Source organism: Poecilia formosa, unplaced genomic scaffold (genome assembly GCF_000485575.1).
Source record: "Poecilia formosa unplaced genomic scaffold, Poecilia_formosa-5.1.2 Scaffold187, whole genome shotgun sequence".
NCBI classification, from domain to species: domain Eukaryota; kingdom Metazoa; phylum Chordata; class Actinopteri; order Cyprinodontiformes; family Poeciliidae; genus Poecilia; species Poecilia formosa.
In genome coordinates, this window is record NW_006800126.1 from 865,197 (window position 1) to 936,826 (window position 71,630).

Genomic DNA, 71,630 nt, shown 5'->3' on the forward strand with positions numbered 1-71,630 from the left:
TCACGACATTACAAGTGCATTTAGGGAGAAAACGTGCGTCTTCTTATGTCAAAACCACCGGCTTTGCTGTATTTTATAGAGATCATTTGTCACAGACCAACACAAAGAAGTGCATAGTCATTAGGTGGTTCATGATTTCCTTAAATCTGTCAAAATAAAATTCTGAAACGTGTGATGCAATTATCAAGTTTGGGAAAGTACCAGATTTCTGGTATTTCCCAAAAATACCAGAAATGTTGTATATTTGCCACCAAAATGTATGTATTAAGTTGAGTTTGACAGATTCAAAGTCTATGAAGAAGAGAAGCTGATGCAGTTTTCCAAAAATCCAGGCAGTCTGTAATGGTGGTTTCTTTATATATGAAGACGTGGGAATAAATGTAAATGTACCTCGTGCTTTTCAGATTTGTCTAATTTTCCTTCCACTTCACAATCACTTGTCTTTATATAACAAACAGTGGAGAAAGATAGTAAAAACAACAATCCCAATAATACGGAAAGTCTCAAGGGTTTTTAAATATCATTCAGTGCAGATTATCGTGACAACAGTAAACAAAAATCCACCCCTACCTCGTGGTGACAAATTGCACCGTATTTTTAAATCATGAATCACGAGTTCTTTTCAACAATTGCCGAATTGCTCTGTTCATAAACAATGTCCTATAAATTCCCATAAGAATATCAGGATAACAAACTTGTTTCCATCTGAGGGACTTTCCATAAAAATTGCCGTCCATCTGTTGGTTGAACCCACTTCATCCTGCTCATACCATATTATTATTAATTTATTTCCGAGTCCAACACAGAAATGTAATGGGAATCAGTTAGAGGCATCATGGTGTACCAAAGTTTTTTAAAAGTTATGGTTTCGAGGCTTCTAAACAATTCTAACTATTTAAAGTCCAGTAATGAGGTGAACACTGAAAGTTTTAACTTCACCATACTTTCCTCTGGCTCATAAGGCATTTCCTGTTTCTGTGTACTGTCTACTAATTACTAAAGCTGATTCCTGATTTAAAGAGCTAGGTAGATGTTGAGGGGAAGAGTTCCTGGCAGAAGACATTAGAATATGACATTGATCAAAGGAGCTGACTGAGGTTTGGATAGAATTTCCCCCAGTTTATTATAAGCCTGGCAGGCCACCAGGCTTTACTTATATCCCCACCAGGCTTAATATTGCTTATTTAAGTATATTTTTTAAATGTTTGCATATTTTAAAACTTTATAGTTGGTGTTCAGGTATTAATCTTCCAATAACACATAATTATCATGTGATATTTTCCAGTTTTCTGTCAACTTTAAAAAAAATTTAACTCAAAAACACGGCGGGCCACTGGATAAATGACTGCCATGGCACACAACCACTAGGCTTAGCAAGTTTTCAGGGGGAAACTTTGGTTCCAGATGAGCTTTCAGTAGAAATGGAGCCGATGGTTTGTGAGATTGTCCTTGAAACAAGAGTGATGGCAGCTGAGGACAATGGCTCAGATGAAGGAGAACGTGGTACGGAGAGGTTTGGTGTAAGGTTTCAAGGGTTGGTATCTAAAACAGCGAGCTGTCTTCAACTTGATAAGCACAGAAAACCTGAGGAAAAAAACTAGAGGAATGTAAACAGGAAGCATAAACACCACCGCTGCTCCCCCACTCAGTTCCTTAAGACTAGCTATCAGCAATTAGCAAACACCTGGTGGAACTGCGCATCTGCTGAGCTCATTACACAAGCTACTTCTCAGTGCAATGTTGGTAAAAAATATTTTTAAATGGTTAATAGAGGAGCGCTGTTGAGAGTTTCAGAAAGAGCAGGAGTTTTTAAAGAGACAGAGACCCTATTTCAAGGCGTTAAATAACAAAAGCAAATTTATTTTAAGTCATAGCTGATAAACAGCATTTTTATAACCGCTGAAGCTAACATAGTTACTTGACTGTGCTATAAAATGGCACTATGTGCATAGAAAATACATAATACTGGCCCTTTAACCATTTTTTACACTGAATACAAAAAAACATTAAGCTTGCTCTGCGTTTCTTCTCCTAATCCTCCTAAATGTTATGTTGTGCTATGTTTAATTAAAAAGTTATTTCAGTTTCAGAACCCTATACCATGTGACTCAGAACAAACTAAATGTTAAGCCCAGTCAACTTCCATCTCACATCAAGCTTGTTCTTGACATTTAAAATTCCCTCATGCTTGGAAGGGGTCTTGAGGTCTTTGTCATTGCGAGCAGAGTTTCTATTGACAGCCCATTCATATTTCAATTGGCCCTCTGCGCTCTAATCAATGGACGCTAATGCTTCTATTATAATCCGTGCTCTCGAATTAAGGTTGCATTGATCAACGGTTTCTACAGACGGAAGCAGCATGAGGGGCTGCAGGGTGACTGCAGGCAGAAAGAGAGGTTGACGGCAGAGCAATTCTGGCTACATGTGTGTGGTTGTGTTGTTTTTTTCTCCCCTTGCTCCATTTTTAATTTTGAGAATTTCCCCAAGGTTTTTAACTATATGCGCCGTCTCGATCAGTTTAGATCGGGGTGAGAAAAGGCATTGTGCATGTCAATAAAAGGTGCGCTGGATTTTAAATACCGCTGAGCCCTGGCGCGATCGGTAAAGACTTTGCTCCGGGTGTGTTTTGAGCAGAACAACATTGCATCAGGAAGCTTCTGAGCTACAGTTTATATGTGTCTTTTTTTTTTTTTTTCGTGAGTGTTTAGGATGAAATACATAACAGATGTGCAGTTGCTGCAGAGTGACAGGACAGGTAAGACCTGTTAAGATCTTTATAGACTTGAACGTAATTCTTTACAGAGACAAAATAACTGCTCCCTTTAATTACTATCTTTGACATTTTGATCCACTTTTCCCTGAATTTACTTGAATTTTATTTATTAACTCCTTTGTAGGGAGGAAAAAAATCAATTAGTTTTAGTTTATAACTAAGGGATAGAAAATAGACTTAACGAATAATTGACATCAGAGCTATAAGACAGGAAATTCCATGACATGAGGTAAAGCACTCCATTAGATTATTTCTCTGCCTAGCTGAGCAAACGCACACCAGTACAGCAGATAGCAGTGGGAGCAATCTACATTTGGAAAATCCACATTTCCAATTTAACGGTTATTTAGAGCAGGATTCATTCAAGAGTAAATTCCACCAACCTGCTGTGCTTTGCTGGAGTTTTCATGCTGCTTGCCTCTTCTACATTTTGTCACATAGCCAACACAACCCAGTGTGTTTCATTGAGATTTTTGGCTCTAAACCACCAAAAAGTAGTGGATAACTGTGAAGTGGATGAAAAAGATGCAGTGGGTCCCCATTATCCCTGGGGATGAAGATTGGAGAACTATCAAAGACTATCTTGGTATACATTTCCTAACCCAGAACTTGTCAGGATCAAACCAGTCCTCTTTGACATCAAACGGACAACTCCCTTTTCCTAACAAAAGGCAAATGGCAAGACCAACTTTGCTGAGCTCCACGAAATCCTTGATGCACAAAAATCCACAGCTTCACACCTATGGTTCAGTCTCTTCCCTTAGTTGGGAAACACCCACAACCTGCTGTCACAAGATCTACAGACCTATACAGGTTGGTCAGAATCATCTGTTAGCTAGAACAGACTTGAGAGACTCCTTTGACTTTGCGTTTTTGTTGTCACCTTGCAAGGTTCTAATAAATTTGTTACTGCTTCAAATTCAGACTCTTGTTATAGTAATTTGTTTTGCAACCACAAAGGCAAATCACAGTTTTCACATTTTTATCTGCAAAAAAAAACTATCTTAGAAAATGCCAATAAAATACTGAAAAAGTGTAGAAGAGTTGATTCTTACTCTTTGCGTTCAAGTGATCATTTCTTGCTCTCTGTTCCATTCGTCCAACATGTTGCAACAAAACTAGAAATTAACTAAATTTATTTCACCGAGTACTTTTAAGTCCAGACTCGGAGCACTGAAGATGACTTATTTAAATTGTGACCGCTTTTGATCATTATTTGTATGACATTTCAATTGTGAAACCACTTGCAATTTTTGCATAGTATTTGGAAAGAATTCCTTTGAAAAAAAAAAGAGAGAAAAGTCCCAACCTCTAAATGTAAAATAAAAAAACGCATAAAGGTCCAAGGGATATGAATACTTTTACAAGGCACTGTAAAACAGCAAGGTTAGCAGAAAGGTCAAAAGTATCCAGAACATTGTCAGCTTTGGTTGGTACTCTTTATATAAGTTGAAGACCGACAGGATAATTGGGATTATTCCTTTTGTTCTGGTAAGCAGTGCCCTTGAAGACAGCCATAGTTCTTATATTATCACTCACGCTAAAGAGTAAGCGCGTTCGGCCCAACCCTTTTATTACATGTTGCTCTCCGGCTGCTCATTTCCACTTCTCTTCTGTCTCTCTATTCTTTTCTTGCACCTCCTCTGTACTTATCTCACATTTTCCTTTGCACTGGTGACATTAATTGCAATGATGGGCCAAGCAAAGGCACTCAGTGCTTCAGTGTTGCAGCGTGCGCGTTCAGAGAATGCACAGGCTGATCAAGTGTCTACTTCCCGCCGCTTTGCGATTCATCACTCGTCTCTGTCACGGCGCTTAAGCCAATAATCGTCCTCTACGGCATATGGCTGCAGACTGTGTCATCCCCTGATTAAGCATTTGATGTTCTTTAAACAAGAGTCAATAAACGAACGTAGGAGAAAAACTGAGACGAGCGACAGAGGCTGAAGGCGGTGCGGAATGAGTGATCTGAGTGAAATGAAACAGATGTAGGTGTCCAAACGGATCGAAAAACAACGCAAAAACACATCAAGGCATTGCCAAGGTGTGATTTATTGGTTTAAATTAGTTTAGTCTGAGAGTATGTAATCCTTTTCCCTCCCCTTAGGTCTTAAATCACCTGCCATCCACAAAGTCACCGTCCATCCCACAGGAAAACACTCATTATAGGCTGCCATTACGTTTGACTGCATCTCTCTGCATAACCTTGAAACACTGTTCACCCAGCCAAAAACACCTTGATCCAGCGGGAGAGCCGGGTCAATTGAGTCAGAGCATAGTGACTCCTTTCTTGCCCCCGGCACAAGATTTTCTTTAATTTTTACTGCTGCTGTTATTAATGTTATTTTATTAAGTGAAGCCACTCGAACACCTTTTTACACACTGTCGAGTGCCTCCGCCGTCTTTCGGTCTCCTAAGGGATTAACTCACCCCAAAGAATTAATCACAGACAAATTTCCTGCTGTCGGTGCCCTTGACGATATTCATAAAGATGGCGTTTTATAACAGTAACGTGTAATGAGTCCCGTTATCAGCTAAGAATCACATCCAAAGACATCCGCTGGCTTACTGAAGGATGAATACTTGTTTCTCACGTTTAGTCGTTTTTCAGCCATGAACTTGATCGTACTTTACTGGGACTTTGTGCAGAATCGAGAGCTGGAAGGAAACTCATTCACAAACATTTTTTAAAAATGTGTGGCCCAGATTTGTATTCTGCCACCCTGATTCATTACTTTGTTGAACATTTGGCTGCAAATGCTAATGAGATGACTGTTTAGAAAATTTGATGGGCAGAATCAGTAAAAAGCATTTTTGAGTTTTCAACAGACAAATCTGTAGAATAGTTTTGGACTTTGACTGGGCCCTTTTAAAATATCAATATGCCTCTTGCTCCATCCAACTCTTCATCTACTCAGACCAAGAATTCTGTCCTCACAGTATGATGCTGCCACCACCGTCCCTAATGGTGTGTTCAAATCGATGTGTGGTGTTAGTTTCCATAGAGTTTTGAATGCTGGCCGAAAAGTTCTACTATGGTTATGTTAGCGTGCTCTTTGTGTGGCCGCTACATGGCTTGTGGCTAACTGCAAACATTATGCATTTTTGCTTTTTTTTACCACCATTCTTCCTGAATCCTTTATAAACTACTATCTCAAATTGGGCTCAAACCAAATTTGAGGTTTATACAGATCCATCAAAGTTATACCACTAATGCCTGTTGATGCACATCTAACACATACCAGGGATTGTATTGAAAACACTTTGCCATCATCTAGCATCCTGAGTTAACCCAATTGTGAACAAGTTCATCAGTTTGTAAAGAAAATATATCCGTTGAATGTGCTGAATTGTGATGCAAACAAATTAGCAATATGTACTTGGATTCAAACCTATTTGACAGCAAAATTACAAATTATCTGGATTTCTCCTACCACTTGGCTGATTCTGACTCTTTCTTCTTTCTCAGCCTGGTTTTGGTGCATAGCCATGTGTTGGTCGGTTTGTAGCTGCGCAGCATTTCTCCCATTTTCAGTCGATGCCTTGAACGGTGCTCCATGAGAGGTTCGAAGCTTGCTACATTGTTTACTCCAGCCCTGCTTTAAGCTTCTCCACACAATTATTCCTAAATCCTTGATTTTGTTGTAAAATTGCACACTGGTGGACTCCATTTATTAATACGTTGTCTTTTGAAGGCAGTCGGCTGGTATTTAGTAGTGACGGAGTGAAGTAAAAATTCTAATTCACATTGGTTTATGATATGAAGTGAAAGTATTTCAGTGGTATAAACCACTCATAATCAAGAAAGATTTTAAATGTAACAGCAACGTATAGTTAAAATGTATGCTTTTGTTCGATATGCATCACACATCCCGCTTTTCTTTATCTTTTGCAGCATGAAATTATACGTCTGCGCCACGCCGAACGTATCTCCATAAACATCTCTTTAGTGCTTATTCCAAAGAACCCATCTAATCTGTATTTTTCTGCCTCTTCATTTGTAATGGCGGGGTAGGGGGAATAAAAACACCTAAGGAGACGGATCACAGAGGACAGGAGCTGCAGCTAATTTCATGCCTTGTATTTTTACTGTCATGCATTGCTAATTTAAAGTCTGACCAGCAGAAAGAAACGCACTTATGATGTCTCAGAGCAGCCTGTTCCTCCTTCGCCTTGACCACAAAATGCTAAGGCCTGTGTGGAAAGCTTGGCAATTCATATTCAGGAGGAGCTTAATAAAACCGGGGAGGAGACGGTGGTGGCACTTCCATTTGGGTTCGCTACCCTTCACTGGCTTAGAGATGGTAATGACTACCCACCCCCACTATCTCATATGATATCTCTGGTCTGGCCGTATTTTGTAATTTAATACTTCTGACAGGGATTCATTTTTAAAATAAATAAATAAATATTGGAAATGCGACTCACATATTTGTTTTACGAACTCAAAGATGGGGGGAGGAACCCAATAGGTTTTATTGTTTGTGCAACAAAATACCAAACCTCTTCAACAAACCAATTACCGTGTTGTATGAGGCTTATTTACTTGTCTTCATGAATATAGAGGCTCTGTTTCGGTAGCGAACTCTGTTAAAACAGTCTACACACCACTGCGATGTTTAATGCATGAAGAAATTTAAAAAATATAAAAAGATATTTTAAAGAGAAATTTGCACAAATGGAACAGAACAAATTATTTTTCAAACTGCCAGTGGCAGAGAATGAGTTCTCATTTAGGAGAATTTATCCTCGTCAAAACTAAAATAAATAATAAAAAACCCTGAAATCACCATGTGTGAAAAGAAACTCTGGACATACCGTCCTCATAGGGAAACATAGTGGAGACGGCATCATGCTGTGGATCGCTGCCCAGAATGAGGGACTCACAGAAGACAATGATCCTAAATATATAGGCAGAGCTACAACGGCATAGTTTAGATCAAAGAACATGCATGATAGAACGGCCTAGTCAAAGTGCAATTAAATTTAATTGAGAATCTGTCAGGATTCAAATATGCTCTCTTTTCAATCTATCTGTGCTTGAGCCACTATATTTACCCCTAACAAAGACAGACACACAAAAAAAATTGCAATCCATTATTTTGTTGCTACGTTGATGTAGCATCGTATCAATAAGCTCCTGCATTGAAACATTTACTTTTTACCAGGCATTAATTATTCAGTATAATCTTGAGGCAGTGATGGAAAAACTGAACCAAAGTGCAAATTAGTCTCAATGGGACTATGGTCTGAACTCGATGGTGACCAATCTATTTTTTGAAAGAAGATGACTCATGGACTTTAAAACACTCTAGCATAATTTGAGCGTGCTGAATTGTCATTTTGAAATCTGACCGTCCTATCAGGAAGGGAGAAATGCTCCGATGGAATAACCTATACTGGCCATTTAATTCCTGCGCACTTCTGCTCGATTCTAATCGCGCTTCACATCTCCGTCTAGGATTTCTCCCATTGACTTGGAATTCCTCTGGTAGAATATATATTTTCAAATTAGCCTCCTTGATTTACTGGTTTTCTTACTCTCAATCCCTAGACTCCTCTTACTTTTTACTGTTTAATGAAGTCATGACTTCTGCTGTATTTTACAACCTTATTTTAAGCAATAATTAATTGTGATAATGCTGGATTGTTTTCAGTTTCTCCAATAATGTTGATGATTCCCCACTATTCTTTCATGTTTGTATAATTCTTAATCCAACTTTTAGCAGTTTCAGCAACATCCTTACATAATTTCTTGATCTTCATTTTGCACAGTCACTGGATTTGTGATAGAATGGGCCAAAAAGTCCAGCCTCTATGGCTGTAGGCTGATAATGACAGCAGACATACACCACTTAAAGTAAACATACTGTGGCATTATACATTTAATTAACGACATTGTGTTTCTGCATTCAAGTATTTTGCTTGTTTCTCCATTTCTCCTTCCTTCATGTTTGTTGTAAACCTTCTCACAGATGATTAATGGCAAAGGAGACGACAATTATTTGACAAATACATAATCACAGCCTTCACATTAACCACAGCTCATTTTCACTTTTTGTTTTGTTTATAATCCCCCCCACACACACACACACACACCTACAAGTTATTAGCTCACAATCCCAAGTCACAATATCAGTTAAATATGTAGCACGCATTATTGTAGAAATTCAACTGGCAACACAACATGTTCCTTCGCCTTTACCGTCGTCATGACACTTTGTGTTTTGCTTTATCATCTCAGCCATTACCGTCTAAATTAGAAATTTAAATGACAGGTAGATGAGCTGAAATGGGAAGATACGTCCCCAAGTAACTTAAGCCTCTGGAGCTGGCAGCAATCACAAGCACAAAATATTTGAAAGGCTTATTGATGCAGTTGGAAGGGGTCTTTCTGGTTTATGGTGGAGGTCCAGATTGGCACTGAAGAGGAGAGGTACTGAGTGATTACTGTGTGACAATGGAACTGTTGAATAACATTGTAGATTATTTGAAAGGAGATGCTTGCTGGTAACGGCAGCTTTGGGAAAGATGAGTAATAATAACCCACAGACTCTGAGGCTATTGTAATAGCAAAGATAAGAACCAGACCATCAGGAGTGACACTACAAAGGTAGGCCTGATCACCAGGTATGTGAGCAAAACAATCTTGCATCTGCCTCAAGAAGCGAGTCAGAGTTGGTTATTACATTTTCCTTACTTCCACCAGAGCCCACGTCTGTTTTCTCTTTTTCCTTGGACTACACTAAAATAGAGCTCTTCAAATCCTTTTTCACCTTTAAGAGAGGCATCAACGTTTTATTATGTAACCCAATGTTTAATGAAAAGGGTTAGCTCGAGTTTGATGTATAGTAGTTCAGCTAGAAAAAAGAAAAAAAAAAAGGAAAACTTCAAGATCACAGCTGTGTCCCTTCCTCCTCAGGAGATGATGCCAGCTGACCTACTACCAGGTACGTGTAGAGCACAGCTGCAAATCCTGCCTCCAACCTCCTTCATCTGTCGAAAACAGTTACAGCGGAGTGGCCCCATTGCAAGCACCTCCCACCTAAACATGTCGAGCAGTTGCAGCTGTCCCCAGGTAACCCTTACTGCCACTTTATGATAATCAGGCCCATTTTCAGAACACAGTTTCCCTGTGGTGAAGAAGTGAAGGGTCAGTTTGCATGGGGCAGGGGTGGGAGAGATGATGAGCTGGAGATTGAAGGGAAATGCAGGAAAATTGGGGGGCTTGAGATGCTTCGGGGAACCTCCATGCATAAAGATGAAAGCACCGGGACTAGCATTGCGCCAACAAATCAATCAGGCAGGAGTTGCAGGGAGCAGCTGGACTAGCACTTCTCCATATTCACAGTAATATATTCTATACAGAGCCACACATGTGACTAAATTTAAGTGTGGCAGAAATATCAGATATTTAACAAAGCAAATTATATCATCTGAACACTTCTACAAGCAAGCATCCTTCAGTGTGGGAAGAGCTGACAAAACTTGACATTTTTTCAATGAAACACAATGTCTTACAAGGAGGTTTTATAAATGAGACCAAATATTTGGGTTTCTGGACTAATTGCATGTCTATGTTTTCTTACATTCAACTTGGTAGAAACCAGGAGAGCACTATCATATCAGTGCTAACAAGAAACTTTTGACAAAAGTGAACATTTTCCAACAATATTGTGATAAATGTACTATTTTTTGTTTGGGGAGGCACATTCAGTTCAGAATAAGTACATGCGGTCAGCAAGTGGACAAAGGTGTCACAGGAGGCTCTGAAAGTGAACAAACTGTCGGACATCGCTGTTATTGTCACTTGGGGTATTTTCACGCCACAGCCCAAAAGGCAGGTTATGGTTGTGTGATTCATCACTGTTTTACTCACCTGCAAAACTTACTGAACTCCACAACACATCATTACTCAACTGACTTCTGCGAAACTTACTCACTACTTTACCCACTGTTCTTCCCCAGTGCTAGAATTACTCATCCTGCAAGTAAGATATCTTCTATCCATAATTCACTTACTACAGTATTACCTGAGGTCTTCTAATCAGCCTTTCCCTTTCTTTAGACAATCCCCCAGGCTGCTGACTGAACCTACAGCCTCATACATATCTCCAATATTTCAATAAACATCATTAATCACTTAAACAGGTCTCGTACGTGTATGCATTAGACACCATAGCGCAGAGATAAATATTCACAGAAAGCCTCTGAGAGGATAGTTTCATTAGATGAAGCTCTATCTAATGAGGAGCAGCAGGGACATGCTGATGCTCCTAGACAGACTCTGAACTTTTCAAAATTGGCCCTAATGCTTGACATCTCTTCTGTATAACAAAACCCCCAAATTTGAATGCAAAAGACCTTCAAGGACTCTCACTTGTGTAGTTGCTTCATCTTATGTTTTTTTTTTTTTTACAATGTTGAAAGCTGAATATTCAAGCAAGTGGCTGCTGCAGTGCCTGAATCTGAATCACCGCAGACTTCTAACGTACAACAGCTCGAACATTGTTTTCACCATGTAGAACACTGGTTCTACAAGATGTATGGCAATATTGTGCTTTTGCTATTACCATTTTTAATATTATTAAATTTCTGAAGAGGATCAACTTACCCAAACACCTTAGTTTTCTCTGTCTGCGACGTCATTGTCTCTGGTTTCCAGCGTATAGACTCTCCCTCTCTATTCAATCCTATGGGTGAAACAATCCCTGGTAAACTGACCAGGGATATATGTTCATGTACAGTTACGTCTCAGAGGAAACAAGCTTGCTATAGTCTGATTCTCTGTGGAAAACCACCTCTGCTGGGTTTGTCCATTACCTCCTGCATCTGCTATATTCTCAGTTTATTATCCTTGCCACTCACATTCCTGTTTAAGGTCTGACCAGAAATCGGATCCTAAGGAGAAACTGCTGTCCACCTTGCACATTACCTTATATATCAATAAATCTCTTTTAGACGTTACTGGGTTGTGATTTGAGCTTTGGACACAATTTTTTGTACTTGAGTCATGATGGAATACCAAATCTCTTTCTTTCCTTTTTTATTCCTGTTTTCTTAAAAGCTTCCCAGTGATACATTTAAGCACAAAATAAATCTTATTTGATAGGAATACCAAATGCGTCATAATTAAAAGTATGGCTATTTTGTACATATATACATATCTATATATAAATTATAGGAATTACAGGTTTTCTTATGCATAGAAACAGTTTTTGGAAAGTCCCTTCTTTTCTGTAATTATTAGGGTTGTCTTCTCTGTGCCATTTTGTGTACATACTGTGGATTTTTTTGTTTCCTAGCCCTGATTGGTACAATTATTTTAAATCCTTATAACCTCTGTGCCACAATTGCTTAAATTGAAGGTTCCAAATGAACAAATGTCAAGAAAATCATACTGGAACAGGTGAAAGATATTTATAAGTGATCACTACAAAATGTCACATGTATTCCAAAGAAACCTGAATGCTGAAACTGCAGTAAAGGCAGTTGAACAAAGCAACCTATTTATGGCAAGTTCAAGGACAAACTCTTAGCATTTTAACAGGATTGTGTGGACTTTATATCTGTTGTACACCTCAAACAGCATATATGTCCAACTTTCCCCTGCGTGTACTACTTCTTTGTAAAACAGCTTCACTTGTATGTATCCCAGGAAACGTTCCATGGACTATAGCTGAACTCTTACCTCCAAAAACATTAAAAAAAAAATGAAGCTATACAGCGAATAGTGTATGTTGTCCTTCGGGGCGGGGGAGCTCTCTCTCTCTCTCTCTCTCTCTCTCTCTCTGAAATCCGGAGCGGTAGCCTACATATTTTCGCTGCTGGAGAAAGTGAAGCCGCACTCTATCAGCAGTCCTCATCAACAGCAACAGGCTCTGGAGACTGCCAATGGAGTGCTGCTGGCTCCACCGGCTCGGCGGGCATCTCCCCTTCCCGGTGTCAAGGTCAGATGAATGTGGCGCGCGGGGCGCCAGCGGGGCGCCAGCGGCGCGCGCGCGTGCGGGAGGGCACGAGTACAGCGCGATACAAGAGGTTCATCAATGTGCAGCTCCACTTTCTTGCTTATACAGGCTGTGTAACTGTGTAAGAAGAAGAAAAAAGCTGTCAATGTGTGCTGAGAGCATTTTAATTATTAGCTCTTGTTCTCAGAAACAAGCTTTCTTCAAGTTATGGAACCTTTTTTTTTTTTTTTTACTTTTTTTTTTTTTTGCTTTCATCGATTGGGAAATTAATGACCGCCCCCTCTTCAAATTGGAATGGAAAGTGATGGGACTACCGGTGCTGATGGGAGTTCATTTTCTTTCCCAGCAGCACCCTGAATAGGCTGTCCAATTTGGAAAAAGCCCAAACAGAGAGGAGGGAATAGTATCTCCGACAAGCCGCCTGCTGATATAAAGAGGCCCTGACTGACTGGCTGCTGTTGCTGCTGCTGCTGGCTCCCTCTATCTCACTCTCAGCTAATGCAGTTTTTGGCACTCGCACAGATCCTGTGCACAAGCACCACTTGCAGAGACAAAACCCAGGCTGCAGTTGCCCACAACAGCATCTTGCCATTTCTCCGTGCCTGTCCCTCCTATTATTTATTTATTTACTTATTTATTTATTTATTTTTATTTTTATGCAAATTCGATGGTGCCGAGGAGCTCCAGACTCCTGGAATCACCTGCAGGCGACAGAGAGTTAGTCTCACATTCGGATTCTTTTTGTGTTGGTGGTGCCATCTAGTGGCGAAAAGGGTCATTTTTGAATGGTTGACTCTTTATATAAGTAGCCCCAAGGGTAAATAAACATTGCACTATTAGGTCTTTCTCTTTAATCCGTATGAATTTCTAAACGCAATGTCTTGCGATTCATAAAGTGAATCCCAAAAATGAGCAACAGAGACCCAACTGTGTACAATATTTAATCCTGTTTGCTTCTTACTAAAACATTGTCATCAACTCTCATGAAGGTCTGATTTGTATTTGAGCAAAAACAGCTCCAATGATGCAGAACGTAAATGGTTAAATTCAATCAGCAAATAAAAGGCAATGTAAATATATAGAGTTCAGAGGACAGTAGTAACAAAAATAAGAAGCAAAAGTAGATCAACAAATTACCTACTTTGCAATTTAAAAAAAAATGCAAACAGGCACAATTTAATTTTAAAAAAATATTTTATCTCAAGCAAGTCTTATATTTTTCAATCATTGTCATTAAGTCTAATAAAGCTCTGACTACAAATTAGCAAAAACAGCTCCCTGATGCAGATCATCATATATTTTTTTTATTTTCATAGCTCTGAAAATCTTTGGAAAAATTACAAAAACACATTAAAAGGAAGCGTCTGTCTGTGTTGGACATCAAATCCTCCATTTTCCCGAGGCTACACAGCTCCCCTTCTTAACCTTCAAGACTTTCTGGGTCTTTACAGAGTTCATTTCGACTTCTTGAGCCAGACAATACCTCTCTACTAGTCCATTTTGCCCAGGTCAGAGTCAAGGTCAGACACCGCTGCTGGAAACTCTGGAGAAGCAAGCTTAAGGTCAGAGTAAGCTTTAAAGGAGCAGTTAGGAAGTAAGTCCTCATGTGATGAGAATTCCTAATTGCCCACAGGATACGAGCGTGTCTATGGATAGCTCTTCAACATATTGCAAAAGCATTCAACTTTAAATGTATTTTATTGGGATTTTATGTGATTTGGCAATCTATCCCTGATTTAAACTTTCAACTCTGTTCAATAACTTTGGATGGATGGATGGATGGATGGATGGATGGATGGATGGATGGATGGATGGATGGATGGATGGATGGATGGATGGGCGGGCTGTAACAAACAGTGAAAACGTTAAAGAGGTACAAAGGCACTGTATGGGTTGGCCGTTTATTCCTGATCACTCCATCAGCCATCCATAAACCCAAATGGGAACAAGCAGGTAAAACAGATGGATGAAACTTTGAAAAGCCTGAAAAATCGTTGCAAAAAAACCAACTCAATTCAGTTCAGTGGCAGTTAGAAATAAGCAGGTAGTGTAGCAGCACACAGTGGCTCTCCACACCTGCCCACTGGATTTCTGAATATTGTTCCCAATATACCCAAAATCCCATCCATATAATTCGGACTGATTCCGCTGATCAAACACCTGCAGATGGGGACAGCTCCGGCGTTCTCTGTGAAAGCTTTTTCGACAGCTAAATGAAAACAGACTTTCAGTCATTTAAGAGCCTCTGTCTGCCCGTGAAAAAAAAGAAACAATGTGACACATGGCAACAAAGCTGTATTTGTTAGATCAGGTGGACGACTAGGTAAATAAAGTACTACAAAGACATTGCCTTTCTTTATCAGACGTGCTTTGTCTGACGCAGTAAACATCCTCCAGAGTGTCCCTGTAACTGTGTTTGCGTGAATATTGTGCATCATAATGTGTGTATGTTCCATCATTAGACAGGGAGTTCACAGTCTGGTTGCCCACTTTGAGCTGTTTTCATTGTTTTTCATTTTCTCTCCATGAGAACAATCAAATATTTAGCTTTCTCATTGATGGTTTGTTTTGCTTTTTTTTTATTTAAGTTATTCTGTTCTCTTGCCAGCACTTACCTGCAGTAATTATGATATGAATATTTTTAAAGCAGACAGGAGCTCAGCGTTTGAGAAACAGATGCCCTAAAGCCAAGAGGTACAAGAAGAAAATCTCCTATTTCCCACAGATAATCAGTGGATGAGAATAGAAGTAGATGTCTCCTGTGTTGCTCAGGAACGTTCCTAGAGATGAAGTTCTCCAGATAAACGCACCGTGGTCTGTGTGCAAAATAGTTCAGGATCCAGAAAACCAATCCTGAATGCAACTCTGCTGTCTTCGTCTTCTTCCACAAACATCCCCGGCTCGACGTTTTCGCTTTGGAAGTCGAAGTACACAATCCTCAAAGATGTAGTGAAAGATGACGCCACCCATGTTGTCTGTGGATACATGAGTCACAAGTATTAGACACTTGCATCATATGCACACCGAGGCATGCATTTAGTGATGAACAGGTATGGCAGGGGCATTTACTAAAGTTGAAATACTTGTACTTTTTTTTACCCAGTTTCAAGATTTTGGCAAGGACAATAAAAACGAAGCAGGGTGACTTATACTGCAAAGCTAAAGAGCATGGCAGAGCTGCGAAACACATCAACAAATGGCATTTTCCAAGATGTCAAGATATTGTGAGAAATAGGAAAAATATAATGGATGAAATATGATTGTTTGAAACATTTTGTATGACAAAAACGCTACAAAAAAAGGAGAATTTTACAAGAGGACAAGAGGTGTTGTGTTACCAAGTACAAAAAAAAGGTTTTTACAGGTCTATGCAGTAAAAGATGAAGGTTTAGAGACTCTGTGTCACCAAACAAGCTTAAATGTATTTACTGTCAGTATTTGGGAATTAAATCATGCTTGATTAAAGCAACATTTACAGTCTCATTTCTCAATTTAAAAGTACCCTTTTGAATAAACGTGAAAACTGATTGATTGGCAATTTTTGTAACAATTTATACCAGTTTGGAAAAGTTAAAGTTTTATCTTCTTCCACCATTACCTCAGACGACTTCCCTGCGATGGCTTAGATTTCGCTTTGAAAAATTTTGCCTTCTCTGTAGGCCGGTACATGTGAATCGCCTCATCCTGTGTTTTGAAGTGAGAAACGGCACAGTGAGCAAGTTTTAATAAATTCAAATAAAAATTATGTGACTGGTGGGGGCGGGGGGGAATGAGATGCCATGTGTTCCATCTGCACTTGGGGGGGGAAACGTAGGGATCACCAGCAGCTCTTCAAAGCTCTGCCAACCACAAGAAACTCAGAGACCACAGAGCAGGGCTGAGGTCAGCAGTGACACACAATCTGCAAAGATTTTTGACTTTAATTGTTAACCTAACCCTAACTTTATTATGATGAATTTCATGTTACTTAAAAGGCCTGAGTAAATGTGACACAAACAGGGGTTTGAATGAAAATGTGCAAGGCACAGCATTGATGGGGCCACAAATACAAACATATATGTTTAAAATAAAGCTTCTTGAGGACGCCACTTACTTAAAAAAGCATGATTTATTACACTGCACTGCTCATATAGTCTTTAATTTTACTGATATTTATTGATACCAGTATCACTTATTGATACTTTTTACTGATTTATTAATACTTTTTACTGATGAGCAAAAATAACATATTATTGTTTTGTAACTTTAAATTGATGCTTTTTGCTGATATTTATTGATACGTTTTTTACTGGTATTTATTTATACTTCTTAGTGATATTTATTGATGCTCTTGCGGGAAAAAGCAATGGAAAAAATAGCAAAAATAACATTTTAGTTTTTTTTGAGACTTTAACCGAAATTTATCGAAACACCGCTGAATCGAAATTCGTATCATGATTAGACATTTTTCACGATAAGTGATAAAAGATATGGCAGGCGCCAATTCTGGGTAACTGCAGCAGAGCCTGTTGCTTGTTTGCCTTCTGAAAACGCTTTCATTTGGGAGTGTTTGATTAAAAAAAAAAAAAAAAAAAGTGGACAGTTGCACGTGTATGTCACACTTTTCAGGTTTATTTTTGGAAAAAAATAAGTAAAAATAGAAACAAACATTTATTTTTGGTTCCAGTTTATTATATTTAACGAGTTTTTACTCGTCAGCTACATGAAAGCCAGATAAAAATCCATTCCAAGGGGTGTGAAAACTTCTGTAAAGCCCTGTTATCTGTAGAAAACAAAACAAAACAAAAATGTCCCACCCAAATCTGCTCACATCTACTTCCGTCGCTGTGATTTGCTGTTAGGCACATCTTCCCTTATCCAGCCAGGGCCTCATGCTGATGACCATGAAAATAGTTTTCCTCCTTGTCTCGGTCTGACCTTTAGCTGATGAATGTATCCTATTAAGTGCTGATTTTCAGATAAAAGACAATTAGCCTTCACAGTGGCCTCTATCCTTCATGTCCACAAATCCTGCTTCACAGTATAAACTAAATGTTATATGTACCTGTTGGGGATTTAAAAAAAAAAAAAAAAGTTAATCTGCAACGCTTTTTGCTTGAGGAATATGAAACAAATCTTGCTCTATCGCATCTAAATTTAAATCCCAACATTACCTGTCAGCCAGAATGAAAACAACCAGGGACCGACTTTTGCTGGAGAAACACGCCGGGTGTCATTAATGGTGATGCAGCAGAAAGGGTTCCACACAGAGAGGAAGAACACAACAACACATCACGATGATTGGGTTTATTAAAAGCTTTCTCGTCCTCCACCAAGGCCGTGTGATTGATCTCCCCTGACGTGTCCTTTTACCCCGTGTCACATTAATAAACTATCTGTCTGACTGACAGACTGCTCGCTCTTCAGACAGGGAGAGGAGAGAGCAGGGAAGGAAGGAGGGAAGGAAGATGAAATGAGAGGACCTCCGAATGAAAGCCTTTCGCTGAAGGAAAGTCTTTTTTTTTTTTTTTGCTCGTTGCCACCGATGGAGAAGTCCAAGTGGAGATATCCATTGCATTCATCATATCAGCAGAGTCTATTAGGGTGACGTTACACAGCTCTTCTCTTCCACGACAAAACTCACTTTGTGAGCTTTTATCCCCTCCAATACTCCAGTGATCTTAAACAGCTCGGAGTGTCCTTCAGGCTGTGTTACCCAGAGCAATGCAGGCTCTGCTGCCCCTCAGGATGAGACTACTCTGAATTATATCATGGTGGGGATTTCTTTGTGCTTTCTTTATGCAGAACTGATCATCAGGAGCAATTGGTGATTCTTATGTTGCAAATTGCTGAAGGCAAAAAAACAAACCAAAAAAAAACTCTCAACTTCTCTCAAAACAAGGGTTACGGTCGTGACCCAAACTTAAAGGAATTCATTTTTTGTAAAATAAATATTTTTTGGATTCTTTTTTTTTATTTTTAATACATACAATGCACAATGGGGGGGAGGACAATATTTTTTTTTTGCACTTCATAATTATGTATGACTTTTTTTCCACATATCTTATGAAAGGAAAAGGATATCGACAATTTGAAAGGACACAAAGTTAAAGGCGTATGAACATTTTTCAAGGCTTTATGTGTGATTAGCATGTCTGATTTTCATATTTATTGATATCTACTGGCCATTTACAGAGATGCAGATGCACTTTAGTTATTCACTATGCAAGTTAAAGCAGAGAAGAATTAAACTATGTTCACACACAATCAATCTTAATTGAACTGTGTGTGATTGATGCTTGTACAGCAACTGTGAACTGTGTACCTGAACTCACCATGTCACCCACACGTCGCCTCCCAATTCCACACGGTTTGAGGCTATTGTTACTCAGCTGCTGCTTAAAGAGAGCCAGTAAAACACAGCAGCTAATTTCCAAACACTGGCAACTGAAGTAAACATCAATCTTTGACGCCTAACAGCCGTCTGCAGCCCGACCGAGGCGTGACGAGAGAGACGGCTCGGTGCGCAGTCTCCAGTCCGCTGGGCTGCGTAATACCACGGCGATGGCTTTCCAAAAAGCATGGAGAAAATAAAAGTGTCAGGCAGCATGAATCATAGTTAATTAGAATTAATTGAGCCAGCCGTAGTCTAATCATCACATAAATCGTGGAGCCTGATTCTTTTTTTTCTTTCTTGCAAAAAAACAAAAAACAAAACTCCAACTCCTTACGAGACGTAATCGATGGCTTCTGTGAAGCATTTAATAATCCGTGTTAATGAGCTGCAGAACACAGGAAATGAGCAGAATAATGAGAAGCTGATATGAGCAACTAATCACTCGTATTCAAATAATCCGATGGCTGATGTGTTATATGAACAGGGTTTCTGCTAGTTTCGCAAACTCAAAATAAAGGCTTTTTAAGCCCGTTATGAAATTTAAAAGCTGAGTGGCAACAGAAATGTACAAGAGATGATAAATTGGTGATAAACTTGCACTTTACTCGAATGTAAAAAAAAAAAAAAAAGTTAGCTAACTAGCTATTACATGTATATTAGTAGCTAGCTACTGGTAACATCAGCTGATAATGCAACAAAGATCTCTACATGTGACTCAAACTTTAACTTGATAGAAAAGTCCAAGAAAAAAAAACTTACACAATTGAGGTGACAAAATTTAAGACTTGTGATTAATGTATTTAAAGCCAACTAGCACTTTTTAAATAAATTTAAGACAATTTAAGGCCAAAGTTTTAGATACGTTAAGACTTCATAAGGACACGCAGCTAACCTGATTAAGGTTTTCCACTATGAAATTTTTAAAAATCGGCGTCAAAGTCCAAATAACGAGAAAAGTCGACTTTACTAAACAAAGCAAAGGGAACCAAACGTTAACACAATATGCATTTTATTCCAGCGCTATCAATGTACAGCATTTATAAAGCTTGTTCCTCTAGATAGTGATAGAAACCTGCTGGGCAGTGATCAAACAGATACTTTTAAATAAAACACAGGAAAATGATGAAGGGAAGAAAGAGAAAGGAACGAAGCTAAACAAATTGACAGCAACAGATTTTGCTAAGTTTCATGTAAAAAAAAAAAAAAAAAAAAAAAAAAGAGATCTGGACAATATTTCCAAAGAAAATTTACAGAAATGATCTGAAGTAACACTGGCTTTAATTACAGGCTTCCAAAAGTTTCGCTCCGTAGGTTTTATGTTTACCCTGTCCAATCATCACTGCTCAAAAGACTAAAAAGAGTCGTGTTAACGACACCAGAGGGAGAAAAAAATAAATCTTATATAGTACAACGTTTTGAGGCACAGAGAATCTGATTACCTCTCATCCAATATGCTGTTTCCAGACTTTCCTCAGAGATACGGAGTAAAATAACTGTCAGAAAGATGTATGCACGATTGTAACGTTCATATTTCGATGTCAATAACAGTTGTATTCGCACACCAGGGGAGATTTCATAGACCTTTAAAACACTTGAACTGACATAAATGTTACAATCAAGCACACATAATTTTTGACAACAATCGTATTCCGTAGAGTACGATGACTGGCTTCTCATTCCTTTCTGCGTTTCTTGTCGTGGTAGTCGTCCTTGGAGCGGTTGCTGGTGGACGGCCTCTTGGAGCCGCCGTGCTGTTTGGCCTGCTCCAGAAACTTATCCAGACCGAAGGGATCCTCTTCAAACTGCACAGGCCCTTCACGCCTCTGCCCGTGGTCCGAGCCGGAGAACTCTTTGTCTGGAGCGAATCTGACACACACACAGAGAAAAAAAAGGAAAAATATATATATGTATATATTTTTTTTTAAGTCAGCAGAATGCACAGTGAAGTATTTCTCATTAAAGAAATAATGAAAAAGTTAAACAATCCTGAGAATTGTTGGAAAGTTTCAGTTGCTTTTGTTATCAATAAGAAATTTTTATTGTTTTTTTCATCGCTTGATTAAATTTAATTTGCTTATTCTTAAAGAAAAACACTAAAATGATTTATTCTTATTAGAATCTCTGGTGAAGGGCTTAGTGGGTGCAGAGAAAGAAAAATGAGTTGCCTCCTAGCAATAAGCAGTAAAAAAAAATACAAAAAAAATAAAAAAGGCTACCTGTTGTTCCGCATAAGAGAGTCGAAGTCGTCCGCGTAGGCGTCTTTGTCGACGCTCTTGGTGGGTCTGTAGATGTTGGAGGCCATGTCTCTGCCGCTGCGGAACGGCTGGTCGTACACGTTGTAGGTCTCATCTTCTCCACCAGCAAAACCACTGTCCATGCCCTTTAAAAAAAAAAAAAAAGAGAGAGAGGGAGAAAATGATAGAATATAAACATTTTACAAATTAATTTATGCTCGATTTCAATTTTAACAGGAAGGGAAAGTAGAATTAGTTTTTTTTTGGCACGAAAAAGGGTGCAAATCGTCAACGTGAGGCTGAATTCATGCAGTTTAAGTGTTTATTCGCTCCAACCTTGCTCTGGTTGAAGAGTCGCTGGTCGTACTGAGCTTCGCTGGAGGTACGAGGGTTGGGCTTGCCCAGAGCGATGAGCTCGCTGACGTCTCTGTCCTGATCTCTCTGGAGCTTCGATCTGAGGGGGAAACACACAAGAGATGAAACATTTATGTCAGAGGGTCCAATATGCATCTAGAGTCCAATCTGAACACTCCCTTGCAAACTGCAGCCCTTTTCTCCGGTTAGCCTCCCCGATTAGTAGCTTTCTGATGCCTATTCAGCTGTTCGGTCCCAATCTCTAGAATTCCCTTCACATATAGTGAGTGGAAAAGCTCCAACTTTTTCTTAAATGCAGTGTCAAGTTCTACTGTTGTTTTCTTCGACTTGATGTCACCAAAAGTGACCACCCACTGCAGTCATCCACCCTTTATTTTCAAACACATTTCTTCCTCGAACACAATGGTTCACCACTCCTTCCAGTTTTTAAGAAACGTTGAACAGTTTCTGCATCTCCTTGGATGGTGTTTTTTATTTCTGCCTGCCAGGCATTTTTTACAGATTAAACAATCTCCCAAACATGCATTAAAAAAAATAAATAAATATTTTTTTTTTTTTTTATGAGGGAGCAACATAACATGATGTAGAATTACAAAACCAGGGCCGATTTGACATAATACTGTCCCTTTAATAAATAAGATACTCATTGCGAGAGTTATCATTACAAAGCCAGAAGCTTAGTTGCTCTCTGAGGATTTTCTTATGTACTTTTTTGCTAAAAAGAGAAGAAACCAGCAGAAGGAAGAGCTACAAAAAGCTCTTTTTGAAGTGTAAACATTCTGCGTGCTTTTTAATCTCGACTGTCCTCCAGCAAACAGTATTTTCAGATTGAACTCATGAGCTTCCCTGTGAATTTCACTTCCTCTACCTGTCCAGGGACTCCTACTCCCCTCCCCATCACCAAACAAGCTGACAGAGCAAATGGATTCCTAACACACACACACTGATCATGCATAAAACCTACAGATATGGAAGTGCTACAGCGCTGTGTTTGATCCTTCACCGACACCGCTGTGTGATTTCAGCAGGATGCGGAGTGTTTCAGTGAATGAGAGTCTGTGCGGAACAGAGAAGATGATTTCGCACGCTGTGTGTTTAGAGTGTTTTCCAGCACCTCTTATCGGGAGCCGCCCTGGAAATGTTCCTGTCGTGCTGCCGGTCTTTCCTCCTGTCGTGGCGGATCATGTCACGCTCCCTGGCCTCGCTGTCCTCGCCGCCTGAGGAGAAGATTAAGGAGTGAGAAAACGTCCCGTTGGCGCGAGTCGAGCCACGGTTCAGGTACCCACCTTTGTCGCCGTGGCTCTTGATCCCGGCCCTCTGGTCTCGGGCCATCTGAGCCAGCTCCCTCAGCTTCTCCTCCTTCTTCTCCTTCTCCTTTTGAGCCATCTTCTTCTCCACCTGCGCTCGCATCTCCACCGCTTCTCTGGCCTGATCGCGACATCGGCGTTAACATTTGCTCACTGCATATAGAGGCACCTGGCGAAACTATTCACACCCACCGAACTTTGTTTTACACTTTGCTGTGCTGCGATCACAAGCTTTAATGTACTTCATTGGGATTTAGTGATAATACCAGCTCAAATATTTTTTTTATGATCATTTGCCATAAAAAATCATTTGCAATAAAAAAAAACTTACACTACATGCTGCGTTTTTGCCTAATATTTTACATGGGGGTGAAAAAAATGTAAACAGTTGAAAAATTGCCAAACTACGTCCCCGTTTGTGGTTGTAACATGACCAAATACGAAAAATTCAAGGGGTTATGAATAGCTTTGAAAGGCCCTGTAAATTTTTTAAACAACATTTACAACTTGTCACTTTTAATACACGTCACCTTTCTGTCTGCAATATAGAGAGCCTCGGCAAGCTTGGCAAAGTTCTCGTTAATGTGAACTGTTTGCAGACCCCTTCCATCAGCAGCCAGTCGTTTGTCTAGTGGGATGGTGTAGCCCTGAAGGAAAACATCAAATTAGCAGGAAAAGATAAAGAACAATACAATNGAGCTTCCCTATGATTTTCACTTCCTCTACCTGTCCAGGGACTCCTACTCCCCTCCCCATCACCAAACAAGCTGACAGAGCAAATGGATTCCTAACACACACACACACACTGATCATGCATAAAACCTACAGATATGGAAGTGCTACAGCGCTGTGTTTGATCCTTCACCGACACCGCTGCGTGATTTCAGCAGGATGCAGAGTGTTTCAGTGAATGAGAGTCTGTGCGGAACAGAGAAGATGATGTCGCACGCTGTGTGTTTAGAGAGTGTTTTCCAGGACCTCTTATCGGGAGCCGCCCTGGAAATGTTCCTGTCGTGCTGCCGGTCTTTCCTCCTGTCGTGGCGGATCATGTCACGCTCCCTGGCCTCGCTGTCCTCGCCGCCTGAGGAGAAGATTAAGGAGTGAGAAAACGTCCCGTTGGCGCGAGTCGAGCCACGGTTCAGGTACCCACCTTTGTCGCCGTGGCTCTTGATCCCGGCCCTCTGGTCTCGGGCCATCTGAGCCAGCTCCCTCAGCTTCTCCTCCTTCTTCTCCTTCTCCTTTTGAGCCATCTTCTTCTCCACCTGCGCTCGCATCTCCACCGCTTCTCTGGCCTGATCGCGACATCGGCGTTAACATTTGCTTGCTGCATATAGAGGCACCTGGCAAAACTATTCACACCCGCCGAACTTTGTTTTACACTTTGCTGTGCTGCGATCACAAACTTTAATGTACTTCATTGGGATTTAGTGATAATACCAGCTCAATTTTTTTTATGATCATTTGCCATAAAAAATCATTTGCAATAAAAAAAAACTTACACTACATGCTGCGTTTTTGCCTAATATTTTACATGGGGGTGAAAAAAATGTAAACAGAGTTGAAAAATTGCCAAACTACGTCCCCGTTTGTGGTTGTAACATGACCAAATACGGAAAATTCAAGGGGTTATGAATAGCTTTGCAAGGCCCTGTACATTTTTTAAACAACATTTACAACTTGTCACTTTTAATACACGTCACCTTTCTGTCTGCAATATAGAGAGCCTCGGCAAGCTTGGCAAAGTTCTCGTTAATGTGAACTGTTTGCAGACCCCTTCCATCAGCAGCCAGCCGCTTGTCTAGTGGGATGGTGTAGCCCTGAAGGAAAATATCAAATTAGCAGGAAAAGATAAAGAACAATACAATAAAACACTCTCAGTGTCAATATGAATGAGGGAAGAGAAGGCATTACCTTTGCGTTCTTCCAGTTGGAGATGCACGGAGGAATCTTCCACTCCTGCTGCTCTTTGACCGTCATCTGGAACAAAGAGGGAGAACTGTCCCAAAACAATCCTACTTTGATTCATATTTAGACCTGGACGGCTGAAAAGCAGGATGAATCGGGAAGAATATTTCCACTGAATCCTACTTTTCTGCTAGGAGAATGCATGACGGGGGCCGGCGGTGACGGAGGTCCTCTGGGAATCTTCTTGTTGATTCTGAAACACAAATTTATCCAAGTTACATACAGAAATGTAATATTTCCCTTCAGAAACAAAGACTTGTGCTTTTAAAAGCAACTGAAGCATCTTGCGTGGCGCGCTTACTTAAAGCGAGGAGGCTCCATGGGGTCTTTCTGCATCTCCACCATACGGATCACTCTCTGTTTGGCGCCAGAGTTAAAAGCCACTCCCTGCTGGGATGGCGTATATCTGAAAGAGAGGGAGAGAAGCAAACGTTTTATGACAGACGTAAACGCTGGACTTTAAAGGAGACGCACGAGTTGGGCTAAATGGAGAATGTTAAACACTGTAACAGCATGAGAGTGTCGAAGCAACAACACGTTGCAGATTTACATTTTAAAGTAAATGCCACAAAAATAAAAATTATGTAATGTGAAGAGCTTCTAAAGCAATACCAACATGATTTTAATGAAATCCAGACTCATTGGTCAGGACGATTTTGTTTGGAGACTGAGGCTGTTTAAGAAGTTATGAAACTGCAGTCAGAAATATGATTATTTTTGATTAATAATCAAAAATATTATTTTTGATTATTAATCAAAAATAATATTTTTGATTATTTTTAATCAAAAAATAATGCATTAGAGTGCATTAGAGTGCACTCTAATGCACTCTGCATTAGAGTGCTAATGCAGAGTGCTGCATTAGCACTCTGTTGCTAATGCAGCAACAGAGTGCATTAGATTCTTAAAAACAATATGTGAGCCTTTCTGAGCTCAACTTCACTGTGGCTAGAAATCAAGTGTTCTAACTAAAATAATGTTAATAGTGAGCCAGCTTTGATGGGTGTTAAAAACAATAAGTGTTTATTTTAATACAAAAAATTGTGATCACATAAGACATATGTCACCTCTGTCTGCAGAGCAAGCAATATAAAACAAAATGAAGTTTTCTTTAACTTGATTCAGATGCAGTTAGAATGTTGTAATGTTGCTTTGTGAATCCTGATTGGCTAAGAAGACTGACACTAATATCTAATAACTGGTGATAGAATGTCAAAGCTTCATAATGTTTGATGGCATGAAATGTGGGGACCGTTAAACGGTGAAAAATGTAATTCAAGAAGATAATTAAGTTTTTCTTAGGTCCACTGCAATCTTAATTAACATTAAATGTTAGTTGCTTTCTTTTTGTTTTTTGTTTTATGACAAATCTAAAGTGTTGCGACTCATCAACCAACTAAAACAAACCTGATGTACTGTGCAGGGGCCTGCTTGTCCGCAGCTCTTACAGGCATGGCGGCAGCGATCTTTTGAGAAACCTGCTTCTCCAGGGCGGATCGGGTTTTCTCCGTCAGCTAGGAAAAAAAAAAAAAAAACATAGAACCACGTCAATAAAAGGATAATCCTGTAAATTACCCAGCCACTTAGTGCTTCAATGACAGAAAAACAAACTTGTGTTTAATATTTTAGGGTTTGAAGAATCCAACAGATAGATAAGATTTTTCTTTTTTTTTACTTTTTCTAAGCCTTCACTACCTATTATCAGGTGAAGGAGGACCTATCCTGACCTGGATGACTGAAACTCAGGACAGACGCAATCAATCATCTTTTCTAACATCAGACTTAAATGCTCTTGGAAAAAAAAATACTTCTATATGCATGAATGACAGAAATGACAAAATTACAACTAAAATATTTGATAGAAACCTGGCTGAAGTTCTTGACAGACAGGTAAAACATGCATATAGCGCCGTACCTCTCTCACAGCCTCCTCATCAGGCCTCTGGAGCTCCTGAGCATTATCTTTTAGAACTTCCTTTGGGAGCAGGTCTGTGTATTTGCTGAAGATCACCTGAAATGATGAAAGACATTTGATTTTGCAACAAATCAGAAGACAATTTGCACAGCAAAATCTGTTAGCAATGGCTAGCTAACAGACCTTATCCTTCCCCTGGCCTTGTCTTGCGATGGCGTCATATTTGATTTTTCCTTCTGCATCCACTTGCACTGCCAGGGCATTGGATGTCTTCTTCTTCCTGCCCATCTCCAGTGGAAACTGGGCCACGTGGATTTCTGGGAAAGCGCCTCCATCTCCAAAATCCTACAAAATATAGATTACTCAAAAGTTTGCAACGACTTCCAAGCGTATAATAAAACTACTGGGTTAGATTAAAGCAGCCGCAACTACAGGCAAGCACAGAGAGAAACCTAGTGTCATATCGGACACTCGGAAGTGCGCACCTCAAGCGAGCGGGGCACCCAGCCTTTTCTGTGTCCGTAAGGAGGCGGCTCTCTGCGGGATGCCACCAGTGCGGTGGAGTGGGACTTTTGGGCCCGGAGCTTCTCCTCTGCCTCCAGCTGGTCCTGCGACAGCTGCGTCGGGGCTGGTAAAAAGCTTCACAAACAACACATACCTCCTCAGTTTTACTAATGAAAAGAATAAATAAAACACCCTCGTCAGTTTTACTGTTATATAAAAAGGCCAAAATATTGCATTCAAACAACACCGTTAGCCGCCGTTAGGTGAAGACAAACAAGAGCTACATTTAACCACGTTAAATATTGTAATAAATAGCTAAAAACCAATGAGCCATCGCTATGTCGAACTAAAACATAGCGTTAAATAGAAATGCATCACTTTTAACCACCTGCTACTGCGTGATGCTAAGCTAATGTTCACGCTAAGCCGTCGTTTTACTCGCTAGCCGCAGCTAAAGCCGATAGCATTAATTAAGTAAAAGAATAGCGGTCATCTGGAATTTTTTAAAACCCTACACATTCTACCAGCATAACGGGGAGCACAAATCAGATCGTAAAGATGACATTTTATTTGCTTATGAAGGCGTAAAGCTCAGTTGTTTCAGGACTCACCTCGTAAGAGACATTTTCCTTTCTTCCTTACCGATTAACTGGGCATGCGCGGTGACGGACTACAACAGGAAATACGAACAGAAAATGTATGGTGTGGCAAAAGGGCCAAAATTCAACAATCAAACAAGACTTTACATTAAAACGTCCATTCCATCCATCCATTATCGTACACCATTAATTAATGGGGTTGCTAGTGGAGCTAGTGCCTATCTTCAGCGGTCAGACGGGGCACACCCTGGACAGGAGTACATTAAAACATGATTATTTAAATGAAATGGAATATACATTCCTATTGTCAGGAAATAAATATATCAATGTAGGAGTTGGTAGTTAGAATTAATATTCGTTATATTGTTAAAGTGTGACTATTTCAATATTGACGGTTATTATTTATTTATTTATTTATTTATTTATTTATTTATTTATTTATCATTATAAGCCCTGTACAACAATGTTACACAAAAGGTGATTATTTGCAGGCAAGCTATTCTAACTAATCAGTATGAATAAGTATTTCATTAGCCACACTGACAGAAATGGAAAATATTAAATAATTAAACAACCACTGATGCTATTGTGCAAAGATTTAAAATATAATCGGTTGATGTTTTGAGTGACACGTTATGCTACATATTTGTGTATTTAATCAATCATATGCATATTTTTACAAATATTTCTGTTTTTTATTTTTTCATGAATAAAAGTCTTTTACAGACCTACAGTCTTTTTAAACTTGCATATAAATGAATATTTATCTTACAAATTAATATGGTTGGATTGCGTCGCTTTTGGGGGACAGTATCTGCCTCTCTGTGCCTCTGATTTGTTGTGTTATACAATCCTATGATTGAAAAAAGAACTTTAAGATTTTGTTTGCTTTTTTATATTAAAAAAAGAGAAAATATGTAAATTATGTTTTGAATATTTCACCTCACAATTGTTTCTTACAAGGCTCTATGCCTTAATTTTATACTGTGATAACACTTGATCTTATTGAGTACAATTTTTTGTTTTGTTGATCACACTTGTAAAAAAAAATCTTACAATTAAAATCTTTTTTTTTTAACTGATTATTTGTGGAATTATTAATATGTTCACATCAGCTTCCAGTTACTCCGATAATTTCCTGTGCAGTGAGGCTCCTTAAGAAGATGATTTATTCTCTGAAATGCTTCACAGAAGCCATCGATTACATCTTGTAAGGAGTTTAAACTTTTTGCTTTTACAAAGAAAGGACTCTGCAATTTGTATGATGATTAGACTACGGCTGGCTCAATTAATTCCAATTAACTATGATTCATGCTGCCTGACACTTTTATTTTCTCCATGCTTTTTGGAAAGCCATCACCGTGGTATTACACAGCCCAGCAGACTGGAGACTGCGCACCGAGCCGTCTCTCTCGTCACGCCTCAGTCGGGCTGCAGACGGCTGTTAGGCGTCAAAGATTGATGTTTACTTCAGTTGCCAGTGTTTGGAAATTAACTGCTGTGTTTTACTGGCTCTCTTTAAGCAGCAGTAGAGAAACAGCAACTTCAAATTGTGTCAACATCGAGAGGCGATGTGTGAGTGACGTGTTGGCACAGTCATGGCCGGGTACTGTGCATTGATTCAGGCACAGCACTCAGCTGATACAGTGTAAACCAAAAGCAGTCCCTCTATAAGGATCAGTCACAGGTTTAAAGCCACAGACAAAGGTGTCAAGGTTGATCATGTGACTTTTATTTAACTTTCATTTTGACTCATACATTGTCTTTTACTTCTTGAACATTTCGTACTTGGTCACGTTTCAAACACAAACTTTTACGTATTTTGTTTGGATTTTATGAAATAGATCAAACCAAAGGAGCACACATATAAATTTTTTTTTTTCAAAATAAAATCTGAAACCATTAGCATGTTTTTTTCTCCAATTTTGAACTTGAACACATAAGAACATGGGTTTTTGTATAACCCGACACAAAACCTTTCCTCTCTATTCCAATGCCTAAATTCTTGTACTACTTGTACCTTTATAAGACACTTTGCTATAAGATATCTGTTAGCAAGAGAGTATTTAAAAAACCTTAGTATTTCCTGGGGCAACGTTCTTAGAAAAAAAGGTTGAAAGCCTCTGCTCTATAACAAAATGCTCCTCTTATCAAGGCCCTGACCTACAATCAGCTCTATCCTGCAAATCTGATGTCTCTTTTTTTTTTTTTTTACTGAGACGTGACAGATGGATTGAAATTCACAGACGGATTTTTTTTTATTTTTTTTTATTCAGAGATGAATAATAGATGGAGTACAGCAACCACCTCTTGGATCAGAAGAAAAACTCCACATCCGACTTCTTTCTTTTCCCTTCTAACAGAAAGCCTTCAGAAAGCCAGTCAGTGTCAGCAGGGTCGTTGTAGAATTATTTAACCTTTGCATATACTGGTAGAAAAATTAGCCAACATGCAGCAGTTTCTTTGCTACTTTTAGTCACAGGCAGCAATTTTCTCCAGTTTCCCTCTTGTCCCCTGAGAGAAAAAATCTCCCCTGAAAAACACAAAAATAAAGTCAGACAGTCACAAATTTACGTCCAAACATCATATGAGCACAGTGCTGGCTCTTGGCGTACTCCACATAGGTGGTTGCCCAGGGCTGCAACTTCTGTGGGGTGTGAGAACAATAGCAATTGACTAGCAACCTTTGTTTAAAATAAAGAATGTTTTCCTAATAAAGCTAGTGTAGATGCTGCACAATATGTTATACATAAGGGATTTTTTTCCTACTGGATTTTTTTCATATTCGATTTAGTGAAAAGTCCAATATGAAAACATGAATCAAGCATAAAACTGTCATGATGGGATGAATTCTTTGAACCCACATGTTCAAATTCGTCAACTTCACCTCAGATCAACAGATAGTTAACTGGCTGAACATAACTGGGTGTTTTGACAGGACAGTTATTCCAAACACATGAAGATCAATTTTGGGATTTATTAAGAAGGCTTCAGTCATACGTACCTTCAGCTCACAACCCTTTTGAGGCTGTGGATATCCCTACTGCTTTCCTTCCACTCAACCTTCCATTAATAAGCATGTGTCTGGCACTCAGTGAGCAAGCAAACAATGATTGTTTTTGTGGCTTATTCTTCCTGTGCAGGGTGTATCTATTGACACACAAGATTTTCTCTTCTTTACTTGGAAAAGAAAAGATGTAAATTCACTCCACAACTAAAGAAAACTGCAGGTGTTTATTGTGGCGATCTGACAAGAAAATTGACTCGAAGAGGCACATTTTGGATGGCTGAATAACAAGGATTATAGTAAGTGTTGCAGACGCTTTGGAGATGCACGTGTGAAGAAAATGCTCCTCCGTGACAAAAAAGCCTAACTCAGCGCAATCCGCTCAAACTTCCCCATTTAGCAGCCTTCCTATCTCCAAAGAGCACAGCCGACATGCCTCCATCAGCCTGCATTTGTGCTCAGCTGGTTGCCGGGCAGCCGAAGACAGCTTGATAATGGGCCTCCACTCAGCGCGTCTGCTTTTTATAAATGTGCACGGTTGGAAGATGAATGAGATTCCTTATTCAATGAGGTAAGAGGAAATTGGTTCTTTGGCACTGCCTTTGTGCGCGCGGGCTCGACATAAACAGTGAACATATTGTTTGGGCCCTAATGGAATCCTCAGGTCGAGGACGGAAGCCCGTGATGGATGGCTCCTTATCTCGACTCCACAAGGAAACAAACCCAAAAGTATTAAGCCGCATTGAGTCGCTGCAGCGCGGCTTTCTGCCCGTTGGAGTCGAAGGAGGAGGAGAGCTTAGTTTGTCTTGCAACGTTTTTTTGGTGATAAGTCGCCGTCATATCTCTGTTCAGAGGCAGCAGGGCAATAAGAGCAGAGAGTCAAATCTTTTCATTAGTCTTCTGTTAGCTATTTTTCTTTAATAAGAAAATAATAGTCAACTCATCCTGTTACATTAAATGACAAATTTTATTTAAGAAAAAAATAAACCATGATTCCTATAAAAAGCAGACAGTGTAGTAGTTGGGGGTTTCATATTGTTTTTAAAAAGTTTCTCTTTTTTTAGATCTATTATGAAATCTAGGACCTTGATGGATGATGGGTGTACCTTTGGCAAGCCAACTTATCATTTATCTGCACACATTCTTCAATGCAAATGAATTCTTTGTGATTAAAGACAAACATTTCAGCTTTTCAGAAGCTCATAAGCTTTATCAGATTGACAATGAAGGAAAGCTCCGATGGTCTTCGTTGGTCCCTTGTGGAAAAAGGAGACACATCTAAGCTGTCAACCATTGTTAGAAATCTCCGACAAGCTGACCTTTAAGAGGCTGATTGAATTTTACAAAACAAGTTAAAAACAAAAAAAAAAACACTTTAGAGACTGTCGGATCAGGAGGAACCAAATTATTTTGGACATATTTGGCCTACAGAACAGCTACTGATCTGATCTCCTGTATTGCAAGGTGGTGGTTGCATTATGGTGTTGAGATGTTTTGCCCAAAATGTCTGAATTTATTTATTTATTTTATTTATTGATTGATTGATTAGAAAAAGCAAGAACATTTCTGAGTTTGAAAAGTCAAAAACTTGCTTGAAAAAATATTTTAGAGAAAGAAAAAATTTGGAAATTTTTGTTTCACACGTCTAAAAATTTCAACTTTTGGAAAACATTCCGATTTTCAACTTTTGAAACACAGAAATCTTCAAACTGTTTGTAGAATATTTTTCAGACTAATGCTCAAAATTTCTTAGTTTTTTGGCAGAAATTTACTCCGTATGTTCTCATCTACAGTGGCCCTAATACACCATCGCAAGAACATCTGTGAACTCTGAAGAATTTAAATTTACATCAGTTACAATAACACTTACTTTCCCTTTGAATCTTGTCGAATTTGAAATTACAAAGTGACGGGCTGTGAATATTTTTTGAGTGACGCTGAGCGAATCAGAGCAGAAAGGACAAACAACTGAGGACATTGGAGGGAATATGTGACAAATCAAATAATTTTAGATTCATAAAATGAGAGAATTGCCAAATAATTTTGCTGTGTTGGTTGTTGAGACCATATAAGCAATGAATAGCAGGCACAGTAAAGTTCTTCCTGTTTTCCGCCATTAGAGATTGTTACACCTGTCTAATTCTTCCGTCCGTGAGAGATTATCCACACCGGAGGCTTCCTCTTTCCAGGTCGTGGGTCAAGCAAGCATGATAGACAGACTTGACAGGCAGACTATTTCGCAGAGAGACGCAGCCACACTGTGCGCCTCTGAGCTGCTCATATATTGATGAATGAGTTCTGGCCTGCATATGCACAGGAGAGGAACTAATGATGAGAACATGTTTGAGTGACAGCCGGAAAGACAAGCTGCCCAGGTGTGTGCTGCTGGCACAGGATGCAAGTTTGACAGATTCAATTTGAATACTGGAGCAAAGCCTCACGCTGAATTACAATGGAAAAAGTAAAGTCGGTTGTAAAAACGAATCTGCGCACTGTCACAAAGGCCCAAGCTATGAAGCTAAAGAACACCTGGTGGTGGGCTGGTTGACCTTTCATGACCTCTGGAAACATTTCTTAATATCCTTTAAAATGAAAGCGGCACAAATAAAAATGTTTGCTGCACAGACCAGCAGAAACTCACTCAGGTGAGGGTGAATGCTGGAACAAGAACCCGGGGTTAATTAGCTAACCGTTTGCAGGTTAGCTAACAGTTAACCTGCAGAAGTTCAAACTGAGGAGAGAGAACAAACAAGGAAAGTAGGAAAATGAATCTAAGAATAACAAAGAATAGACACAATGGAGAAATAAACATAAACTAAACTAAGAAGAACTCAATTAAGTTAAACAAAAAAAAAAAGAGAAACAAAGCTGATTTAATCAAAGAAAGAGACTAAAGAATGAAACTAGAATCAATAAATCAAACCGCAAAGCACCTCGAAACGGGACGGTAACTGTGTTTCCATGGATCATAAAATTATGGTGGTGCAGACGAGCGTAATTCATAGCAATGAGAACAATCGTGCTAATCACTATGGTTACTGGTGCGCTATTGTTATTTCATCACGTCTTACTTACCCCACTTTAGATGCCACTGAAGTATGGAAAAATGGTTGCTTGCCAAGACTTCCCATAACGACGACTCCTAATGCGTTGTCAGGGGGAATGGGAGGAGGAACCGGCTCTCCTGGCAATTTCATTAGATGACATCAAAGCAGGAAAACTGCAAAAGAGAGCGGGAACGGGTGTTCTGTGATGAGGAAATATCAGGCCATTAGAGTTTTACTGCGGGAAAACAAATCAGATGCGACATGGAGACATTGCAGATTTCTTCTTCTTTTTTTCTTTTTTTTTACACGACGCTTTTCTCCACAGGGGAAAAGTAGCATTCGCTGGCTTTCAGATCGTGATGCAACACAGAGCAAATAGATCATTTTATCTTTTAAAAACATGTTTGTGTGAACGGAAGGCATTTAGGAATCACTGCCAAACCAAAAGGGGCTTTATGGCTGCCTGTCGCCGCCTAATGCGAGCCTCTGAGTGATGTAAGTCACTACTGGCTGTGAGTCGGGAGGAAGTTAATACCTGATGGGAATTGAGAATCCATCCGACGCCATCTTCTCTCCACTTGGAGGCATGTTTGATTTCCATACCTTGAGACAATATTGATTTCCTCCACGACTCCGAGCTTTACTGGGAGTTCATGGCGTGGTAGGGCGACACAAAACAGCTGTGAAGTCAAGGAAAAAACGACAACTGGTTTTCAGAGCGCTTTACAAGTAAACACATGAGAATTGCTGCGCGCATTTTGCATTTAGTTCTCTTTGCTGTTAGATCTCTGTGAAGGCCTGAGCGGTTTCACAGAGAACATTGGAGAACAAAACAGCATCGGAAAGACCAAAAACAACAGTAAATAGGATATAAGTCCTATGAATTTGAGGATAAAGTTGTTAGATTACTTAGTAATATTTCAAAACTTCTCTTAGAGGAATGTTCAGTCACAACTACAAACTGAAGGTGAGCTCTACCAATTTGCAGATTTAGTTTTTCTTTTAGACAAAAAGTAATAATAACGTTCTGGAGCCGCCAAGCCAGAGTCATGACTTAAATATGATAAATTATCTGAAAGAGGAGCTAAAAATTAAGATGGTGCAGAGAAAAGCCTTCCGACCTCGATTAATCATCAAAATACCAGTCAAAATATGCAACAAAAAAAAATCTGATCTGTAATTCTACAAAAGGTTATATTTCTGTAATTCTAACAAGGATTTTATCTTTGGTCATTAAAATGGACATAAATGAATTCCAGCATACTATTTTATTTCATGAATTGCAAATAAAAACAGAGAATTATACCTGGCCTGTTTTATCTTTTGAGATAACTCTCTCTCGATTCCTATCAGCAACAAACTCCTTGATTGGATTAAAATACGTATGAATAAGTTGGTGCTTGGTTGTGCCACTTACACTTAAAAAAATGGATTTAGAAAAGCCAGAGAACTCTGGAAGTCAGAAAAGGTTCAGCGCAGACATAAAAAAATAAAATAAAATGTGTCCAAACCTGACTTAATCCGTTTGACAAACAGCAGCTCTGGTTAGGAGGGGTGTAGAGATGAGAACCGTCACAGATTTCTTCTCCATTCAATTCGGTATAATTTTCCATCTTATCAGAAGGATTTTTACAGCCATTTTCAAGAGCTGAAACCCGATTAGACTATATTTTCCTTCTAACCCCCTGCTTTGACCCTATCAGCACAGAGTCCTTATCAGCTTCATCAGGCTGGGGATGGAGAGACACTCAGCGGCATTGATGTGCAATGATAAGAGCTGACCAGGCTAAGTGTCCATTATCCCAAACCAGAGGTCACGACCTTGAGAGGAGAGTTAGAAAGACTTAGAAATCGAATCATGAGCTGCTATCATCAGTGTCTTTCGGTGTGACATCCACTAAAACACACTGATTAGCTAACCAGTCTCACCTAATGCTGCACTATTACCCGGCAGCATTGACTCCTCTGAAATCTGTTGAGAGACGGGGGGCGCTTGCCCTTTAAGCTGTCCAACAGCGCCATCTAGGAGGTTGAGACGAGAAAGGAAAAAGTTGTTTTTTTTGCAAATGTAGTTGCCTATTTTGCATTTGAAGAGTCTGCAAAAGACTCCACTTGCACACCGAAATGGAAATACATCCAAATTAGAAGGACAGGATTTGCACTGCTGCCACACTGCATGAACAATCACTGGCGCACATGCTGTCAGGCACGTCTCACAAGACCACACCTTCCCAACAGGAAGAGGGAAGGAGGCGAGACTTGGAATTCTGTCTCCAGTTTCCCACCACTAAATGAATAATCAACTCTGCATGGGGTTCTGCTGTGAAATGTATCTGCAAGTAAGATAATGCTGAGCATTATCTTATATTACAATTACTGCGTGCGCTTTGAAGTAGGAAGATTTTATTAGACAGTTTTGCATCACCTGAGGTTTGTTGCATTATAAGTTGAAATGAACTTTCTTTAAGAATTCTGCAGGAGAGCAGATGACATTATCAATGTAGAAAATGCTGACGCGCAACTTAATTATTTTGAAAATACATGTGTATTTTTTTTTTACAAAATTATAATCAAATTGCTGCACACCAGGATTGTAGTGCAATGGTAAGGCAGTATTTAATATTTAATGTAAAAAAAATCCCTAAAAATAACACCAAAAACAGTAAAAGTAAAGATAAAAGTAATAAAGTCTATAAAATAAATAAATAAATAAATAACCGGAATAAAGATTGAAACACATCAACTGAGAATAAGCAATTCTGTGATGTCATCATTGACAGTAGTTTGTAATAGAAAGATGTTAAAACACCATGAACTTGTTTAAAATTTAAGTAAGTAAGTCACATCTGTGCTACACTAATCCAAAACATATTAGCTGATGTAGCTGATCAGTTGATTGTGAGGCTTTTGGAATGAACAGGTCTCCTGTTTGTACACAGCATTGCCAGAAGTATGAACTTGAGAGACAACTCATCCTCTCCCAGCCTTTTCTGTTATAAGGGTTTAGGAGTTCCTCTATGGAAATTGTTGACTGCTCTTCCAGAGGCACATAAACCACCTAGGGTAATTCACAGATTGCCAGATAGAGAAACATGATCCTCCATGACTCGTCCCCATTGCATTGACACTTTGCATCGCACTTGGTTATGTAAGGCTTGAATGCAGAGTTTTTGCAGAGCCAGTCTGCAGGCTTTGGCGCTTGGTTTTGTGCTTTTGGCCCTGGGAGTGGCTGCATGCAACACGTGAATTCAATAATGATTTGAATGTGTGAGTGAATGTTTCTGTCATTACAGTGGAACCTAACTTAAGAACTAAAACTAACAGTGAGCTGTTGTTTAGTTTTCATTCTTTGAACGACAGCGTTCAAAGAATGAACGCTATCGTTCATAGCGTTCATTGCGATCATTAACAGCTGAGAGTGTTAATGATCGCAAATGTTAATGTTTATTTATATAGATATTTTGTTCTTACTTTTTCTGCATATCTAATTTAACTATCTTAATTTGTTTCTATTGCACTTTTACTATTTAACCCTTGTGTTTACAAATGAGGTCCAACTGACCCCACACCCATATCCCTTGTATCAGTTGCCTCAGTCCTCGCAGGCACAAGGGTTAAAAGGTCAACATAAGTAATTGAAGATTTATCTCTTCATTTGTGTTATAGTTAACGTATTAAAGTGCATTTTTAGTGTTTTAGAATTGCTTTGTTGTTTAACTATTTAAATCTTTTACTGCAGTAAAAGATTTAAATAGTTAAACAACAAAGCAATTGTTGTTTAATGCCATGGCATTAAATGTATTAATGTTCATTAAATGCCATGCCATGCCATTTCCTAGTTACAAATACAAATAGAAAAGTGTTAATTTATGTGTAATTGTATTCTATAAATTGTAAATTAAAATTCAGTTATTTATTTAATATTTGGTTTTGTATTTACAAGCGACATTTTTTAATTGTGATTATTTTAGAGCTATTGAGAGTAAAAGTCTACAAAGTTCTCTATAAACCAAATCTAATTCATATTTGCTGAACGAACGCCAAATAAAACGATATTATGGTGATGGAGCCCTGTATTTCTCTCCTCTCCGCTTCCCTAACTTTATTTTACTTGTATAACCCACCTTTACCCTTGTGTATTTTTCCAATTCAACCCAGCAGCGTCACGGGAAAAGGTTCGCTGTCCTAAAAGGTTACCATAGGTTATATCTCTGTGGGCTGAGCTTCACGGCGTCTCACGCTAAAGAAAGACTGAAAAAAATGTGAGAGATCTCACAGTGTTCCAAAAGATGACGAATGACCTTTGGCAAATAAAATGCTGTTCAGATTCTGATAATAATGATTACTGTTTAAATAGACGATCTTTGCATTGACTTCACGCTATTGGTCGAGAGAACCACACAGGGGCGTGAATTTCCGGCAACCTCGGTGCGGTCACAGGGCAGTGGCAGAGTGGGCGTTGAATCCGTCTTCCCCCTACTTATCTCAAATCCTGACTTCACATTCTGAATCACTACACAAGTTGAGTCCACTCAGTTCGTGAAATTTACCCGGGGGAACCATGACGGAAAGCTCCTCGACGAAGCTGCTGAACGGAGACGCCTGCCGCCGGACGTTAAACGGAAAAAACGCGAGTAAAAATGGCTACGTGAAGAACCACTGTCTGTTTCAGCAGTCACAGAAGTACAGTCGCTCCGGGGAGAAGGTAAGGCCCAACCGTCACGGAGAGAAGACCGGAAGAGGCTAGTGACAAAGTGTTACTTTTTATTTTATATAAACATAGTATCCGATTCGTTCTATGAGGTATATATTTATATTTGCCGTGTTTGTTTAGCGGCTAAATTCTTGTGTGGGAGTGGTTTCCCTGAGCAGAAACGTGCAAGGCTCGGCTACATGTCAGTATAACAATATACCGCTGCTAATATCATTGTAATTACCTCGTACAGTTAGCTTCTAACGCTCTTTAGTGGGAGTTGACGCAAATATTTGTATTAGACATTAGTTATGTCGTATAGCACACATTTTCTATTGCTTGTTCGAAATGTAAATTCTGAAATGCCAGTGTTATATTCATAATTGTCCATTTCAAAGAGGGCTACTGGAACGGCCACCCTTAACTTGTGTAATTTTAACACTGTTGTGGACTGAGAAACCTGATCAGGGATGATTGTAGTGATGACTTCCCCCCTCACCCTCCTCCATCTGTAACTTTACACCCTGTTGTTTCCATGCCATATGCGCCGCTTGGTGAGGTTAGACATGTCTCTGTTTAGTGACTTGAGTTTGAAGATGACAAGTGTCCTGTGGTGTCGGAGGTGGTGTCTGTTCCCAGGGAGAGGGAGGCTCAGCGGTGCTTTGACTTGTCCCATCAGCTGGATGTCTCCAGGCTTGAAAGGGCGCGGTCCATTTTAATAGTTTGATTTTTAAACAGTACACATTCTTCATTTGGGTGTGAGGGTGATTTTCTCCCCAGAATAAGATCAAATACACTGTAGTGAACGTCATATTCCACTGCTTCAATTGTTTTCATCCACTGGGTTCGTGTTTTGAGCAAAAGCATATCAGGTCAGCCTACAGGGAGTTAAGGCAGAGACGCAATCTTACCACAGCTCAAATTGCTTTCAGTAAGAGGTGGGATTTATGGCGTCAAAAGGAAGAATGTTCCCTAGCTAGTTACCATCTGGAGTTGTAAACAACAATCAATCTAAAGTAGAAATGCACCAACATGATATTTCTGAATGACTTCCAGATGGAGTATTTTGTAATCGCTGAAGTTGCTGGTTCTGATTCCAGATGCCGTCTCTTCCATCAAGAACGACGGTCTTCTGACAGAGATTTAAAGAGCAGCAGCAAAAGCAAACGAGGTGGCTTAGCAGCGCTTGCTAGTAACTGATTATGGAAAATTGAGCTGTCGCTATGCCATAGCCAGGCCTGTCACAAACACGAATTTTACTGGACAATAAATTGTCCTGGAGATTATTGCGATAAACGATAACATTGTTAATTTGAGATCATTTTTAAGTAATATATTGTTACGGTATAATAATGTAAGTTCACTCTCTTGAACATCTATAAACTTTAATTTTGTAAAGAACACTTTGGTCTACAAAGTCTCTCTAAACAACAATAGCCCTTCAAAAAGCATTAATCATCAGAATGGAAATTATTACACTCTTTTTAATTTATCATGCAATGAATTGATTTATTGCGACAGGTTTAGTCGTGATGACAGTCATGGCACTGTCATGGAACAACAATGTCTTCAGTCAGAGGCTTCTTCTGATTCTTTGCAAATCTGACTGCTACTGGAGATCCTTCCTGTTCACAGCCTTGTCACTCGAAAAGACTCTTTGAATAGAATTTGATGATATGAGTTATGACATTTAATTTCCCTTTGGGATAAATGAAGTATTTTTGATTTGAAGAGATTTTGGACTATCTGATCATTGGTCAGAGTATGTCCGGCTGAAGATTGCACGTCCAAGTTTCTAACCATTTTTGTACGGTCTCTTCATAAACAGGATGTGGCTCCTTATATTGGCTTTGGCCAGTAGAAGGATCCAAAGAGCGATGCTGTGTAATTCCACTTTTACGGGAAGTTAAATATTATTCAAAACTCTAATCCATTTCTAGCTGTAAATTGCCCTGAATTTTTTTCTCAACATATTTGACGTAATTCTGACGTGGGGGAAAAAAACGTCCCGATACTGGAATCCGAAAGGCATGTAAACAATCCCCTCGGTACTTCAGATTGTCTCCACACCGGATCAGCATTTTTTGTTTCTTTTTGCAAACAGAATTCTGGCTTGCTTATTTATTATCCAGCTTGAACCAAACACGATGTGCTTACACCACAAGCTTCCCCCTATTGTGTACACAATGTAATCTGATCGTCTGCCACTGAGATGCAGAACAAGCAAGTGAAGCATTCTCTTCACTTCTTCTGGTGCCCACTTCACTTTAATCTCTGTTTAGCTGCTTAATTCGTTGGTATCATTTGCTCTACGAGGTTCATCTGAGTTTATTTTTTTTCTTCCATAAACTCCCAACTGTCCACCATGTTGAGCATTTTCTCGGCTGTTTCAGAGCTGAACCTGTTTGGCAGACTTTTACAATGTACAAACGATACACACAGTACACTTTGAGCTGCTCCGAGGTATTTCATTGAGAAGCATGACCGGTCACATGAGAAGTGGCTGCTCTAGCTGCTGGGCAGAGCTCGTAATGAGCGACTGCACTCAAGTAGAAATTCCTCCAGTTCAGCTCGAAATTCTGCTTACATGTTCTCCTCCGACAAGATTTAAGCTCTCCTGCATTTCAAGATCAATACATTTACAACTCTGGATTAATAACTTCCTTGCTAACCCTGTGTGTGCAGCAGACCGGGTCTTTGTAAAAAGAAAAAAAAAAAGCATTGGAGTCTCGATTTACTGTTTAACCTTTTCTAAGATAAAGAGTTTAATAAGTAATCCCTGCTGTTCTGCAACGCATTCAGGAGCCTGTATATAGTTTTAGTGTTGTGTCTTTTCCATGACTCATCTAATCTCAAGGATAGATAAATGGTTATCTTTTTTTATATTTATACATTTACCTCTTATGTTCAACGTCACATTTTTGTTCAAGTACGTAAGTAATTAAAGTTGGCACATTCTTTTTTTTGTATTTATCCTTTAAAAGTGAACAAAAATGGATTGAGAGTTCTGAGTGGGAAAGTCTAAAATCAAGACAGGAAAATATGTAGAAATCCTGTTTATAAGAAGAATCAGGGCTCGTCGTGTGCAGTATAAAACATTGCTTTCGTTTGGACTTCTGAGTTGGAAAAAGATGCCTTGGAGTCACTGAAAACGTCCCTTCTTTTGTTCCTCAGAAGCAAAATGCGACCCATAATCCCAGTTTGTACAAGAAGCCCTTCATGGAGTATTTCGAGGAGACGCCTCTGCTGGTGGCTGTGCTCACCTACATGGGCTACGGCATCCTCACCGTCTTCGGCTACCTCAGAGACTTCCTCCGCCACTGGAACATCGAGAAGTGCCACGTGGCTCGAGAGAGAGACGAGCAGAAGGTGAGGCAGCTTTTTTTGTGTGTTTGACACTTGGAAAGTGTCAGATATCGTAGTGGATTCTTTGAGTAGTTTTGACAGAAATCGAAGCTTTTCCCTCGGTCTGGTTTGTGTTTTAACAATGATTTCGAAGGGAGAACTTTATTTTCTAGAAAATTCTGCTAAAAGAATCTTTCTGGCTCTTCACTGCAAAAACTCTTCATTTTACCAAGTGTTTTTTTTTTGTCCAGTTTCTATTGCATATGTCCCAGTACACTTGGAATGAGAAAAAAACTAACTTACTAGTAAGTTTTCAGCAAGAAATAGGATCTTGTTTTGAGTAAATAATTCCTTAATGTTGATGAAAAAGTGCTAGCCAGGACATTTATCCCACATTGTAAGTTAAAAAATGTTGTTCCACTGGGAGGTTATTTCACTTAATAGTTAGCACTTTATCAATATTAAGGAATTGTTGACTTAAAACAAGTTCCTACTTTGAGCTGTAAGCTAGTTTTTTTTTTAATCTTATTTCAAGTGTATTAAGATATTTGCACTAGAAAGTAGACCAAAAATACTTGATAACATCTTGTGTTTTTGCAGTTTTATCATTTCGCGTCATTGTTTTACGCCTTTCCTAATCTTCAGACCGATTTATCTTGTCAAACTGTAAATATTTCCTTTTGCTCAGAACAAAGATAACTTGTGCATACTGAAATGTCACGATAAACGTCGAAATATTTCCTCCCCTCTCCACAGGATTTCGTCCCTCTCTATCAGGACTTTGAAAACTTCTACACCAGGAACCTGTACATGCGGATCCGGGACAACTGGAACCGGCCCATCTGCAGCGTCCCCGGAGCCAAGATGGACCTCGTAGAGAGAGTTACCCACAACTACAACTGGACGTTTGAGTAGGTTGCTGCGTTGTGTATTTCTGTTGACATCTGTTTGTTCATTTTGAGGAAAGCATGTCTCAGAATGAAAATAAGTTCATGTTCTCTTCTACCGACTGAGCTACATTCTACGTCTGTCATTACAAAGTAGTTATAGTTGTGGTTTTCCTGGCATACAGTGGCAGTTTGTGTCTATGCTGATCTAGGATCACGCCCAGTGGTTGCTTAAGTTGCACCCTGAACAGAGTGACTTCATTCAGGAAGTTTTTTTGTACGCACCAGTATCTGTCACATGGTCTTTATCTTAAAATAAATAAAGACATTAAGACGATGTTTGTTATATCTAAATGTGGTTACAGTGACCCTGTAAATCAGCTTGGAAAGAGTTAAAAGGCGTGGCGCCGGTCTAATTTTATCTCACTATCTGCGATCGTCTGCTCTCTCAAGAAAATGGAATGTGTTTTATCACATTTATGTACTGACAACAGATAATCCTGCTGTGATATTCAAAACACTAACATTAGTGATTATCTTAGCTGTTTCACAACAGCTAGGAGTGTAGGGCATTCGCCACCATTTATGTTGACAAACAGCTCTGTTAAAAGTCTGGCTGAGTCACGTTGGTATGAGAAGTATCTACAAAAGCGCTGGAAGCTTTTTTTGGTTAAATAAACTCTCATTGTCAGTGTAGATGAAGACAAAGGCAGGTAAAGCGTAAACGGTTAATAATAAAAGCAGACGCACCAATCGCAAATGTAGTCAAAGTCTGACCCAATCTTAGCTTCAGTGTTCTCTTTAGTAATTATAAATAACTAAATTAGAATAAAAAAGAGAAATAAACAAACCACTGATTTTTCAGAAACAACACAAAGTCATACAGACTTATCTATCTAAAGGAGAGATGCAGCCAGATCCTCCAGGTTATTAGATATATGTAAGATCTTCAGTTTCTTTCTACTATATCATTACTAAAACTGTCTCCATGTGAATATTGAATGAGGAAAAGCTCAGATTTACTATTGTGTCTTTAAACCAAAAATGTATTTTTTGTTCAAACCATAAGCATCTGTGTGTCATGGTCCATCAATATTTATTATCCAGGGTGAAGTCGCATTTTGTGGGAGAGCAGTCAACATTACACAGCTTCTCTGATATAAAAGATTCCACTATTATTATTATTATTATTATTATTATTATTATTATTGTCGGAGTTGCCATTTTAAACTGTCTGTAGCAACTGTATATGAGCGATTGGTGCAGTTAGCATTAGCAAAAACAGCAGTCTCTTCTCAACCCCTGTAGTGTTGGTTTACCGTTAACTGCTATATCCTTGGGGGAAAAAAAAGACAATTGGATTCTACTAAATTGTGAAACAGAGTGGCTTTGCTGTGATCTGTTCATCTTCCTGTCATTTTCTGACATCCAACTTCCTGTTTTAGGAAGCAGCCTGAATGAAAACAAATCCGTCGCTGTAAAAACATAGTTTCCTTTCCAGAACCTTCCCTACATTCTTTGTGCTTCCTCTCGCTTGATTTTTCAAAACTGTAGAAGTGTAGAAAACAGCTAGCTAAATCCCCTTCCTGCAGTAACAACCTCCTGACTCAAGAGTGTTGCTACTGCAACCTCCAGACATTTAGGTATGGCGCGTTCACAGACTCTGTGGGGGCGGAAGGGAGAAGATGATATTTTGTAGTTTCCAGCCAACTGTTTACAGTGAACGTAAAATCAATGCTCTGGTAATCAAAGCAGACATTCTCCTGATTTTCTGACGCTTTATTTATTTATTTATTTATTTATTTTTGGTTTCAGGCATACCGGCAAGGTGGTGAAGGACGTCATCAACATGGGCTCATACAACTACCTCGGCTTTGCTGAGAACACTGGCCCTTGTGCTGATGCTGCTATCGAAGTCACACAGAAGTATGGAGCCGGCGTGGGAAGCACTCGCTGTGAGATGGGTAGGTTAATCATCCTGGAAGTTGGTTTTTGAAGGAATTTCCAATATTTCAAAGTTAGTTTAAGAAAACAAATTAATTTATGTTTTTTTTTTTTTCCAGCTGCTACATCAGTTTTTAACAAATAATAGTCATCTATTTTGTAAATAAAAGGATGCAGATAAGATAAAAATTGAACACACTTCTTTCTTTTTGTTTTTTTTTTGTTTGTTTTTTTACAGGCAACCTGGACATCCACGAGGAGTTGGAAGAGTTGGTGGCCAGGTTTCTGGGTGTCGAGTCGTCCATGGCGTTCGGGATGGGCTTTGCTACCAACTCCATGAACATTCCTGCTCTTACTGGGAAGGTGTGGTGGCAGGGGGGGGGTTGTCTCTTCCTTTGTGTTTTGTTATTTGTTCCCTGCTGAATCTTGCGTAACTCCTTTTTTTTTGATCATGTGGGCGTTCCTGTCTAGTTATTGTGACCTTCTTCCAGCAACAAGTTTCACTGTTACTGGAAAACCCGACGCATCGTCTGCGTAAAAGGTTCAGTCGCGTGTTCAAACAGGAAGGCCGGCAGCTTCCGGTTCGAGCTTTGAAAGCACTCCGAGTGCAAAGGGTTGATGACTGATGTCAGGGCCTCTTTGACTGGATTCATTGTACGCAGCGCGAGCCAATAGAAAAATTTCCTGACAGAAAACAAGTGGAGAACGATTAAGAGTTGGAGAGAGGAGCAAGACGCACACGACTGTGCTTTTTTTTGCTAGTTTACATTCATATGAGCCCATCTTTATGTCTTAAATCTACATTATGCAACATGCTTGTTTGCTCTTTGGCCACAGGAAGTTACGTAAACTAAATCTTTTCTTTTGTGGAATTTTTGCCTTTGTATTTATTTCTATGGGCTTTTCAGGTTTAGGGACATCACTATTTGAAATCCCATAACATTCACCGTTCAAAGAAAGATAATTGTCTGCCTGTTTGACTTTTTGTTTAAGATTAAACTTAAAGCGTGAAGTAGTGATTGAACTAAGACTAATCAGGGTTCGCACAGGTGCTTGAAATCCCTGAAAATGCTTGAATTTCATTTCAAGGTTTGGAAAGTCCTTGCTTTCTGTATTCGGTCCTTAAATGTGCTGAAACACTCAAACTGCGTGGATCTGTAATAAAATGCAATATAACGTTTTAAAAGTCTAAATTTGGGAAGCGACATTTACAGTTGAAACCAGACATTTTAAGACACCTGGTAAAAAGAACAGACATATTTTTTTCTTACTGTTTGAAGTTAAATCAGACCAAACTTTTCCTGTTTTGGGTCAGTTAGAATTAGCAAAATTATTTGTATTTGCCAAATGCCATGTCATTTAACAAGAACTGTCTTAGGGATTTATTTTCTCACCTTGTTTTGGTATGTCGTGTTCAAACATTTAATTTGAGCAGGAAATTTACATTTACCTTATTAATAATTGCTTGGATTGTTTCAATGCAGTGAATATGTATTATTTGTAATGCCTCAATAAGTTATTGATCTGTGAAATTGAAATGCAGGTTTTCTTATTTTCTATACCTTAAACAAAGTTGTGTTTATTGTTAAATAATCTTTTAACAGTAATAAGCAACGTCACATAATAGGGAACAAAGCAGTTTTTTTTTTATTTTGTTTATTGGTATTGTTTTCATCTCCAAGGTGTGGTGCTGGAAAAGTTTAAAAACTCCCCTTGGAAATGCTTGAAAAGTGCTTCGGTTTTACTGAGGGAATCATATTTGAACCCTGAACAATGTAATCACGAGGCCAAAAAAGTTGTTGCTCAACACGAACAACTCAAGCATCTGAATCCCCGGATTAGCTGGTTTTGCAAGTGGTAATAATGGATCATGTTTGCATGTGGGTGCATAAAATAAAATCGAGTAGCAAAACGGAGGTTAACTCCTGTTTTACCCTGCTTAGGGTTGTCTCATCCTGAGCGACGAGCTGAACCACGCTTCGTTGGTCCTGGGCGCTCGGCTGTCTGGCTCCACCATCCGAGTCTTCAAGCACAACAGTGAGTGGCTTCTCTCACTTCTGTCTGAAATGGGGGAAAAAAAAAACACACAGGATGAGAGAACACTCAAAGTGTGTAGAAATGCTAAACCTCTCAATTACAACACCATTCAACAATTACCTGTAAAAGGCTTTATCCAGGTGGCGAGGACAGGCGTAATGACCTGGGTGTGTGCAGATCGCTGCTGATTTCACATTGTCTCGACTTGCCCAGCTCAGTTTTCCACCAAGTTTTTTGACCGGTGTTCTGAAAGATGAAAGAATCTATATGATGTTTGTTTTCCACAAGTCTGGAAAAATTCAGTTTGCGTTCATTTCCCCCAAAGTCGATACTTTGAAGAGCTGCCACTTCCTGCTTCTTGATTTATGTTGATTCATTTATTAAATAAAAAATAGATTTTCTTCTTCTTTTTTTTTCCTGAGGTATTTAGATTTCTTTTTACATATCTCGAATTAAAATGTCAACAATTATACTCTTGACATTTATCTCTTTCCTACGACTGCATATTAGGGTCAGGCTGAGAAAATATATATATAAAAAAAATAACATTGCGAGAGTAAAGTAAAAAAAAATTGCGAGAAAAAATGTCCTAATATTACCAGAATAAAATCTAAATATTCTGGTAATAAAGTCAGAATATATTGACTTTATAATAAATTATTCTCATAATTTTATGAACATGGCCCTAATACTCTGTCGCACTTGCTAAATAGAAGGCCCTGCTTTTTTTTAGCACATGCAATGTGAGACTGAACTATAATTGTAAAATTACTATTATTTATCAATTTTGTATATTTGTTTAATCAGTGGCTCTGGCGGTGGTCAGATATGTGGATTGCAAATGTAATAGTTGTCCATTTTCTTTTGTAAAGCCTTCAGCTGGTAACATCACCATTCCCCTCTCCTACTCTCCAATGCAGACATGCAAAGCCTGGAGAAGCTGCTAAGAGATGCTATTGTTCACGGACAGCCCAGAACCCACAGACCCTGGAAGAAAATCCTGATTGTGGTGGAGGGCATTTACAGGTATGTCCACTGAATGTGGGCTGAGTTTGTAACTCCATCAGTTCAGAAATTAAGTTAATATGATTGAAAAAGAAACTGAAAATTCCTCTTTCCTTCGTTTTACTATCAGACAAACCATTTTCAGGCAGGTTGTGTTCTAAATGAGATAACCATGAAGTTGCCATTAGCCTTCCTAACACAATAAATATCTGAAATCTTTTCTACTAAGTCCCAGTGTGAAGCAGATTGAAGAATGCCTCTGAATATATTTGCATTCTCCAGACATCACAGTGGTTCTTTCAAATGCACTGTTAGGGAAGCTGTTTTGCAATTATTTGCTTAATAAAATCCAAGGAGCAACAAAGATAAACTCGCTTTAGCAGGTGTTGCTGTTTGGTTGGAACGGAAATTAACACTTTTGAAAGCATTTTATTTAATCAAAATGGCTGCTGACATCCTTGCTAGGTATTAGTTTCCACTAATCAGCACTAAAACATTGCCAATCAGTTTTTGATTTAACTTTCTCTTCTTGATTTAAAAAGAACCCTGTGCCTTTGAAAAGAACATTTGTGCATTATTGAAAAGGTATTGAGCAATTTTCTTGTATCTTCAATGAGTGTAGCATTTTGTATTGTGAATTTTTGGTATCTAATAATATTGTAATGGAACTTACCTTGAAAGATGCGTTCAAGGTGAAATGAGTTGTTGATGTAATCTGTTTGTTGATAACGCTGCGTTCATCGAATTCATAAAAGTTCTTTGTCTTTAGACCAAGTGATAGAAATAAGAGAAGGAAGATTTCAAAAGTAAAAGTGCAGAACACTATAAAAAAAATAAAGTCTTACACACTTTAGAGTTAATAATGAGGAGAATCATATATTTTGAAACTTTTCTTGATAACTGAATGTATAGAGCTGTAAAAATTCATTCATTGGTGGTGAAGTTTAAACTGAGTGAATAAACTGACTGATTTAGATTCCTTTAAATCCCAAAGCATGGAGGGGTCCATCGTCCGCCTGCCTGAGGTCGTCGCCTTGAAGAAGCGCTACAAGGCGTACCTGTACCTGGACGAGGCCCACAGCATCGGCGCTCTCGGCCCAAACGGCAGAGGAGTGGTGGACTACTTCGGCCTGGACCCCAGGGATGTCGACATCATGATGGGAACGTTCACAAAGAGCTTCGGGGCTGCTGGTGGATACATTGGAGGCAAAAAGGTCAGCAGCGAAAGCTCTGGAGGGATAACGGTTAAAACTCGTCAAAACGTTACCCCGTAAAAGCAAGAAGTTGTGATTCAAATAGTTTGAGTGCTTAATCATCCTCAGCAGATTGGGCAAGTTTCCTGTCTTCACTGCGTCATATGGTGTTGGTGAACACTGTTGCCAAAAAACAAAAAGAACAGAAATCCAGCTTTTTGTTTTTTGAAAAGTCGAGCTCGGTTCATCCAGTTGTTTTTTTTAACAACTCAAGAAGAAAAGGCATATTAGATATTGTTGTTTCAAAGCCCTTTCCCTCCATACAGCAGAGCTCCTAAGGTCTTGAAAAGTCTATGGAGGCACCATTTACTGCTTTCATTTTCTTTGAAAAAAAAAAAAGATTTGAGTTTCCAGACAATATTTATTCCAATTTCAATATGATGAAAAAATGTCTAAATACCAAGTTGTATTTGTCTTATATACTTAAATCACACGTTTTCTTCAATTTGCTACATCATAATTCACAATGTTTTGACCCCCTAACCCTCTTTAAACTGAGTCTGTACTTCTAACACCAAACACAATTAAAAGGTGATTTAGATGTTAAACTAATCGCTAAAACATATGTATTTTTAAGTTTTTAATTTTTTTACAAAGGAGTTGAAGTATCAAAGTTCATAAACTATTTTAAAGAATCTGCTCTGATTTGCGAAAACTAAATCCTCATAGATGTTGAAATGAACCTGATGTAAATAATTAAAGTTGGTAATCAGAATCCGCTTTCAGCGTTAATTTAAGACTCGGAGACAAATAGAGATAAAAACCAGTGTAGCATTTTAAAGGCAGATGTTTGGTCTGGAATTGTGAAACTGGATAATGAAAAGAAAAAAATGGTTAAGAACCGTAACAGTAGACAACAGTGTATCTCTGTAAAACTAATTTGACTGATTTGTCTGTCAGGAGCTGATCGACTACCTGCGCAGCCACTCTCACAGTGCTGTTTACGCCACCTCCATGGCGCCTCCTGTGGCCCAGCAGATAATCACCTCCATGAAGACCATTATGGGAGAGGATGGAACAAGTCTGGGTACGTGCCAAAAAAAAGCACTAATAGAAAAAAGTTATCAAATTAAACCAATATATCACTTCGCATTGAGATTCTTGTTTTCTTTTGATTAGAAGTATGCAACCTTCATACTTGATTTCAGTTTTTTTGGTTTAAAAAAAAAATCTGGCTGCAAGTGTTTGGTTCGACCACAAGATGGCAGTAAGCTCGTACTTTGCATTGCAACCAGAGAATCGATTCTCAGGCCAAAGATTGTTCCTCTCAGTTCCCATGAGCCTTGCCAGACACACCAGCACATAAAAAGTAGCTGGACTGCTTTATTACAAATTAAGACATCTGTGATGTACTTCTAAACACATTACCAAAGTCTAATTAAACTCAAAGTTCTTTTGAACTTTTGAAGAACACTGTAATTAGAAGATTCCTTTCAGTAAAAATTACATCTTTTACTTCATAAGTTCACCTTTTTTTTTGTTCATCTTAAACCCTCCCCTTGTTTCTTTGTTCAGCTTTGGGCCAGACTAATGGAAAGACCTCTACCTATTCCCTTTTATCACTTTCACATGTGTGCTCCTTTTTTTTTGTTGTTGTTGCTTTCACACTGTGGGTGCAAAGCAGCATGGTGCCTCAGGACCAGAGGCCTCTGCAGACCCGACTCTGCTGGACTCTCCTACACACACAAATAAACGACAAAGTCTTGTTATTCTTTCTCGGGCGGCACCTTCTTTACTTTTTACGAAGCTTGATTGATTCAAACCCCCCGACCCCACTCCATCAACCCGTCCAAAAGCTGATCTAAGATCAGGTTACGCTACTTTCAAGCCTCCCAGTTGATAGGTACAAGAATAACAACTGCTGCTGCAACCTTTGTAGTGTCTTCTTTTGTGTTTTTTTTTTCTTTTCCCAAGAAGAGAAGGCCTGACCTTGCGGCGAGGATATTAGCTTGACAAGTTCCCCCCCGCCCATGGAAAGAGCACCAGTGACAGTATGATTAGTTGCAGCTCAGTCACTGTTTGCAATTCAAGCCCTTTGAAGTTTCAGATGCTGACACAGAGTCAAAGTGACAGTCGGAGCTGCCTGTTAAAGGCCTGTTGGTTTCCACATGTCGCGCACAGAAAGGACACCAGACGCATGCCTGAATCGAAACGGAAGCTTTAATCAAACATGAACGCGTGAAGGAGAGGGGCAGGAAAAGCGACGCGCTCCCGTCCGTGTTCCCCCCCAACCCCCAAACAGGACGGCTGAGGCGTGTGAGCGCCAGCTTTCTGTTTTTGGCTAGCTGATCACTCTGGGCCAGGAATACCTGTGGATTTCTTCACAATGGAAAATATGTGCGGGTAAATATAAAGCCAGAGTTTGTTGTGTCTCAGGTTGCTTTGAAACTCCACTGTTTCTGTTCTGGCTGTTTGAGCGCTGCCCCGGCAGATGTGTGTTGCTGTTGGCACTTTGGGGCACGTGGCTATTTGTTTGGTTGGGACACAGTTGCGTGAATCCGCAGCGTGACATGGCATCGTCCAATATCTGTTTAGTTTCAGCTTGGTGACTATGAACCTAAATAATTTTGTTTGTGTCCAACACTTTTTGTTCCCCCCTCCTAATAGATAAAATCATTCTTAATAATTAAGGATGTTTTCATGAGTAAAAGATGGATAAAAATTACTTTTCACATTATGCCATCTTAAAAAAAACATTTAAAAAAGAGCTCTGATTGGCTATCGTGTCATGACTTTACTTTCCATTCCTTTTTTTTTTTTTTTTCACGACTTGAAATACGTTCAAACAGATTAATGTGTCTGTCGAGTGCGGAAAAAGTGCAAAAGCCTTCTTTCAGCCAGCTGGCAAGTGGTACAAAGCATCAGGTTGGGGAGGGGAAGCGCTTCAGTAGCCGTTGCTTTAAAAGTCGTAAAAAAGTCTGATCACTTTGGACCTTTTTTTTTTTTTTTTTTTGGTTTTCTGTTTTTTCTCTAAAAACAATTCAAACCACAGGAACACTATGATGCAAAATGGTTTTGAAACCATAAACCTGGAATACTTTGATCATAATGAATGATAACCGGCCCATGTTTACTTTAAATTAGCAAAACAGAGACAAGTTTTATAAAGTTATAACTCATTTTCTAAAGATGTTTGCTGGCAGGATTTGTCTTTTTTTTGCTAGCTACTTGTGTATTTTAAAGAATTTTTATTTGTAAATTTTTCTGAAACCACATAAAGAAATAAGAATCATACGTTTTCAAATAAAAATCTGTTTCATACAACTCACAAATGTATACCACTCATATAAAATCCCAATAATATACATTCAGTTTTGAACCACATATACGGTTTGTGAATAAAACACTATAAATTGGTAGTTTTCACAGGTTTAAGTCATTAAAACAATGGCTGGTAGGACATGCTGCTTTGGAAGTAACAGGAAGTTTCAAATTGAGTTTCTCTCTTTACGTTTTCTAGGCACTGATCGCCTCAGGCAGCTCTCAGAGAACACCAACTACTTCCGCAGAAGACTCCGCGAAATGGGCTTCATCATCTACGGCAACGACGACTCGCCCGTCGTGCCGCTGATGCTCTACATGCCGGCCAAAATCGGGTAAGCATCGCCGCTTTCGAGTCCTCGTCCGACCCATCGGTTCAGTTTGTTTCTTTCCCGTCTTAACGCGAAGGTCTCGGGTTGCCTCCGTGTTTCAGGGCTTTCGGCCGAGAGATGCTGAAGAGGAACATCGGCACCGTGGTCGTCGGCTTCCCGGCCACGCCGATCATCGAGTCGAGAGCGCGCTTCTGCGTTTCAGCCGCTCACACCAGAGAAATGCTCGATACCGTAAGTCTATCGCAAGCTGCTGCTCAGCGGTGATGTTTGTTGAAATGATGGAGCTGTACGCTGGGTTTTGAAGTTGTATTCTAGTCCAGTTTTCAAAAAATATAATAACAACATTGGAAGGAGAAGGATGACGATAAAATCTTATTCTGATTCTGACACGATCAAAATAGGGCCTGTCTTAATTCATCAGTCAGGAAAACTTATTTGGGGAGGATTCTCTAAACTTTCTAAGTTTGCATTTTAAGCCAAATAAAATAAAGAGCGCCTCACTGTGGACTTTGTAACCTGCTTTTCTTGACTTTCTCTAAATTCCTTTCCATGATTTGTGGTTCCTTTCTCGCTGGAATACCCAACCTTTATATATATATATATACACACACACACACACACACATATTCCGTCTTGCACCTCAAACATTAATTAAAGCACCTGCAAGGCCAAACCGTCTTTAAATATTACTGCTAGTAGCGTAGCTTTAAAATGTTTAATTTCTATTGAGGCTTTGCTCCACTTCTCCAAAGACGCTTTATTCATCCGCCGGAGGAGCACATCATCAGCGCCGTTTGTAAATCGTCCATTTAACGGGTATCAGCCTGCTTTTGTGAGGCACACCGAGGAGCCGCTTTTTCCGTCTTCGGAAAAGCCAGCCCTCTCTCTTTCTCTGTTCCTCAAAGCATGGAATCAGGAAAAAAAAAAAAAAAAGGTCAGGAGGAAGGTAAATTGTTTCCAGGTGCCCTGCAGTATGTTGCAATACTGATAGGGTCTCTGGTGGAAAGGAGTGGTGATGAGGGGGGGAGTTTTTTTTTTTTTTTTTTTTTTCAATGCTGTTTTTGTTTTTTTACACTGAGCCTTCTGTTCACCTTTCACCTCCACTTTCCCCACTCTGACATGTCAAAACATCCCCACCTCCATTTGTCTGGCACAAATAAAGTCTCTTTGAATCCTTATTAATATCAATCTCCTATTTCCTGTTTTGTTTTGTTTCGTTCTTAAGGCTCTGGAGGCCATTAGTGAAGTGGGCGACCTGCTGCAGCTGAAGTACTCCAGACGGGAAAAACCTCTTCCCTCTCTGGGATGGATGTCTGAAGAGAGCCTCCTTCAGGACTGAACCAGCTCCGTCTTTTTATTTCCTCCTTTCTAACCTCTCTGCACAACACACATCCCGTTAGATTAATTTATCTGATAACAAACACTTGGAGCCAGTCTCACACACTCAGCCGCTCCGCATCGCATCTGCGAGAAGCGAACCTGTGACCTGCGACGTGTTCGCACGTCTCGTCGCGACGTGTTTCCGGAGCATCGCTCGCTTCCTCTCACGTCATGTCTTAAATCTTGCGCTCACAGTGAATATATATATATATATATAAACGTTTTATTTGTGCAATAAAAAAAGAGAAAAGATTTCAAGAAGCCTAAAACAAAGTAGGGGGAGCTCCGTTGTGGAGAAGAGATCTGATCCTAGCCTTTTTGTACAAGACTAACCTGATGCGTGTAAATATTATTTATCGCAAAAGCAAAGGCACATTATCTAACACACACACACACACACACACACGGTTCTCGGTGTGTATTGATCCAATCGCTTCTACTTGAATCTGCTTACAGAATATTGGATTTTCTTTCTTTTGTTTGTTTTGTTTGTTCTCCCCAACCAAAGGTTGTTGCATATGTATAGATATATTTTCTACATTTCTCTTGAAATGTGAAGCAGATGTTTCCAAAAGAAAAACATGTAACTGTAGGGGAAAAAAAAAAGACTGACAAAATATTTTTTTACCGCTTATTTTCTATTAATAGTCCTGCGGCCTAAATTACTGTTTACACCTGCACTCAAACACTTGAGCCAAGTGTCTTTAACATTTCTTTGAGGTAAATGGCCTACATGTATATAGTTTTCCCCCCTCCATTCTGCTCACTAAAGTGCTTTTATGTGGATATCCGAGCATGACGACGCGCTGCAACTTCGATCTGTATGCATGACGATGCTGCTTCCAAACTCATCCGATATGTACAGAACAGTTTTTATTTATTGAAGAAAGGCATCTTATTCTTTTGCTATTTGTTTCTGAAAGGCAGCTCTAAAACATGCTACAGCTGAGAGTATATATTTGAATCATCTTAACATTCGCACTGTTACCACTGACAGGCGCTCTGAATGCCGAATGACGTTGGTAGGAAAGTTTTATGTATATCTACATAAATATATACCCTGAATGTTCTTTATTTATTTTTTTTTTTCACCGTAATTTTTACATTTTGTGATCATCCACTGAAACAGCATTCCATAATCAATTTTTGCTTTCAGTGTGTAGCTGTCATTTTGATCTTTGATCTGTTTTTTTTTTTTTTTTGGTAAACAGTCTGCTGTCCAGTTTCAATGTGAGTCATTTTTGTTCGGTCACTACTGATTTCAACTCAAGGTGGTGGTTGTTGGTCAGAAAGTTGTCTGTTGTCTGCCAATGTGTTCATTTAAGCTGATAAAAAAAAATCAAAAAACATCCAACGACTTTGATTTCTTTTTGCTTTTTTTCCCGTCCTCTACACATCCATCATACACTACAGTGGCGTATTTGTCCGATCCATTTCACCTCATCCTTTAATAATCTGAACAATAATTTTAGGTGCGGGAGTGGGAAAAAAAGTTTATAAAATGTGGAAAACATGATTAAAAGTGCTCTGGCAAAGGATTTTCTTCCTGGGAGAAGTTTCTCGTCGAGCGGACCATTGGGAGCTTGCAGTTGCGCCTTTGTTGCAAATTAGGTTTATTGTTGAAAGAAAAGCTCAAATTGGTCAGGTGTTTGCAATAAACAGCAGAAACTGTTTGTAAAAACGTAATATTACGAGGATTTCGTCAACATTCAACGCTACATAACGGCAAACATTTGCAAATTGGGAGCAGTCTAACGCAACGGCTTCATTGAGTTGCATCGGGTTGAGATACAACGCCGCAAATACCTGGACAGTCCACTGGAATATTTCGATGCGTATTGAAAATATTGTGGGTATAAAGTTCAGACATCATCCAAAAACAGAAATATAGAAAAGACCTTGACTTTTCCTAGAGATACAAATGGAAGCATAATTTGCAATTTTTCAAATAAGGACCTATGCCACCTGGTCATGGTAGCTATCATCGTTTGCCACCAGATTACCATGGAAACAGGTGGTCAACAAACCGTGGTTGGTGTCATTCAACTTCCAAACGGGGAAATGACTCCAAGCACGTCTAAAGGTTCAACAAGGCTTTGGTTTTGGGGGAAGTCCTGGACGATGCTGGAGTGGCCCATCATATATAGTTGCCTGATGTGAACTTTGTTGAAAATCTGTGGTGTGGTTTGAAAAGGTGGTTGCGGCACTCCAGCCTAACATTAGAAAGGAACTGAAGGACTTTGCTTGTAATTAATCGGGCTAAGGTTCCTTAGGAACACTGCTACTAGCTGCTATCTGACTACTAATCACGTTTGCAATAGCATTTTATTTTTTTTCTTTGAGACTTGAGTAGTCATGAAATGTAAAATTCAGCGTTTGATGTGGAGAAGTCACTCATAATATTAGTTGTGAGCTCTTTAAATAGCTATTTTTTTTCCACTTTATTATTGCAAAACAGCTGCCAGTTTGTTCGTTTTACCAATAAACCTAATTTGCAGCTGGTGTTGGAACTTGTTTTGTTTTTCCTCCCTACTTTCCACATACGAATCTGCATTTAGTCTTTAATGAATATGTTCAAAGTCTGGGCTTTGGGAACAAAATAATGTGACCTTTACTTCCCAAACCGAACTGTTAGGACCACAGGAAACTGATCAGCCACGTCTGTCTTTGGAACTGTACGCTGGCCATGATGTTTCTGAACCATGCTGCTAGAAAACTGTGCCACGAAAATTAAATCAGTTTTGAAGTTGAATCCTTTTCTGACTAGTTTTGTTTTATTTACTGAAATAAATCGGGACTGAAACTTTAAGAGCTAAAACAGCAAATGACCAAGGACAAGTCTTTAACTTTATTCACTAAACTTTTGAGGGTTTTAATGTTTTTGGAGCAACAATTTACAATAATAATGGTTAAAATTGACTTCAACTACAAGAACACAATGGACAAATTTCACTGTCATTTTTAAAAAATAAACCCAAAGTGGAAAAGCTTATTTATTTACATGATGCCAACCGGGAATGTCATCATTGACGACACTCAGGACGCAATTATGGATTCTCATCAATCTGGGAAGGAATACAAGACCATTTCCAAACAACTAAATGTCTTTTATACCTCAATCAACTGACTTGTCTCGGTTTCTTAATTGGATTTCGATCTGGACTTTGACTAGGTCATTCTACTAGATCTATGCTTTGATCTGAACCATTACATTATACCCGGATTGCTTTCCTGATGGAAGGTGGACTTCTGGGCCCGTCTAATCTTCTTGAGCCTCTAACAGGTTTTCTTTCAAGTTTGTAGCTTGTATTGAGCTCCACCCATCAGCTCAGCTCAGTTTCCTCGTTCCTGCATGTTACCACCTCCATGTTTCACTGTGCGGTTGGTAAGTTCAAGGTCTTCATGCCACTCCTTAATACGGTCTGATTTGAGAACTAATCGGCTTATTGTTGTAGTTTTCTCATTTGTCGGTGCTGGGTGTGCTTGCGTCCTCTCTCCAGAACCTCCAGGTCTAGGCTCAGGGGACAGTGGGTGTGTCTGAATGCTGCCATTCCACCTGACTGCTATCAACTAATCCTCATCTGAGTTAAAAGGGTCTCAAGATAATTCCTTGCCTGGTGGTCAGCCACTGATGGTAGAAGTCAACCAAAGCCTTTGACCTCCATTGAGATTTTTTAGTGAAAACTCATTGTTTTGGCATTCATGTTTGTCTTTTGCAGTCCTTCATCAGAACACAACTCAGACACTTACCTGACAAAGGTCTTTGAGTGGGTTCCTCCTCTAAGTCCATCTAGAGCGTACATTTGTCTCCAGGCACAGCCATAACACTCCACTCGTGAAAATAAATCTGTCCGGCTTCTCCTTGGCAGTCAGACAACAATTCTGAGTGCTGCTCTGCCAGCAGGAAACATAAAAAAAATATAAATTAACAAAATTGTTCCCCTCAACTCCTCAGCCTGCCTGCTCTCCAGCAGACCACCTGCACTTCCAGGAATCCTCACCTTCTGGATCACACCCAGCGACACATCTCCAAGTCGGACTGATCCGTTGTTTCTCCTCAGAACAACATTCCGAGCTCCCAAAACCCACTAACTTCTATTGTAAACAGACTTCTAAAACTAAACTGGATCTCAATATGTAGACTTGTCCAATTCTCTCACCTGAACTCTGGATTTCTGCAAGCCTTTCATATGATCAAAGCTTTAAATATTTTTTGGAAAATAACTCTGCTTTAAGCACTTAAACTAATTCATCCCTGATCTGCCTGCTTGTGTTTCTTGGTCATAACTAAGGATGTTCGATGTATCAGAATTAGCATCAGTATCAGCCGATATTAGACGTTTTTTTTAACATATCGGTATTGGCCCAAACAATAAAACTGGACCAAACTAATATTTATCTCCATCTTGTTGCTGTCTGTTTCTGGTATTTTTTTTCCCAAAGGTGTTAAAACAGTAGAGAAATATATATGATATGAATATAGTTTATCAGAAATAATAGTAATGTTAATATCGGATATCGACCCAAATTTACATATTGGTGTATTGTTACTCATGACGATGTTGTTTATCCACTAATGTTCTCTAACTAATTTTTGAGTCCTTCATAGTACGTTGAAATTAAATTACATTTATTGATTAGGTAACTTTTGAATACAATTGGTTACACTGTATTTTATTTAGAGCAGATATTTTATTCAGAGTAAAGTGAATGAAAAATCAAAAACAAATGTACATCACATTTGGAAAAGAATTTATGTCAATATACTTCACAATTTTGAGATTTTATGATGGTCTGTCACATAAAAGCTAGTAAAATAGATTGAACTTTATGGTAAAGTGACTTACTATGAAAAGTTGGGTTTATAATGCTATGCAACTGACTTTGCCTGCCTTCAGTCAGTTTTACTGAACAAACTATTGCATTCACCTTGTCAAGCTCCTCAGTGGCCCCACTGCACCCTCTCCACACAGCTGTGAGCAATCCCACCCCCAACTCCCACAGCGTGAAACCTATTAATGCGTGCGTAAAAGAGGCAAGTTTGCCCAAACCGTTTGGCTGGGCGGGACGCGCGCACAAACACGTCGTATAAAACCGTTGGATGAACTTTGGCTTGATAATGGATTAACGAATCAAACAGACAACCAGCGACAGCAACCCTTAACGCCCAGATATCAATGTATTGGAAGAGAACACCCATCCACCCACTGACGAGCAGTGAGTCACAGTTTAAAGCAGCTGAATAAGCGTGCGCCGGTGCGGACGGGGAGATTCGGCGTGGGGTATTACACTCTCTTTTTTCCCCCCGGGTACTTAAAGCCCGCCGCCGCAGCGGTTTTTATGGGGAAGAGAAGCGTGGAGCTCGCGCCGCCGAAAGGACCCACAGCTGCTGCGCGAGCCTTTGGTGTATCCGACATGGACAGTGCGCGGGATGCCGTCGCACGCTGCTGGTGCGCATCTTTATAAAGAGCGACGGTTCGACCGACGAGACTTCAAATCCCCCTCTTTTGTGAGCTAAAGTCAGAGCCAAGCGCTGGACGAGAGTTTGACGACAAGCGTTTCTCCTGAACCAGCCCGCCGCCTCGCCGAGAACAAACCAGAGAAAAGTACTTTTAAAGGAACTTCAAAGGCAACACCGCCGCAGAGAAGATGCGTGGAGAGGTCGCGAGGAGATTTCAGATGCTGCTCGCGCTTTGCTCGATTCTTCTCGTCAGTTTGGGAACGGGCTTTCCAACAAAACGCAAGAGTTTTACTCATAAAGTAAGACACTTTTAGTTAAATCTACAATTCTGTTGCTAAGAACGTTAAACAATAAAAATGGTTTATCTTAATAAAATTTTCACTTAATTCATGCATTTTGGGGTTTTATATCAGCTTCCTGGTTATTTTTATTAGCAGGTAACCTTTCTTAAAGAGATAACATGGGTCGTAGAAAGTTAAAGTAATTATGTTATTCCAGAGCCGGCCCAAAATTATATAGGGCCTTAGACAGAAGTTAAGTTTGATACCTTCCCAACAGGATTGGGTGATATGGACTTAAGTTTTCTTGTAATGCTGTGATGTCTGTGATGCCAGAAGTTATTTAAAATCCTTATCTTTTGGCAAAATATCTGTAACTTCATTGTCAGAGCCCCACAAATGCAAACAGTACTCTACCACCTTTAAAATAATTTGTGTAGTTGATATTCTAGGTGCACAAAATAAGAGCATTCTTCACCATTTCTAGGATACTAATATTTATTCATTCTCTCATGAAACTAAGGCAGTGGAAAGTGGGGGGATTCAAACAATGACAAACAAATCTTAGGTTTCATTGTTAATAAAAAAAAATTGTTTTCATCATTATAATTAATCCCATGTAATTAATCACTTATTGCCTCTATACTCTGGTAATCTTCTTACTTCCCAATACGCTACCAATATTGCCTTTACATATGTTTGAAAGATTGTCACAAAATAATTTTTTGTTTCATTTTGAAGAGCATCAAGGTCTTTTGAATGATACCAAAATCATAAGTTAAAAATGTTTCACCAGTTTTGTATCTAAAATTTGGGAATTTGGGGAAATTTCATGATTGACTTGATATTAAAACATACAATTTGGCACAGTTTCAGTACTTTTTTTTTTTTAGATATTTCCATGGTACTTGTGAAGGACTTCTGAAGGAAGTCGGATTGTGTAAAACATGTTAATACAAAAATGATCAGTTGTCGTCCTGTTATTTATAATGGTTACAATAATATTGGCTTTGGGTAAATTTGACCCATAAATGATCACATATGCGATCCACATCTGACTTTTCATGGCGGTCTGAATGGCACATTTCCGATGTTTTCACCAAAAAAAAAAAACCTTTTTGCCCCACTTCCATACTAACTTGTATAAATATCTAACAGTTTTCAAAGCATCTGTAGTCAGAACAGTCATATAGCATCAACAATGAAGTGTCCACCACTTCTACTACAACCTTTAGGCATTTTGACATGGATATAGTTTTTTTTCTCAAATTTGAAAAGCATGTACCTAATTGCGTAAGTTGAGTTTTGGTGTTAAAATGAACTAACAAGCGAATAGGCTGATTTAAGCAAAGCTGTCCTGACTTGAGTCCATTTTTTTTCCCAATGTAAAAAAAAATGGACGTTAAAGCCTGGAAATGTTGCTGACAGGACGTAAATAAATAAGTATAATTCCGAGTGTGTTTTGCTTTTATAGAAACTCACGGTCTTGACTTGTAGCACTCCAAACTTTTCATGAATGTGGCTCATGAATTACTTCAGTGATCATTTTCGTGCCCTTCGGGGCCCTCTGCTGGTGTGGGGGCCAAAGTGATCTGTTTAGTTTGGCTACGCCTGGGGCCAGCTCTGTATTATTGCAACAAAAAAGCAAATCTTAAATGTGTTTCCAGTAATAATGCTGAATGAGTACTATAAACAACTTACTCCTCTTTAAAATGTTAATCTTTTCCCAATCACTCCAGTAGGATTTGTGTGCAATATAAAAACAACAGCTTTCCTGTGAAATATACGGCATGAGCATGACACGCACAGTTTAAGTGCTGTAATTTATACTCTGGTAATTGATTACATTAATCTATCATGATTTAGTTTTGCAAAAATAATTAGCTGATTTCCACCTTTCGACTCAGATCACATTGCTCTGTTTTTCCTCCAACTCTCTTTCCATGTATAGTAACGTTTGTCATGACCGGGCACACACCCTGCCATCATAAATCCAAACTCTGTGCGTAGCTCGGCACGCCGCGCAGTGTGTGGCGTGTCTATCTAAGGGGAATGTTTGTGTTATGCGCAGACATATTTGGAAATCAAAGTCTGTTGGTGGATGTGTGTGTGCGTGCGTGTGTGTGTCAGGGTTCTGTTGTTGTCTTTGAACTCTCCATCTTGTGTGGCCTCCCATTGATGCCCTGTTGGGACTTTCTCTCTCATCATCTGTCTGATTGATGTAAAAGCATAAAGGGGCAGAGAGAAAACAGAAGGAAGGAAAAGAAGGGAGTCATTAGAGTAAGAAAGAGGAGGAAAGAAAATCTCTGCAGAGTGTTTGACGGTTCATTTATATCCCCAGAAGTTTGTGGAAGATGACTCCCTACCTGTGCTTGTGACCTGCGGGGTGTAGAAGGCTAAGACAGAGGGGAAGGAGAATGTGGAGGCTAAGATCGGTAGACTAACTAGATGCTTATGTAACCAGAATAAGGCAGGCCTTCAGCATCTCCCTTACTGGGGCTCAGGTCAAGTGTCATTCGTCTGGCTGTTTACGTTGGCTCTTTTTTTGTGTGTTAATGTGGAATTTCCTGTTTTTGGGTTTTGCCCCCATCTCTCTTCAAAGTGGAGAAAGAGGAGGGTTGTGTCGGAGTGGCCTGTTTTCCCCAAATATCAGGACCTGTTTGCTCTGTTCACTCTCTGCCCTCCTTTGCCCCTCCACCCCCCCTTTCCAAAGCTCCTCTGAGCATGCATTCGCTGTCCTGTTTCTATTTGAAAAAGATGCCGATCAAAGAGCATCCATAGTTTATTGTTCTTCTGTAATGGTTTGGAAACAGCCAAGTGCAGGGGCCTTTGATTTCTGCGCGCGCATAAATCAGGCCTGCCACTCTGCGTGCCTTCCCAGACTCCCCGCCAATCCTACCAGATCTCATCCCTAGTCCTTTACTTCAGTCCCCACTCCCCACGTTGGCTTCACCCAGCCTTCCAACCTCCTCTTCCGTAACCCAAATGTGTGTCATCATCAGCAGTAGCAACGGCAGTAGCCCTAATTGGGCGTAATCTTTTAAATCGCTTTCAAACGGCGCTCTCTGCTTATCTTCAAGAGAGACTGCAGCCTCCAGGTCAGGACTGGTGTACCCCTATGCATTTTGTGCAGTCTCCCTGTTAAACACGCCGCATGCCATCACCCACAGGGCCTTTGATCAGGGGAGCCCCACTACCAAGTAAGGAGGAGAGGAGGAGAGCAGGATCAGAGAGAACAAGGGGGAGGAAGAAAGGAGGAGGAGAGTGATATACAGGGCGAAGGAATACAAGATCCAGATGTGAAACAAGACGAGATGAGGAGGGTGTGAAAGTATGTGGCCTCTTTCATGGCTCTGGACTTCAAGCTTTTTGTGTTTTCATGGTTGTGTTAGATATATGCGAGTCTTAGGTGAGAACCGTCTTATCCGATATAACAGATATAGCATTGTTGGACAATATTACAGTGTTGGACAACGATTCTTTGTAGGTATTTGAATAAGTCCTGAACATTGGATTGGCATCTTCTTTAAACTTGTTGTCTTTGTTCAGCCCAGAAATAAAATGAATATACTCAAAAGTAAAGCTGTACTGATCAAAAATTTATAACTGATATTTGTAATGATTTCAGCCAATTTCAAACTATTATTATCAGCTTTCTTATAATATGTCTGAGAGAGTAGTGAGCTAAAAGCTGGATTTTATTCATTTAAAACAATACTGATAAGGGTGGACATTGCCAACTGCCTTTAGCATCTTATGTTAGCTATTAGCATCATTAGCAATATTAGCTGTGAACAAGAATCTCTGTGTGCATTATCCAGAGAACATAGACCCTTAAATCTGAGATTTCCAAAAGACACAGCTTGGCTCTGCTCTGTTCAGAAACCAGCTCAGGGTCAATTTGCTGCTCTACCGATTCAACGAAACGTCTATAAGGAGGGTATGAATTGATGCTCTGTTTAAGACAGCTCCTCTTTGTACCTGAAAAAGTCAGGTACAACACAACCAACTGCCAGACCAACCTAAATAAACACACAAATCGCCTCTGCATATCCTTTAAGAAGTGACTTTTGGGCCTCCTTTTACCTTATTTTGAACATCTACGTCCTACATTTAACCGAAAATGGATAACTTTTAGGATACCTCCCTCTGTAACAACTTCCTTTATGAAGAATGTGGTTAGTGTGATCTAATTTATCTTAAATATTGAGTAGAAAAATATCTGTTTTTTGTTGTTGTGTTCGTTTGCTTGTTTCTGACTTGCAGGTTCCCAATCAGGACATGCAAACAAAAATTGTCCATTTTATGTCACGAATCTCTGACAAAACTATTCAAATCTCAACTCAGCCTGTTTGATCAACTCAAACAACTTTTCACCCATATTTAGATATTCATAGATCTATTTTATTGACCATATGTTTCATGTTTAAAGCAGTGACGTCCTTTCCATGTCTTTCAGCTAATTTCCATTTGTGGCGGGGATATAATATTTTACAATTTGGTCAAAAACTTCAGAATACAACTAAATACCAAAAACCTACACGTAATATCAAGCAACTTCATATCACAGCACATTCAAATGCTTCTTTTCCCATGAGTTTTAACTAGAAACACACATAACTAGTTGCAACGTTCAATATTTTTTGCAAAATATTGAAGTGAATCTTCATCCTAAAACATGCCATAATGTATTGCTAAAGGATTAATATTTTTGTGCATCATCTGTCATCTGTATTAGTTTAATTAGTCTACTTTTGCTAACCGTTGAGTTGTTCACTTTTAATTTATTGGACTATGAATTGTGCTTGTTTGCAATATTCCCCAATAATGGATTCAGTCTGGGGTTGAGAGGAAAAATGATCCCTAATATCTAACCTGTTTGTCACCATTTTTAAGTCTATTTGAGGAACAAGGCTGAGTTCATCGTTTATCATGTCTGGGCTCAGTTATCTTCTTTGCACGCCTCATGTGTCTTGCACTCTTGAACAGTGGCACGAGATCATTATGGGACAATCACAGGCATTGAAAAGTACATCGTCTTCTGGAGGCTGTAACTACAAATCATCAACTCACTGTTCATGAGTTCAGACAGTTCTCCTCCTCTTCGGCCTTTCAGCTGCCCCTGTTTTACTGGGCATGACCGCAAGCTGGCTCATCTCCAGTCGTAAACAAGGACCAGCGCAGCATACGACACATAAAAGACGAGAATCAGACCAACAGAAACGAGGTGCGGGTGCACATTTTCACCGTTTGCCGTCACTCTTTCTGTCAATTCCTTTTCTGTGACTGTGAGACCCTTCAAGGTCACATACAGTGGGGGGAATAAACACAGCAGCAGGTTCAGACACCCTCGCATCAGCCCAGGAGTCCCACGCCTCCCAGGCCCTCTAATTAAAGCTAAAAGAGGATCTCGCCGGCACAGGACCCCCTTTGTCCACAGCCTGGATGCCATGACTGTTGTGGGAAAAAAAGGAAAAAAAAAAAAAAGGAACGAATGCTGGTTGATCACTTGGCTAGTAATTTGGATGCCTCAAGTCTTTTACAAACTGCTGACATTGCAACACAATGAAGAATAGTAGTTGTTCTTACAAAGAAGTACCACACTGGCTATGTTCCCCAAGGACCAGCCAGTGTGCTGAATTGGTTCTGCAGTAGTTTGCAGAACCAATTCTCCACCAGCGATGCACATTCCCTGTCGCAATAAGCACTGAATCAATTAATCGCATGAAAAATAAACAAGGTTCTTGATCATTTTCACTTGTATGGTTGTTTGTTTTTTCTCCTTAATGAAATGTTTTGTGCCTGTGCCAGTCAGTTCAACTATACGTATATTTTGTTTTCCATCAGATTCATGGCCATCCAGTTCACACTGGTGGGATCCAGCACGTCTCTGAGGAGCAGCAGAACCAGGTCCAGAGCATTCTGCCTGAGCCACACAGCCACCAGAGGAGGTGGTCTCACCCCCAGCACCGCTCTGTTGGTGTTCTTCCACAGCCCGAGCCCGAGGAGGAGACCAAGCCTTTTATCTTCGACCTAAACAACTTTCCGGACCTCGCCAACGCCGACATTAACTCTCAGAACCCCAACATACAGGCACGTGTGAAGAGGGCACACACACTTTGAAATGTTAAATTAGTACTTTGCTGAAGCAGCTTGTCTGTCTGTAGGATAAATTATTAATGCTGTCAATCGATAGAAAAACTGAATCAGATTATTCAAATTCGGACATTTTGATTAATCGCGACTAATCACCAATTTTATGAGCTTGAAATGTAAAAATCTACGTTTTTAAAACCTGTTTAAGAAAATTTTTCATTGCCTCAAACCAAACGTCTGAAGATTTTCAGTTCTCCAGGTTTTCATTTTCAGGGAGATTTGTTTTAAAAAGTAATTTGCTTCAAACTTAGTTTAGAAATGTTAACTGATTGCGCTCCGACGGAAGGATAATTTGACGGAAGGATAATTCGCTGTCGCAAAAAAACTGCATCCAACCAGGGTTTTATCCAAATGTCATGTTTAATTTTTTTTTTTTTGCCACTAGTTGGACAGAGGGAAGAGGGCAAGACATTTGGAAAAGGAACTGTGGACAGGATTCAAAGTCGAGATGTCCGCATCGATGTCTATAGCTTTGCGGCGCCCGCTGTAACCGCCGTGTTTTTTAAAGTGAAATTTGCCGCTGAGCAAACTAGCCTGACTCCTCGCCAATCTCTTCACATGACATTGTTAATAGTAGCATCTTTAAACTAAAGTTTAAATTAATTGCATGTTAACGCATTAATGCTGACAGCTCTATAAATTCCTAAAAAGTTTTAAATTAAAAGAAAAAAAAATGTGTGTTACAGAGAAAAGTTATATGTTAGTGTACTTTTTCTTTAAAGTTTTCTATTGTCTTTTTGCTTCATCCTTCTGTTAAACTTTGAAGGCAGATATCTCTATAAGCATGTATACATTCATCCTCACAATTTAGGATAAACAAAAAGCTTAACATTTTCCAATAAACTTATTCTGTCCAACTCTGGGTAGCTAGGGGTCGTTATGATGTAAAATACGCCGATCAGCTACAGCTAATATAACTTTTCCTCCTGCAGCTTTTCCTCCTGTTCAAGTCGTACTCGCTCCTCCTTTTCAGTGATGATTAAATCTTTTGTGAGTTACCATATAAACACTTAAAACAGCAGGTTGTACAGTTTATATTCAAACAAACACAGCTTCAGGTCTGATGAATGTGCTGAATTTGGCGTTGGGAAATGCAGTTGCATCGAGGATGAGTCATCTTTGGGTAATAAGAGGTGTTTATCCAGAATGAAGCTTCACTACTTCCCTAAGAGAGTTGTTTGATCTACTGAATGCTCATGCCCACTGATTGACTTTAAATCTATGGAAAGATTCAGTCATAAGATTAGTCACCTAATGATTTGATAGGAGTGGGTTTCGGACGACAGCTTGCCAGTTATGTGATGCTTTAAACGTGCATAAATACTTTACTGAAAGTTTGTAAATGTTCATAAATTCAAAATCAGACTTCAAGGAATAATTAAACATTTTAGAGATGCGTAGAGAAATCAGCTGTTGCCTAGAATTGGAAAATGTTCATGTTCATTGGCCGATGAAAATCCAGCCAGACACTCCAGAATCAGATCTTTTTTCTTATTAGTGAGCTTACCATACATGTGACACTGAAAACAACCCTCTTCAGTGTTGAAGTTGTTACTGATTTTCATTATGTTTAAAATGCAGTTCAAACTGTATAATCCAAGACATGTTGATGTAAATTTGCTGTTAAATGAGAGAAAGAGACGTATCAGATAAAAGAATGAACTACAACAATGTTTTTATTGTATCATTTTGAACTTGAAACACCTGTGAGACATGAAACACATTGGATTTTGAAAGTCTGGCAGCTTTCTAGAGTGAACTTAAAGATCCGACCCCTTTAGGGAATACAGACGGAGACTACTAGTGACCCATGCTGAGTCATCTGTACTAATTACCAAAACTAAATCGTCTCAAGTTGTGGCAGTATCGACGGGTGAAATCTTTGAAAAAACAGTCTGGAAATTGGCCCGAAATCAGTTTCACCAAAGCTTTTCCTGTCTTGGTTTGGAAGCATGTCGTTAACACAGCCTCTCCAATTGTTCCACTCAGGTAACCATAGAAGTTGTTGACGACCCTCAGATGGAAGTAGAGATGGACCTGGCCAACGAAAAAGACTGGCTGCCTTCCTCCTCCTCCTCCCCATCATCCACAGTGGATTGGATCGGAGGCAAGAAGCTCTTCTGGCCCCTCTTCTGGAGCTACACCGATTCCAGCGAGGAAAGCAACAGCCGGTCGGGCGCAGAAGACACTGGCGAGGAAGAGGGGGAAGACGATTACGCTCTAGATTATGGAAGCGAAGAGCCCCTTCCCAGCGGAGTGGGGGGGGACTGGGACACTCGCTGGAATGAGGGTTGGGATCCCATGGAAAGCTATTATGGTAAGATTCACATCTACTAACAATGCCACAAAAAAAAAAAAGAAAAGAAAAAATAAAGTACACAGCTTAAAGCAAAACAAGCATGGTGGAGTGATAAGATCAGAATGAACGGACAAGAATCACTTATTTAGGGCTTTCCGCTGTCAGATCGAGCCGAACGATGCCAGCATACTAGGAAGCACGAGCACTCGACCGTGAGGACATTTGCGGTCCGCGGCCACTTTGAAGTCGACACTGTCGTGCCGGTCTCAGAGGCCCGCCGTTTGAAGATGCCTTCCGATGGGCTCGCTAATAACAGCGTGAGGCCGTCACTGTTCTCTGGGACAAAACATCCCTCTGCTTGTGGACAATTAGAGGGCAGATTGGGAACAGAGAATGGCAGAGACCATTTGGCCGGCTCTTTCATCCCTCCCCGGGACCTTTTGGGCCCCCTCCCTTCACTTCTGCCTAACCTCCCCCCACCCCGTTTTACGCCCTCACTATCCTGCGCGGCGCAGCCTTTTAGGCGAGTTCAAGAATTTGGGAGGCTGTAAGGGCACCACATAACTTGTTTTGTGTCTCAGCTTTCACAGACAATGTACTCGGGGATAAAAATAGTAAAAAAAAAAAAAAAAAACGAGGTGTGCGCTGTTAGAGTTGGAAAAGGAAGTGAATCCCAAATGCAGAGCCCCAATCGGATTGGTATTTAGGCAGTTTGGAGGGCAGTTTGGAGGGCTGTTCGAAGCTGTCCTCAGATTGATCCAAATATTTTATGGTTGAAGAAACTTCTGCAGTGAACGTACCATCTCTTCGCGAGTGAGTTAAATCATTATGCATATTTTAATCTCTTTCGATGTTGCGTATACAGGAGAGAATCAGTAAAAGGCAACAATGCAGCTTAAATGGTCACATCTAACGACTTTGCGGACATAAATTAAGGGTGCCAACCTTAGCTCGTTCTGTAATTACAACCTCCCTGAGACCTCATGCCCCTATGGCCACATGGAGAGGTGGCGTTGCCCACAAAGTCAAATTGGGTGCCTGCTACACCCAGGCTGGTATTTCTGCACCCACCTCGCCTTTAATCAAGAATGACTTGTTTTCAGTGTTATTAACACCACAAGGAAATATGGTGCGGAGGCGGACAGCCACAGCACAACCTCTCTCCCTCTAATTTCACTCAAGCCTGCTTAAAAAGAGCAACGGATTGCATGGGAAAGGTTAAACCAGGAGAAAATTGTCATGTGTATAGCCTAAGACGTTTAGGAAACTTTGAAAGCTTGTTCTGGATTAGAGCGTTCGAGTACACAGATTCCTGTCAAAACAAAACTTCTGTTTTGTTTTGTTTTTTTTTTGTTTTTTTTTCCTCTGTTTTTACACTGATCTAATCACAGAGTGTATAGCTGGCTTTGATCTCCACGAAGTAAATCACAAGCGCTTATGCTGGGTTTGGAGTGCGTGGTGATTTTGGATTTGTTTTCTCTCCCACAGAGAAGGAGACAGATGAATGGACTCCTTGGTCTCCATGCTCAGTGACATGTGGACACGGTGAAAGAAAGAGGACTAAATCCTGTGGCTACTCCTGCACACTGACTGAAGCTTCAAAGTGCGACCTGGAGCCTTGCCCTGGTAGCGTTTTACGTCTAGCTTCGTTTTAAAGAATTTTCTTTAGTCTGATTTCTAATCTAATTTCACCCGTTTCTTTTTGTCCTCGTAGGTGACGTCAACGCTGTGGTGGAACCATTCCCTTTTGAGATGGAGAACGGCACCGAACCGTTTGGAACAGGTGGGCTCTTTCTAGGAAAAACTGGAAGAAAATCTGTTAGAGACTGGAAAATATATAAGGCTAGAGTGGAGGTTTACTTTCGAGTAGGGCAGCAACTCAAAACACACAGTAGAGTTGGGCGGATCAATCCAAAAAAACTGATCATAATGACAAGTCAAGATTTCATTTTGATTTGCTCTCTAATTAAAATTTGTTGCACTGTATTTAGGAAAAATGCACAGAAATCATGCTAATTTGGCATTAAAGTATTTTGTAGCTACCTGTAAACTTTGTCAAAATAATGTTTGAACAAGTTGATTCAAAGGAGAAACTACTACAATCAGAAGTTGGATTATATATGTATGTATTGATATCAGCAATACTGGTATTTAGCTGGTACGGGTCGCTGCCAAAAAATGCTCTATCACACACCTCTAACATGCAGCCAAAGCTACAATGGGTCAGATCAAGTCACACTGTTTGGTTAGAATGGTGAAATCCATTGGAGATTCTGTGATAGAACTTGAAAATTGATGCTCAAAGGCCGAGTCTGGGTATTCTTAAAAAGTCTGAAATTTGTGTATCTAAAATTAAGGCCTTAAAATGTCTTTAATTCATTTTTTTTTTTAAATCAAGTGGCCTCAAATATGTTAATCAAAGCTCTTACATTTTTGTTGCAGCAGAACTATTTAACATTGTGTAGTCTGTCTGTTTTAAAAATGTTTTCACACAGAATATTTCTGTCATTTGTGACTTTGAGGGTTTGCGTTCGAGGCTACCTGTAAACAATATACCACAGCTAGCTAGCTACGATTTTCTGTCACTGGTAAGTATAAATTTATTGCCAGTCGGCTGGATGACATTCGTCTTTGCCATTGACTCACTTCTATTGCCAACTCCATACCAAGCTAGGTGCTTTATGTGTAAAAAAGCACGGCGTTGTGGGGGTTAAGACCGTAGGTGATTTTCTTACGGTCTTGAATTTCATGCATTATGGTCTTAAAAAGGTTTTAACAAGTCTTAAATTCCAGAAATCCTATCATAGATTCTGTCCATATAATCTGACAGAAAAGTGGGAAAATGCACAGAAATCAGAAATCAAAATAATCTTTAGGTTATTTTGCAAAGAGAGACAGCCAAGAAAAACTGGTAGAGACTTACCCTAAAAGACTTGAAGCTGTAGAGTTAGAAGGTCACTTATCACTTAACTTTTGCTTCACAATTATCCAGTACTTCATGTTGGTCTACTACCAAAAACCCCAATAACATTACTCAGAAGTTTGTGAAAAAGCATTGGGATTGTTAAGCAGTGAGTCACAATGCTACGTAGCTGATGTATTTTCCCTGGAGAAAGCAGATTGTTGTTGTTCTGAACTGTAATATAAACATTCAGGAAAGCCTCCCATAAGATTTCAGCTTGGCTCCATTCTGGCACCTGTTCATCCTATCAGCAGAGCTCCTGTAAAC

The 71,630-nt window shown here is 39.5% G+C and overlaps 3 protein-coding genes and 1 long non-coding RNA gene across 5 annotated transcripts in view; 2 read left to right on the plus strand and 2 right to left on the minus strand.

The window, feature by feature from the left end:
* Positions 1-20,109: 20,109 nt before the first annotated feature.
* On the minus strand, positions 20,110-28,131 carry snw1 (SNW domain containing 1). Of its 2 annotated transcripts, none has more exons than XM_007566144.2 (14): positions 28,029-28,131; positions 27,399-27,552; positions 27,097-27,258; positions 26,914-27,009; positions 26,406-26,512; positions 25,300-25,404; positions 25,122-25,191; positions 24,945-25,010; positions 23,564-23,680; positions 23,013-23,154; positions 22,841-22,943; positions 21,688-21,805; positions 21,334-21,497; positions 20,110-20,983 (listed from the first exon to the last, which is right to left on the minus strand). In XM_007566144.2, the coding sequence occupies exons 1-14, from the start codon at positions 28,040-28,042 to the stop codon at positions 20,791-20,793; spliced, it is 1,611 nt and encodes a 536-aa protein (XP_007566206.1). In that variant the 5' UTR covers positions 28,043-28,131; the 3' UTR covers positions 20,110-20,790. The 2 variants fall into 2 exon arrangements, with proteins under 2 accessions (XP_007566206.1, XP_007566207.1); XM_007566145.2 differs by lacking the exons at positions 22,841-22,943; positions 23,013-23,154; positions 23,564-23,680 and adding exons at positions 24,012-24,114; positions 24,184-24,325; positions 24,734-24,850.
* A 2,083-nt stretch (positions 28,132-30,214) lies between these two features.
* On the minus strand, positions 30,215-34,459 carry LOC107837906 (uncharacterized). The gene is made up of 2 exons (XR_001663956.1): positions 34,099-34,459; positions 30,215-30,549 (listed from the first exon to the last, which is right to left on the minus strand). It is a non-coding gene; the product is annotated as an uncharacterized LOC107837906 (long non-coding RNA).
* Positions 34,460-38,496: 4,037 nt separating this feature from the next.
* On the plus strand, positions 38,497-56,959 carry sptlc2b (serine palmitoyltransferase, long chain base subunit 2b). Its single transcript, XM_007566146.2, has 12 exons — positions 38,497-38,775; positions 41,938-42,132; positions 42,865-43,019; positions 44,811-44,959; positions 45,178-45,302; positions 46,883-46,976; positions 47,897-48,002; positions 48,976-49,195; positions 50,135-50,261; positions 52,695-52,830; positions 52,929-53,058; positions 54,053-56,959. The coding sequence occupies exons 1-12, from the start codon at positions 38,632-38,634 to the stop codon at positions 54,164-54,166; spliced, it is 1,695 nt and encodes a 564-aa protein (XP_007566208.1). The 5' UTR covers positions 38,497-38,631; the 3' UTR covers positions 54,167-56,959.
* A 2,067-nt stretch (positions 56,960-59,026) lies between these two features.
* The window catches only part of ism2b (isthmin 2b), a 15,067-nt gene continuing 2,463 nt past the window's right edge, over positions 59,027-71,630 (plus strand). The window contains exons 1-5 of the mRNA XM_007566147.2: positions 59,027-59,967; positions 65,794-66,039; positions 68,092-68,419; positions 69,890-70,027; positions 70,116-70,184. Coding sequence (XP_007566209.1) covers positions 59,857-59,967; positions 65,794-66,039; positions 68,092-68,419; positions 69,890-70,027; positions 70,116-70,184 — 892 coding nt within the window. The 5' untranslated portion in view covers positions 59,027-59,856. The remainder of the gene's footprint in view (positions 59,968-65,793; positions 66,040-68,091; positions 68,420-69,889; positions 70,028-70,115; positions 70,185-71,630) is intronic.

Coding starts and splice junctions, on each gene's coding strand:
- snw1 (XM_007566144.2), bottom strand. Junction 26,513..26,913: donor ATGAGGAGGCTGTGAGAGAG/GTACGGCGCTAT, acceptor TTTTTTTCCTAG/CTGACGGAGAAAACCCGATC. Junction 20,984..21,333: donor TCTCTTATGCGGAACAACAG/GTAGCCTTTTTT, acceptor TGTGTGTGTCAG/ATTCGCTCCAGACAAAGAGT.
- sptlc2b (XM_007566146.2), top strand. CDS start 38,632: ATGACGGAAAGCTCCTCGACGAAGCTGCTGAACGGAGACGCCTGCCGC. Junction 48,003..48,975: donor GTGGTGGAGGGCATTTACAG/GTATGTCCACTG, acceptor TAAATCCCAAAG/CATGGAGGGGTCCATCGTCC. Junction 50,262..52,694: donor AGAGGATGGAACAAGTCTGG/GTACGTGCCAAA, acceptor TACGTTTTCTAG/GCACTGATCGCCTCAGGCAG.